Source organism: Cyprinus carpio, chromosome A12 (genome assembly GCF_018340385.1).
Source record: "Cyprinus carpio isolate SPL01 chromosome A12, ASM1834038v1, whole genome shotgun sequence".
Classification (NCBI taxonomy): Eukaryota; Metazoa; Chordata; class Actinopteri; order Cypriniformes; family Cyprinidae; genus Cyprinus; species Cyprinus carpio.
In genome coordinates this window covers 9,583,174-9,655,262 of record NC_056583.1, presented here as the reverse complement: position 1 = coordinate 9,655,262, position 72,089 = coordinate 9,583,174, and the positions used below count along the sequence as shown (strand labels likewise).

Here is a 72,089-nt window from a genome sequence, read left to right as displayed (position 1 = left end):
TAACATAAGTGAATGTTTCATTGATATTCTCAAGTCACAGGAAAGCAGATAATGGCAGTTAGATTCACCAGGTTACATAAAACATTAAGCTTAATTTCTATACCACAGGCAACTTAGTGTCTGCTTTAAGGATATAATTGTGTCACATATCTACAATTATGTTCCGATGATTCAAAACTGAGCCAGTCATACTTTGAATGCAGCCTCTCATTTCCAAGTAAACCAGCCCAGGCTGGCAGATGCAAGCAAAGCCCCCAAACCGTTCTTCACATATAATGTTTCCAATACAAGGATTTGAAGCACAGGCACCTTGAAAATGAACAAACACGATGCCATTATTAACCTGCGTGAACCAGAAAAGATCTTTTCCAGCAGTAGCTATTTTCTGTAAATTACTTATATATTCTAAAATGACAATCATGTTGCCACGTTTCCAAGCTTTAAAAAAGACTTGTGTCATAAAATAGTATATATGATTTCTGTGCTATATTCCAAATAAAAACAGACCAAAATTTAAGCCATTATTCACTGAAGATCTTGACATTTGTCCTATAGTTTAACCTTAGCAAGTTCATGGTGTAGCAATATCTGACTGGTAAAAAAAAAATGTATCGATTGATCTAGTTTACATTTTTGTGCTGAATGATTAGTTCACAGACCAGTATGATTAAGCTCCTTGGTTTAACTCATTGACTTAATGATTTAAATTACAGCATACAAAGTCATATGGGCCTCTTCATGACACAGTTCTTCTTCTTTTTTTCTTTTTTTTTTTTTTGCCTTTTTGAAGTTTAAAGACTTCAGTCCCATTCCACTGTTATTGCAAGTGACCAGTACATTGTTTAAAATGTTGTCTTCTATGCTTCACAGAAAAAGGTCATAAAAGATTGGAAAGACAGTGAGTAAATTACAGGATTATGGATGACTTCTTCTAAAGATCGAATGTTATTTTAAAGCATTTAGGCCTGCTGGTGGGATTTAAGACTATGACGGTCTGAGTACCTTGTGTCGTAGTGGTTGTGGTGGTAACAGTTGTGGTGGCAGTAGTTATGCTGGCAGGAGTATTGTCTGTAGAATCAGTTTTTGTGTCTGTGGTAAAAGTACCAGTACTTGTCTCCTTAGGAGCTGTGGAGAAAGATTTTATGTTAGGGCAGGTTGCAGAAAGACCATAATAAACTGCATCAGGATGATCAGTCTTATATTACCCAGAATGGGTTAGTTTAATGATAATGACTTTCTGACTGTAGGTACATTATCCCCCTTTTTACACAGCTACTTATCAAATAAATACGTGGACAAGAAATAATGATTGGAGGTTAAATTATTTTATACCTTTACCTGTATTTTATTTTAAAGCTTCTTCTAAGAAAAAAGTCAATTACATTGTACAAAACAATTGGCCTGGAAAAAGATGATCACTACAACAATAATAATGTTAATACTGAATCATCCAAGAATCCTGGTAATATTTATACTGAACCCTCCCAAGTAATTTTTTTACTACAGCTGATTACTGAGATGCAAGATGGCACAATTTGCATTTGTATGAAATAAGAAAGCCTGAGCTCAGAGTGTGATACAAGACTTATGAAAGTAGCACTTTTTCAGTTACATGAATGTGCAGACTGACATAGCATTGCCTCTGACCACAGCAAAAGTTAAGAAATATCTGACTACTGAATATAGCAACTCAGAATCAGAACTGAGTGATCATGAGGGCCATGTAATAAATTACAGTCATGGCCAAAAGTTTTGGCAATGACATAAATTTTGTAGTTTGCAGCTTAAGCTGTTGTGGTGTTCATTCACATTGTTTCTAGATTATTGTGTAGAGTGATCAGATGCATTTTAAATAATGGCTAAAAGCTTCATTGGCCAAAAAATAAACTTTTCAAAAATAAATAAAATAAATAAATAAATCACTGTTCACTTTCACAATCACTTTTGATCCTAACACAAAATGACCAAGCTAACATTAATTGACTAATCATATCAGCAGCACATGTGAAAGTGTTAATGAGTACTAGTCAGGGGAAATCACTATCATACTAAATAGACTGTAAAAGCAGACTGATTGCTATAAAAGGAGGGAAGAAGCGCTTCCAATCATTGTGTTCTTATTAGCAATGGTTACCTCCAAAGAAACACGTGCAGCCATCATCGCTTTGCATCAAAATGGCCTCACATGCAAGGAAATTGCTACAGAGAATATTGCACTTGAAAGAACCATTTACCGGATTGTCAAGAACTTCAATTGTTGAGGTTTGACTGCAGTGAAGAAGTCTTCAGGATGTCCCAGAGTATCCAGCAAGTGCCAGGACCGTCTCCTCCTGAGGAGTCAACTACGGAATCGTGTCACCAGCAGTGCAGAGCTTGCTCAGGAATGGAAGCAGGTTGGTGTGAGAGCATTTGCACACACAGTGAGGCCAAGACATTTGGACAACGGCCTGGTGTCAAGAAGGGCAACAAAAAAAGCCACTTCTCTCCAAGAAAAACATCAAGGACAGACTGAAATTCTGCAGGAAGTACAAGGATTGGACAGCAGAACACTGGTGCAAAGTTTTTCTGATGAAGCTCCCTTCCAACTGTTTGGGACATCTGGAAAATCGATTGCTTGGAGAAGAAAAGGTGAATGCTACCATGAGTTCTGTGTTGTGCCAACAGTGAAGCATCCTGAGACCATTCATGTGTGGAGTTGCTTTTCAACCAAGGGAGTGGGCTCTCTCATAATTCTGCCCAAAAATATGTCCTTTCAATGATCCATGAGCAATTTGGTGATGATCCATGCATTTTCCAGCATGATGGAGCACCATGTCACAAAGCAAGTGTGATAAAGAAATGGCTCGAAGAACATTACACTGAGATTTTGGATCTGTGGCCAGGTAACCCAGATCTCAATCCCACAGAGAACCTATGGTCAGTCCTAAAAACGCGAGTGGACAAGCAGAAGCCCACAAATTGTGATCAGCTCCTGAAAACTAATAAGGCAAGAATGGATCGTCATCAGTCAGGATCTGGCCCAGAAGCTAATATCCAGGGAATTGCAGAGGTTATGAAGAACAAGGTTCAACACTGTAAAAATTGAGACCTAATAGACCGGCTTTGGATTCAGAGAAGAAGATCAGGTTTATGTTTCTTACTTATCAAACAGTAACAAGGACACTACAGCAGAAAAAAATAAATAAAAAATAATAATAATTAGGAGAATTTCAACCATTAACACAATAGTACACTGAGACAGAATTTTTTTGGGGTGAACTATGCATGTGAGGAGGACTTCTTATGATTAAAAGTTACTATGTAGCCTTTAGGCATGCTGGTGGGATTTAGCCAGAGGTGTAAAGAGTACCTGAAAAGCATACTTGAGTAAAAGTAAAGATACTTTACAGTGAAAATTACTCCACTACAAGTTACAAGTCACCAATTTCAAAACACACAAAAAAAGTGATAGTAAAGACATATATTGTTAGAAAATATTACTAATTTGGATAAATACTATTCTTTTTATCCTTTTATTCATTCATCAAAAAAAAAAAAAAAAAAATTAAGCAGCACAACAGTTTCAACACTGTAAATAAATCAGCATATTACAATGATTTCTGAAGGTTCATGTGACACTGAAGACTGCCTATTGATGCTGAAAATTCAGCGCTGCGCCACGGAAATAAATTACATTTTAAACTATATTAAAATAGGAAACCAATATTAATATATTTCACAGTATTAATGTTTTTGTGTGTGTGTGTGTGTTTCTGTAATTTTGATCAAATAAATACAGCCTTGATGAGCGTAAGAGACTACAGAAAAATCATTAAAAATCCAACTGATTTTGAACGGCAGTGCATAAAAAGCTATATTAATGCGGCATTTGACGCATGCACACACACACACACACCACTGGCACACAAATCGGAGCAGAGAAACGCGTTGTGTAGCTATGGCCCACTGCCCCGCGACTTCTATTAATAAACTTTTTTACAGTATGGGATCGCTACATTACATTACTCAACAACGAGGAGGTAAAATCGCTGTTTTTAACTAACTAAACTCACAGCTTCATTTTTGTTAAAAGAGATGCACAGATGCAATTCACAAACTCAAATTTCATCTCTCTCTCTCTCAAAATTGCCATATTTATTTTTTTTAAGTAAAAAACAGTGGACTAATATTAAATGATTTGCAGCTTCCACCTCGATGTCTTGTTTACACGATAAACTCACGCTTTGCACTGGATATCACGCTCTGCTTCTGTGAATAGTAAAACCCGCCTACTTTTAAAGTCGGCATGAAACGTAGCGATAGTGGGGGTTTTTTTTGTGTGTGTGTGTGTGTGTGTGTGTTTTGTGTTTTGTTTTGTTTTTTCTACCGAGTGAAATGGCATTTGAAATGAGAGGGCGGGACTTGATTTCGTCCTTTGGGAATTGATTGGATCGTTGGAAGTTTGGGCGTTGCTTACAAAATGGAGGCTGATCTGAATGCCAGTTTGCAGTTAGTTGTGAGGGGATTTCTCTACACTGGATTCACCGGCGACACCCTAGCATGAAGAAATGTTTTATTTATTGAGGAAGGCGACGGACGAGGACATGCGAGAGAGAGAGAGAGAGAGAGAGAGAGAGAGAGAGAGAGAGAGAGAGAGAGAGAGAGAGAGAGAGAGAGAGAGAGACTGCCTGAATGACTGAGCGCGTCCTCCACCAGGTTAAGTAAAATAAAAATTTGCAGTGTCCTAAGAGTAATGTTGTGGTAATATCATTATATCCTTTAAATTTTTAAGGGTAGTTTACTCCCCTATGGTTTGCGTCAGCACTGGTCATTTTGGGCAGTTTGGCCACTTTTAATTATTGGGGGGGACTTGTCCCCCTCAGTGTCTATGGTGGTTACGGCCCTGATTTTACGTATGTAAAATGAAATATATCACATTATAACTTTGTTGTTGTGTCTAATACAAAAAACAAACAAACACACACAAAAAACATCTATAGCAGATTATTTGATTTAAGCAAAACCCCATCCCTTCTCATTACCCTAAATAGTGCAAAGACAACTTTTACTTGAAATACAAATAATATAAAAGACAACACTGTTACCATCAGCATCTGTGAATATTAGGAAACACTAGACATTTGAATGGCATGACTGATGAATCAGAAATGAGTGATCAAGAGAGCCATGTAACAAATTACATAATGGTTAACACAGGCTCAAGTCCTTAAATGGGACTACAGAGGTTTTCGGAGACATTAAATGTCAAAACGACAAAATAATAAACTCAGCTACTTGCTAGTCCACTTTTACAGCCTTTGTTTATAATCACACTCTTGCAAACTATTCTACTGTAAGCTTTCAGGGAAAATGTTTTTTAAATCAAGCCTGAAAGAGATGTCAGAAGCTTAATGGTAATGTTGATGTCATGCAACTGTAGCTCATTTCTAGCCTACGTTTATCTTATTACTTCTGACTGTAGTTAGGATTCAAATTTAATAAAAGTTGGGTTTATTTGTGAGGATTATCATGATGAATAAAATGCAAGAATCATAAACTTTTTTCCCAAGGGAACCAAAGTGCTGCTAACTTTCGATTGGCTTGCAAAAATACGCCATCACCACACTCTATAGACCAGCACTAGATTCAGAAAACAAAATCAGCTTGCTGTTATCCAATAGTAACAAGGACACTAGAGAAGAAAATGTCAAGGCAATTTAAATAGTCAACACAATAGTAAATAAAGATATATTTTTTTTTTGTTTTATTTTTTATTGGGTGAACTATGCCTTGAAGGACAATTTCTTCTTATAATTAAAAGTTACAATGTCTTTAGGTCTGATGGTGGGGTTCCTGATTATGGACAAGAGAATACCTTCTGTGGGGACTGTGATGTCATTAGTTGTGCCGGAAGGAGTATCTGTGCTCTTGGCTGTGGAACTGCTTGGTACATCTGTAGTACCTGCGGTAGGAGATATTTATGTTAAAGAAATTGACATCAGAAAGACCATATAATATGTTGAACAAGACATGGGAGGGAAAAACAATGAAATTTGTTACCTGGAAACAGTGACACATTAACATTACACTTATACTCTTCTAACAGCGGGGAAAATTCCCACTGCCAAATCCACACAATACATACCAAACACCACTTTGTTTTCTCACACAGTCCCACAGTCAATTCTGAATGATGAAACTACCCCTATGTCTTCCATTTCCATAAAACCATTATATGATATTTTGTGTATTTGACAGACAGATTCAGCTGAGCATGTTCTCTGATCCAGAGAACACGATCAACAAATGTTGGATTTTATATCCAACGATTTTTTTTTTTGAAGATCCATTTATGTTAATAAAAGGGGAAGAAGTGTAAAGCTACATGTATTTTACAAATGTAAAATGTAATATATAACATTATAAATGTAATATATGTTCTGTCTATATTATTTGTTTTAAGCAAAACCCCATCCCTTTTCATTACTCTAAATACTGCAAAGACAAATAATCTAGAAAGAAATACAGAAATACAAATAATAATAATAATAATAATAATAATAATAATAATAAACTACAATTTTTACTTCACAGACCTTAAAGAGTGCTGCAGGCAATATTTTTGTAAACCAAAACCTGGAAACAAGTTTTTTTTTTTTTACTTTAGCATTTTAGCACTTCTGGTTGCATTGTTTTGAAATCAATGGTTTTTTGAATAGGTTAAATGCCAAATATAAGGTCTGTGGTTAACACAGACTCAAGGTATTTTGTTGTTTTATTTAGTGATGCACCGATCCGATACAGTATGGGTATTGCTCGATACTGCCATTTTCTGCCGTACTGGGTAACGTATCCGTCAGACGAGACCAAATCCGATATTGTGCGTAGCCTACTATTCCTATTAGGCCCGTGAAAGGCACAAACATCAGAAAGCACCATAAAGTTTCCGTGCACTATATTCTAGGTTTTCTGAAGCCTTACTATAGTTTATTGTGAGGTACATATGAATATTTAAATAGTTAAATTCAAGTTTACATAAAACTCTTCTCTCTGCTGCGGCTGTCAGTCATCCTCCAATCAGCATTCAAAGTTTCAAACTGTGTTGCATTTGGTTACGACAGTAAAGACGATGAAACTCTCTTCAAGATGATTCAATGTTCCTATTATACTTGATGTACAGATAAAAATCAGTGGTTTTGCATAAAAATACTTTATCTTGCTGGAGTTTATAGTACTGTTTCTAAATCACGTTACCTTCTACCTGGTGTCCGTTAGATCACAACGCTAGAGTAGAGAGCAATATGAATTGTTCTTCATGCGCCCAAAAAAAGGCTCGTTCTAACACGCCCCCACATCTCTACGTCACTATGTGGGAAGATTTACATAATGCTACCCAAATGTTTATGCAAAGAAAGAATGTGTAACTTTTATTCTCTCTGTTGCCATCGCTGCCATGTTCTGGAGTCGCTGTGTGTTTCGTTGTAAAAGCGAAACTACTTTGTTTGGCCTTCCAAAAGAGGACACAACTAGAAATCAGTGGATAAGTTGTATTTCAACACTGTTCCAGAACAGTTCAACCCAAATATTGTGTGTGATGCGCATTTTATGGAGGATGAGGACTGTTTTCTGAACCAGTAGACTGCAATGCGTCTGTGGCACAATGGCTGTTTCAATAAAGTTGGGCAGTCCGGTGCTTCTAACTCACAGGCAGTAAGTACATTTTTTTTTTTTTTTATATTAAAATAATTTGCCAATGATGATTCAAACGCAAGTTTTGAGCATTAGAGTAGGCTTGTGATTTTTTGTTTCTCAGATCACAAATGCAGACATGGCTTTATGTTTACGCAGCGCGATACGCAACGCAACATGTAAAAAGACAGTAAGTCATTATAATTAGTAATTATGTCCCCACTGGATGCAACAAATGCCTTGTTTGTAATGGGTTTTATAGGTTTTGTCTCATCTAGTTATGTCTGGATCGCGAACGAATCTTTCTATTTAACTGGATCTTCTTAGTGAAGGTCAAACCAGTTCACCAAATCAAACTGAATCGTTTGAAATGGTTCGCGTCTCCAGTACGCACTAATCCACAAATTACTTAAGTTATTCGGTTTATAAACATGCCTTACACTCCCTCTGACGTGAAATAAACCAATATCCAGAGTTATTCAGTTACTCCTAACAGTACATTGAATTAGTTGATTTATTAGGTTTGTTGATGTGAGTTGCATTAGCTTTGCTGCTGGACTGAGTCTCGTGCTGCTGTCCTGGGAGACGGCATATTATGTTAATGGGGAAACATTTCCGTCACACGCTTGAGGCATTCGGCCAGTCACAACGCAATGGATAGCTGGTCAATCAGAGCACACCTGGCTTTTTCAGACCGATGAGCTTTGTAAAAACCGTCACGTTTCAGAAAGGAGGGGCATAGAGGAGAAAAAATAATGTACGTTATATGGAAAATAATGTGTTTTTTTTTTACCTAAAACCACATAAGCACATTGCATTACACTAAATACACAAAATAATGTTCTTTTTAGCAGCATCATATTACCCCTTTAATGTTTAGATTTTACCAAATTATTGTGCACTCTATAATTTTTCTAGAGTAACTTTTGCTGATGAATTATCCACTAACCTAGTTTATAATAGTATTTTTTTGTCATAGATTATGATTATATATTTTTTTTAATTTTTTTTTTTTTTTTTTTTTTTTTTTTTATTTTAGTTGTATTTGTTTTGTAATGTTTTGTTTAAATTAGTTAACAGTGATGATGTTTTAAATAATATTAGTTATAGAAATTCGATACTGACTTAAAAAAAAAATGACAACACTGCGCTGGTATCAGATCGGTATCGGTATCGGCCGATACTCGGAATTGTTGCATTGTATCTGTTCTGAAAAAAAGAAAAAAAGGTATTGGTGCATCCTAGTTTTATTCTACAACATAAAATGCATCAGTAGTACTCCTCTGAGATTTTTTTAAAAACTTTTACCCGTCTTGAAATAGATGGTTGCTAACAAGTCCTTAAATGAAACAACAGAGGTTTTTGGGGACCTTAAACGTCAAAAAAAGAAAAAGAAAAAAAAAAAAAAAAAGAAAAGGAGAACCGACTGTCTTTAGAAAAGTTTAGATCATATATTCTTTTCATCTCATCTCTGTATAATGCATATCAAATCAGCGTTCATAAGCGCAGCTGCTTTGTTTACAGCCAAGGAAACACTGTATTGCTGCTGTTTCAAAAGCACCACCTGCTGTCACAGAGTGAATTTGCGTCTCATTCAGCCCATCTGCTGTCTTTGTTTAATGCAGATGTTTAATGTAGTATAGTTTCACAAAACTAAAGTCAGAGCATTCTGTTTTTGTTTTAAAATTTCAAATGATACAATCTTCAGCTGTTTCTTAATGTTAGATAATCTGAATCGTCAACACAATATTGAATTAGGGGGAAACTGGGAAATTGAATGAGGGGTGAAACTGCACCCAGCCCAAGGTTGCACTATGAATGTTAGTACCTGCCAGTAGCACAATTACTGTAAGTTACTTTGAATAAACATGTTTAAGTGGTACCTTCTACTGTGGTACGTAAAACAACCAAATAAAGATGTGATTAGATAAAATGTGTGCAGTGTCTCCAAAAATATTTTTAAACATTTAAAATGTATGAATGGCTTCACATTAGAATCATAAAATATCAAAACAAGTGGCATTTATTTCAAAGAAATTTAACACATACAAAGAATTCAAGCAAAACAATTAACAAATAAAACTGATTTATTATGTATCAAATTATAAAGCTGTTTCATGTATTCAGAGTTGTTTACAGTATTAAAGAGTTTGATTTTCATGCTAAGCAAGTGGATGCAGTTTGTTTTTCCGGGACAGCAACAGAGTTTCACAAGTGTGTTTGTTGACGAAAGTTTTATAAACAAGGCCCAGTTCGACGCTGGATTTGCACATCATTTGATACTAAAAGATGGAGTAGTCCCAGCTATAAAAAATCGCGGTCATGATTCAGAACTGCAGATGGTAAGTGAAACGGCATCAAATGTCTGTTTTGCTGCCATTCGGCACTCAAGTGTGCGTCACTCTTTAGCTCCACCCAAGGTGTGCTTCCAGGAGCTCAGAAAGCTGTATATTTCTTTTATAAATATGATAAAACTAAAGACTTTTTGGAGATATGAAGGATGCAGTGCTATTCTATAGGTACTCAAGATTAAAATGACATTGGTTGAAACTGTGTTTGTTATGCCCCCTTTAAATATGCTTTGGGGCCACTGTATATGCGACCATGTGCAGGTCATCAGAAATGTCACTTGAAAATATGAAGAAAAATGCAAAAGGAAAAGAAAAGTATGTAGTTGTTTGTTTTTCATTGTTTGCTTCCTGGAAAAAAATTGCTTGGTCCTGAAGTATTGGAATCAAATTAATTCTCTATTTGGGGGCCTTGATCACACCATATCTACTCATCAGTGGAAAATAATCTTTGAAAAGCCAATAAAAATGGTATGGACTTTGTAAGCAATAAAATTTCAACAGTTACTCAGACACTTCATGATGAAAATAACAAAGTTCACATGCCAATTTCCCATCAACAAGGAAGTGCCAGCTCAAGGTTAACTACTCTAAATTAATCAGTAATAGAATACGCCTAGGCAAAACAGCATTCATATAAAAAAGTAAATATGTATGCAAAGAATATATGTAATATTGTTTTTCCACACCTAAAACTGAGCACACAACAAAAAATAACACATGCACGCACGCGCACACACACACACAAACACACACATACACACATCACACACACACACACGCATACACATACAAACACACACAAACACACACACACACACACACACACACAAACACACACACACACACACACACACAAATAAAAAAATAAATACAATAAAATAAGGTATGAGGTTGCCTAACTAGTTGCTTTCCAACTTGAGCTCTTCTAAGGAACAATGACCATTTGGGTGAACTATCCCTTTAAGAATGAACTTTTAAGGCACACTGATGAAATCTCAAATAAATGGTAAACTCAACTGGCCAGCCTATGTGCAGATAATAACAGACAATTCCAGTGTTGCTTTAGGATTATTAACTACTCAGTGACCAAAAAGTTCTACAAAAAGTCAAACAATCCATAACTGTGAATTATTTTTGACTTTTAGAGGACCTAATCAATGATTCTTAAAGCTGACAGGTCATTATGAATTTCACTATTTAAATATTTAATAAACTAAAGTTAAAGACTTCTTCAAAATCATTTAAATGAAATACAAATCTTACATGTTAATGCACACAAAATGATGAATAATTAAGTAATTATAAAGTTAGGTTTAAGACAAGCTATGTTAAGCGAAGTAGACAAGGGTTCTGAAAACTTGTGTCAGAATTACAAAAACATTAACAACATGACAACAGAGTTTACAAAAACGATCTTTTGAAAAATAAGTGTGAGCCAATTTGCAATCACGATTTAAGAATCCAATATTATAGATGTCCATAAAAAATAGTCTACAACGACCAGTAAAGGAACTTTAAATTTTTTGATCAGCTAAATATGATATCCAAATTTCTCGAAGAAATTCACTCACTTTGTGCAGTTGTTGCAGCCACTAAGCAGAAGATCAGAATGGTCTTTAGTGGTATATTCATTTTCAAATTTTAGTCCGAGTGGCAGTGCAGCTACTTATCATAAGAAACAGGCACCATAAAGAGCGAGAGAGAGAAGAAAAAAAAAACCCAGATCCTCTGGTGACTAGTTGTCTAGCACTACCCTCTGTTCAGTGATTAGAAGGTGTTAGGTAGACCAGTTTAAATCCTGCAATCATGGGGGAGTGCTAAAGATCAATAATGATGTAGGTTGACGTTGATGGTAAAGTCACGCCTCCTGGAAGGGTAATGCAGGTGAACTACAGGGAAGTTGGTTGACTGAAGATGATGTTTAAATATTAATATTTAAATATGCTTAATTACACTTGAATATGCTGCGCATGGGATTTAAATAAGCGTAAACAATACATAATTTACCTATAAGAATGATTTGGAATAGTTCCTTATTGTGCTCAGCCTAAATTCCAAAGACAACACGTGTTTAGGTGGACAAACGATATAAATATCAATTTAACTTTTAAGTTCAGAGGTCAGTTAAGTTCTTCACTTAATTAACAGTCATGTCATCTGATAGCACGTCATGTAATCAGAGAGTCAGACTTCTGATGACAAGATTTGGTATTTCATTAAACAAATGTTGACTTATAAGATAATATGAGGGCAAATATATTTAAACCCACTGATTAATTTTGGGACCTTTGATACCAACCCCTTGATAAGAAAATTAACAAAGGCTGCTCTTAAATAATGACCACATTTCACCCATAACATTAATGGTATAACATTACTAAAACTGTTCTTTGGTCAAAAATCACATGACATTCTAACACAGTCTATATTCTGTACAATACATAATAGGGGAATGAAAACAAAGTCCGTTAATGTGAACTGTAAACAGAGAAGAAGAAGAAGAAGAAGAAGAAGAAGAAGAAGAAGAAGAAGAAGAAGAAAAGTTGTGGTTTCTGAAACCAGTCAGAACACACAAACATCATCACTAGTCAAATAGCCTGACACCATGCAGCATTTTGTGACAAATGGTAGGTCAGGCTGAATCATTGTCATAAAAGTTTACAGTCACATAAAAACTCTTAAAGTGTCACCTGGTGTTTTCTTAATCTAAAGTGCCTTAATGCACTTTACCCTCTTTTGAAATGTAGCACACACCAATCTAGTATCACACAGGTCCAACTGAGTCACTGAAAGAACATCTGAATGAAACTTCATTAATTCAGGACTGATATCAAACAATTTTACCTGGATCACCTGTATTGCATTGAAAAACCCTTTATTTCTAGATTACAAGGTTATAGTCTGAAAGATCTGAAAAAGAAAACCTATTAAAACTCTAACAGACAACTGCATATCAATTATTTTATACTACTATGATAATGACAGCTGGATCAGAGAGGCATTATAAAGTGAATCTCACTGTTAACTGGACCCTTAAGCACATACACAGTCTGCTATGTAATGAAAGGCTAAATGTAATGTAATAAAATGGACTATTGTAAATTTTTACCAGAGTTCATGTCATCATAACTGTCAAGCCTGGTTTAGTGGAAATATATTGTCCTGTTGCTAAGTCACAGACTCCATTTACTTGAAGTTCAACCCATTTTTACAGATGGCAAATAAAGAACAATTATTTACAGCCATTATGCATCTTGTATGTTTTGATTGAGATACACAGATGACCTGGTTCAGACAGTTTATGTAAAAAAATTTAAAAATAAAAATAAAAAAGAAGAAGAAGAAAAAAGATTTGGTCAAATTGTTCAGTCAGGAAACTATTTATCTTTCTGTTTCCCAGCAACATGAAACCGCCTTGTATGGGCTCATAAAACAAAGCCCTTTGTACGATAATTCACGTATGATGTCTTTTTAGAGGCTACAGAAAAGGTGTCTTCATGAAAATATAATAAATATTATTAAGAATAAAAGGTTTTGTTTTTTTTGTAAGGTATACCAGAATGTGCTGCTGTCCATTGTGTACTAATGCTGTCAGAACAGATCAATTTTCATTTCAGAAAAGATTTAACCAAAGTTGACTCAAACTGATAAAAATGGCAAGTCAATTCACACACTCCTGTAAATATATATGATCCCCATTAAAGTCTTGTAAAATATTCATCAGATTTGACAACATCCAATAACAGAACACGGTTTTTCCTTGTTAGATAAATGGTAAATCACTAGTTTCGATCTGATAGACATAACCTTTTGTTGCAACAATAGACTTTGAGTCAAGGAGACTTTATATAAGATTTGCAAATTTTGCTGCCACCTTGTGGTACTGAACAGATATCAATTCAGTAAATAACCATATGGTTGGGATGTTTTTTTTTTTTTTAAAGCTATAGATGTTCATTTTCAATCCTTTGAAAAACTCAAAACAAATTTCAATTGTATGTTCATTTATGTTCATAAATAAATTCATAAATTCAGTAATATTAATTAAAGGGGTCATATGATGCGATTTCAATTTTTTCTTTCTCTTTGGAGTGTTACAAGCTCTTGGTGCATGAAGAAGATCTGTAAAGTTGCAAAGACTAAAGTCTCAAATCCAAAGAGATATTCTTTATCAAAGTTAAGACTCTGCTACACCCCCCTAAAATGGCTAGTTATAACACGCCCCCACATCTCTACGTCACTATGTGGAAATATTTGCATAATGCCGCCCAAATGTTCACGCAAAGAAAGGCGGCGTGGTTTCAGTAACTGCAGTTAGTGTTGAAGGAGATGCTGTGTGTATCTAGGCGAAAGCAAAAGCACTTTATTTGGCCCTAGGTAATTCTGACTTTGCTATGACAATCTGGCGCTTCTGAATCAGCTACTGTAAGTATGTTTTGTTATTAGTTTAAGTATTTGCTATTGACTGTTCAAATGCGAATTTTGCGTGTTGTGTATGTTTGTGTGTGTGTGAGTGAGAGAGAGAGAGAAAGAGAGACAGGGTCACACAGTGGAGCCAGCTGTCTCAACCGTCTGTGGCTTGTTTACTACAAACTGCTTGTGTCTATCATGCGACTCTGTTCCCCTTTCGGGCTTGAACTGATGGTAAAACTAAGGACATTATTAACTGTCTTTACATTTGTTTTGAAAAATGAAGCTCGCGATTAGGGAAAGGAGCGTTACATTTCTGACGAGTGCTTGCGGTGTTAGACAATCAGAGCAGACTGCGCTTGTCAGAAGGAGAGACTTTGTAGAAAACGACGCGTTTGAGAGAGGCGGGGCATAGAGGAACTACAATAATGTACAGTATTTGAAAAATAATGTTTTTTGAACATTAAAGCAAGTAACCTGTACTGTTACTCCAAATACACACACACAAAAAAGAGATCTTTAAAAAAGCATCATATGACCCCTTTAAGAATAGGGCTGGGTATCACGTTCAAAACCTTTTAGGCACCAACTAGTGTTGCCAAGTCCGTGGTTTTCCCGTGGAATTGGGCTACTTTAACACTGTTGCCGAGGGTTGTTTTCATGTCCACGGGTTGAAGCGACTCCAATAAAGTGATATTTACCTAAATCAAGTGCTGGTGATTGGCTCTGGTGAGGCATCAAAGAAAACATGTGTTATGTGACCATTCACACTGTAGCATCATGCTTCATAAGACAATTTATACAATGTTTTTACTCAAAACTCACTTTAAACCACCGTTGAGTGTTTGTAATAACCTCCGTTGTAATGAGACATGTTCCTGGATCAATATGTTTTGTTGATCCTGGATCAACATTACTGTCCAAAAATATAGACCTAACCCAATCCCTACACCTAAACCTAACCCTACCCTATAATTTATTACTAAAATCTGAGGGAAATGATAGGTGAATTACAATGATGAAGAAGCATCTAACCCTGATTGTAAGCCTAAAACTGACATTTCTTGAAAACATGTCCCTCAATTCTGATTGGTTGATTGGAATGTTGTTCCAGGACCAAAAGGATGTTGATGCAGGAACATGTTGTACTTGCTCAAATCACGTACACCACAGCATTTCAAATGTAAACACACTGTATTGTTATAAAAACAGGCAGAATCTCATGAAAATCACTTACAAATCATATACTGTCGTAATGGTGTGTTTCCTAGCTTTATGTTTCATCCCTGTCAATGTGTTTCTGGAAGTGTAACACACGTTCGTCATTCGAGACAGGGCGGGCTATGAACACGTTATATGATTTTCATACGAGCAGCGAATGAGCTTCCTTCAGAACAGCGATCAGGAAAGAGAAAACAGGCAGACAGCACTAGAAGCCGCTAAGCTCATCAGATTGCATAAATCAGTGGAAAGTGAATAGAAATTATTCCATCTAAGCTATGAATTTTAAAACGAAAAGGCACTAGTGTAAATGTTGCCTAGGGACATTAGTCCTGGGGACATCATCAGTGAAGAGAGGGCTTGTCTGTCTCCTGAAAAAGCAGACATGCTCTTATGTTTGAAGAACTGCTGAGTGATTTAAAGATCATAAGCATGCAGCAGTGATCCTCATATACTGACTAAACTTTATTAAAACTATTTGCACTGATTTATTGTGTTGGTTTCATTTTGTTCCTTTGCACAAGAGATGATTCTTTGAGTCTGAAAAACCTCAACAAATTGAAAAAAACTGAAAAGTCTAAAAGGGACAAGTGTGTGTTTTTAGCCGATTCTTGAAGAGTCATTCCACCAGAAGGGAACATTTAGTTTAAACGTCCGTAAAAGTGATTTTGTGCTTCTTTGGGATGGCAAAATCAAGCCACGTTTGCTTGCAGAATGCAAGCTTCTAGAGGGAACATAAGTCTGAAGTAATAAATTTTGGTAAAGGGGTGCAGAGCCAGTGGTGGTTTTGTAGGGAAACATCAATGCCTTGTATTTTATGCGAGCAGCTATTGGTAGCCAGTGCAAATCGATAAACAGAGGTGTGACGTGCATTCTTTTTGGCTCATTACAAATTAATCTTGCTGTCACATTCTGGATAATTGTAAAGGTTTGATAGAACTGGCTCGAAGACCTGCCAAGAGAGCATTGCAATAGTCCAGCCTGCACAGAACAAGAGCTTTAACAAGGAGTTGTGAAGTATGTTCCGAAAGAAAGGGCCTGATCTTCTTGATGTTGAATAAAGCAAATCTGCAGGACCAGACAGTTTAAGTAATGTGGTCTGAGAAAGTCAGCTGATCATCAATCATAACTCCAAGGTCTCTGGCTGTTTTTGAAGGAGTTATGGTTGATGTGCCTAACTGGATGGTGAAATTGTGATGAAACGATGCATTTTTATATATATTTTTTTGAATTTACCCAATAAATGTGAGGTAACAATTTGCATCGACTTTGGTGGGGTAGATTTAATCCCATATATTGAGTATAACCTATCTGAAGTAAAAAGCTATTAAATGCTTGCATAAATTGGGTAACAATACCTCACATTTATGTATATATTCAACAGCTACTTACTCATTAAAATTAGGTAAAAATTATCTCTTCAAATCAAAGTTAATTAATATCAGTTAATAACAATTACTTATTCAGAGAAGGTAAAATGTACCCCCCACAATAAAGACATTCAGATGGTTCATCAGATCAATGTTTTTAATCCAAAAAATCCTATGAAACACTCAAAATATAGTGCAGCACAACAGCTTTACACAACATGTCAAGTAATGAACCTGTTTTATAACCCACTGATCTATCAAATGTTGTTTCAATAATGTTGGATAATGAAACATATCCCTGTTTTAGGACATCCAGATCAGAGCGGAAAAGAGAAGTGAGGAGAGAAGGGAGAAGAGAAAATGAAAGGAGAAGTGAGGAGATCAGAGCAGTGCTGGATGTCCAATCACATTAAGATTTTCTTGTATCTAAACTCTTAGACTAAACTCTTTGTGTCTCTTCAGATTTACACAACAGTGACTGACCAAATCTGGTCACAAATCAAAACTCACTAAGATAACAGTTTCAAATGTTGTTTCTGGATAATTGGCTACTGCAAACAACACATGCCACTTATTCTATTTTAAAAATCAAAAGCACACACAAACTCCACATGGTTGGTTCTGTGCATGTACAGTATCAAGTATCTGGATAAAGATAAAACAGAACACCAACATTCTTTAGTTTGAGCTTGCTCTCACTCTCAAATGGGGGGGAAAGAGGGTAGAAGGAGAGATCAAAATTCTTCAGGCCACTTTCTATTGGTATTCCTTTTCTGTCAATCTGGGCGAAATCACAGAGCAATGGAGTGGGCTGAGAGAGAGTGGATGGATCTGTGTCTGTGTGTGGAGCAAATAAGGGACAAGAAGAAAAATATAAACACTACACTCCATTACAACTCCATTAAAAGTCTGTCCAGACAAAAGATCCTCTTCGAACAACAGGGGAAATGTGTGTCTACTGCATGAGCTTATTTTTGAGGCTGTGGACCTTTTTCAGTAGTTTTGTCCCGTCAATTTCCAAAAAAAGTTTTTGAAAAGCTTCAAACGTGTTCTTCAGCTCCTTTGGATATTCGATGTTGATTGCATAAATGAGTCCCAACAGCAGTATGCATGCCTTTGTTCGGCTTCCACATCCTTCCATCACTTGGTTTCCCTCGATCACAATAGACAAATCTGATGGATCCTCCTCAGCCATGACATTGTGCTTCACAATCACCTTCATCGTTTTGTCTGTGTAGTCCTCACATTCCTACATGTTAAAAAGAAACAAACAAAAAGCATACACATTTTTATTTTATTTAAGATGCTGTTTCAATATACTTCAGTTTATCTAAAAGGAGAGCAGAGGGGGAGTGGAAGGCAAAAGGAGAAGGTGGATACGAGAGGAGAGGAGGGGAGAGGAGAGGAGAGGAGAGGAGAGGAGAGGAGAGGAGAGGAGAGGAGAGGAGAGGAGGATCCCTTGAGTTAATCAAAAATCTGTTATCAATATGACATACCTGGCTGTCATGGAAAAGATCTTCTTGTCTTTCACCGAGGTAGTTAATGAGGCAGCAGACAACAGCATCTCTTTTTTTCTCAATGTTCTGTGTCTGTAGGGAGATACAATTTAGTGATAAGACTGTTAGCGGTGTGGGGAGCGATTTACATAAACTAAGACCGAATTCTGGCCCTGCAACAGACTGGCGACCTGTCCAGAGTGAACCCTGCCCCTTCGCCTGATAAATGCTGGGTTGGCTCAAAAATCTATTTGTTGGTCTTGTAATCACAACCCTCAAAAACACGTCACAGTTTCAAACTTTTTTAGATGGCCACCAAGATGTTCAAAAAAAATGCCTCTCATTGTCAAAAGAGCATGAATTACAGACAATGCATGTAAACAAAATGATGTTTCCTGGCTGGGTTGACTGAGAATGATGCCTTGACAAATGTGTCCTTAATGCACCCCATGACTTGACTGTGCAAGGACAATCTGCATAGAGGCAGGGCATGGAGTGGACTCGACCCAAATGCTCATGTATTAGTCTGCTGTGTTTCAGCAGGTCCAATCTTTTTGATGTTGTGAATTTGCACAACTTACATTTCCAGTTCATTTTCCCATAACTGAGGACTTTAGTTAAGGTAACTTGCCGTTAAGGACAATGTGATTTATTTTATTTGGAAAACTTGCATACCTGTACAGGATACACTTGTGGTGGGGACGTGGGTGGATGTGTCAACACTAAAACTGGTAACAGTGGTCTATCAGTGAGTCTCTGCTTGTGGAGGACAGACAAGAGGAACTGAAGAGAGGGCAAATAGTGAGTGTCCACATACACAGACTCTGCCTGCAACAGAAATAAAAACAAAAATTACACAAAACAAATTTTCAGACATGTACCTGGGTTAGATTTTGTACAGATGATTTTGGGTTTACCTTAATATAATGCAAATAATCACCCCCTTTGGTTATTTGGGTGGGTGTTTAATACGCAAAATGGATTATAACCCCAGACGTTTAAAAGAACCAGCCGGCTATTTGCAGACCGGTGATTAATTGGGGAAATATGGTAGTTTATCAGTGCTCCTCTGATCTGGGCAGTCTGTCTGTCTGACAAGGGCCGGTCATGCAGAAATAACAGACTGTGTACTGACTTAAATAAAGGCATTGCAATTACATAAATTAATATTCATGCTTCATATAATTAGCTTCATAGATGTAATGTGTTTCATAGAACATATTACAAAATTATGAAAACATTTATTAAGCAATGATGTTCTAACAATAAATATAATATAAAATCAATTCTAAAATGTTGTATGTGATCCCACAATTCCTTAAAAAACTTAGGTGCAGCAACAGTTGGTGTTTTCACACACACTCGTGGGATACAGTGGTAAAGTTACTATGTTTTTATTTTTAATCCTGTGCCCATTCAATATATTAGAAAAAGCTGGCTTTGACTAGTTTCTAACCTTAAAACCAGCAGTCAGACACAGTCATGCATGCTGACTAATCTTGTAAAAACCACACCACGACGGCATTTCAACTTAACGGCAGTTGTGCAGACGGTGAAACAAACCGATGGCAAAGAACTAGCAGCGACGAAAGCAGACGTGCCATTGCGTGTCAACGCATTCTCATCCTAGCAACGGCACGTCTGCTTTCGTCGGGGTCAATTTGTTTATTTGAACACATCAAACCGACGCGTGGAACACAATAAACCAAGTTGCCTGACCGACGGTCCGACGTGGCTTGATGTGTCCCGGGCCATGGTGACGCCAGTGCCAGATTCAAACTTTAATTTCAAGTAATGGCGTGTTAAACAAACGAAAGCCGAATACAAGTGAAGTGTAATATCTCATAATTAAAAATATATATATATAGAGCACTCCTATGTAAATAGCTTACCTTCACTTCTGCTGTTCGATGGCAGCCAGAGAGAGGATCCAGCGTCGCCCACACTCACTCAAAAACGCGGGCTGACGCATGCGCAATTTAAAGCAACAAAACTCACGGTTTGGGGGTATATTTTACTGCATTTTCTATGTGATGGTTCTTACTGTTGACGAATGGGTAGCATATGTAGAATTTACCCATTACTTTAGAATTCGTTGGCTGGCTGCAATAATCATGTAAATTTTATATGGTTTCCACAGATTATATTTACCACTCTCCAAAATCACTTTTTTCAGTGTGGGTTTGCTGGAACCGCAAGCAGTCCTGTCTCGTTAAGATTGAGTTAAAGGTGATGGTCCTTCATCTAGCAAGAAATGTTTGTTAGACAAGCTGAGATGCGAGCAGCAATCGTCGGATCATCAGGATTGAATGAGAGGTAAAGTTGAGTGTCATCAGCATAGCAGTGGTATGTTTCTGAATGACAGAACCTAATGATGCCATGTAGACAGAGAAGAAAAGTGGTCCGAGAACTGAGCCCTGAGGCACCCCAGTAGTTAGATGTTGCGACTTGGACATCTCACCTCTCCAAGAAACTTTGAAGGACCTGTTTGATAGGTAAGACTCAAACCACTGGAGCGCAGTTCCTGAGATGCCCTTTGCCAATAATGTTGACAGGAGGATCTGGTAGTTAACCGTGTCAAAAGCAGCGGACAGATCCAGCAAGATAAGTATTGAAGATTTGGAATACGCTCTTGCCAGTCTTAGGGCTTCAACAAGTGAGAGCAAGGCAGTCTTGGTTGAATGTCCACTTCTGAAAACAGACTGGTTGCTGTCAAGGAGGTTGTTCTTTGTGAGAAAGGCAGAGACTTGGTTGAACACAGCTCATTCAAGTGTTTTTGCAATGAAAGGAAGAAGAGAAACCGGTCTGTAGTTATTTAAAAGAGATGGGTTCAGGGTGAGTTTCTTAAGTAGTGGGGTTATACGAGCCTGTCTAAATGTTGAGGGAAAAACACCAGTGTGAAGGGATATGTTAATGATGTGAGTGAGTGCAGGTACAACTGCAGAAGAAATGGCTTGAAGGAGATGAGATGGAATAGGATCAAGTGGACTAGTAGGATGATTAGAAAGGATGAGTTTGGAGACTTCTGCCTCAGAGAGTGAAGAGAAGGATGTGAATGAGTTTATGTTTGCTGGTAAGAGGTGCTTGACAGATTGTGGTGAGGAAAATTGTGAAGTGATGTTTTTAATTTTATTAATGAAAAACTTGGCAAAGTCGTCAGCTATTAGAATTGATGCAGAAGGGGAAGGAGGAGGACAAAGGAGCGAGGAAAATGTTTTAAAGAGCATGCAAAAGTTAGTTGAATTGTTAATTTTGCTATGATAATATGTAATTTTCATTGCAAAAGATGCTAACAGTTTAGGGGAAGGAAGCGAAGATAAAACCAAAGCAGATAGCCGAGAGGGTAAGAGTGAGCATAGGTTATGTCAGAAGATTACATGTGGAGGGGTATGTGTTGGATCAGGAACCATGTTGAGGTTAAGGGTGACGAGGAAGTGATCCAAGGTGTGCAGTGGAGTAACCAGTACATGAACAGTGGAGCAGTGTCGTGTGTAAATAAGGTCCAGTTGGTTGCCTGATAGTTAAGTATTTAATTTTAAAGGGGTCATATGATGCGATTTCTATTTTTTATTTTCTTTAGTGTTATGTAGCTATTTGTGCATGTATGATCCGGACCAGGCTAAAACGCCTCATTCAAACACGCCCACACAAGTCTACATCGCGAAAGAAGGTGTGGTTTCAGGAAACGCTATAGTGTTGATGCAGCCATGCCAGGTAGATGTTGTGTGTTTCTGTGCAAAAGGACTTTATTTGGCCTTCTGAAAGTAGATGCAATGAGGAATCATTGTTTAAAGGTGCTATATGGAAGTTTTTGAATCTACTAAAGCATAAAATTACCATAATATGTTTGCAGATATTTAAGAAACATGCTTAGTTAACATACTTGTTCATCTAAAAACAATGCTACAGTCAGTTATTCTCCTTTGAAAATATGCGTTCCGAGCAGGAATGTCAGTGTTCATTTTGGTTTGTGGAACCCACCCACTGCCAGTTTACCCAATTATATTTCGGCACCCCGGGTTGCTAGCTGGCGGAATACACAGTGTATTTCATATCATTCATAGTCAATTGTGCTACTTTCTGGTGGTGTCATCAATCTGGCAACCTGCGTGTGTGTCAAGTCTGAGGAGGAGGGGCCGGGTGAAAAAAAAAAAAACCCTCTCCAATATTTTGAAATTGGACTGCATTACCTAGTTCAACCACTCTGTGACAAGCCTACAGCACCTTTAAGTATTTGCTATTGACTGTTCAAATGCTGTGTACAGTATCGCATTGCGTGTGTGTGCGTGAGAGAGAGACAGGGTCACATCACAGTGGAGTCAGCTTTCTTGGTCGCGGCTTGTGCATGGCCCATACATACTAGCATCACTACTATGTCTGTCATGCGACTCTGTTTCCCCTTTCGGGCTTGAACTGATGGTAAAACTAAGGACATTATTTACCGTCTTTACATTTATGTTGAAAGCTGAAGCTTGCGATTATGGAAAGTGACGTTACATTTCCCGACGCGTGCTTGTGGTGTTTGGCCAATCACAATGCACTGGGTCAGATGGCCAATCAGAGCAGACTGTCGGAAGGAGGGGCTTTGTAGAAAACGTTGCGTTTGAGAGAGGCGGGGCATAGAGGAACTACAATAAATGTACAATATTTGAAAAATAATGTGTTTTTTTGAACATTAAAGCATGTCAACATATTCTGTTACACCAAATACACAAAATAATGATCTTTAAAATAGCATCATATGACCCCTTTAAAGTACAAACTCTTAAAAGTTAGTTCTAAAACACGACAGTTTGGTGAATGGCAAAGCAACTAAATTTTATATTAAAAATGTAAGGCATACTTATATACTTCTAATTCAAACCATTTGCTTAAATATTTTGTTAAAAAAATATAAAAATAAAAATACTCTTTAAAACACTTGTTGCAACAATTGTTTCTAATTTGTCATCAGCTTATTATTATTATACTCATTTCATACCTTTGAGATGTCATTTAATTTGGCCATAATTGGTTTACAAGAAAAAGTTACATTATACACAATGGCATGAATGCTCTTTTTAAATCAAATTTTCCTTTTTAAATCAAATTTATCTTTCTGTGACATACCCATCGATAAATCTATTCAGAACACATTCCTATACATATTCCAAGGGAATCATATTGATTTTTTTCCCAGAAATCACAACCTCAGGAACATCATTACTGAGAGTCGAGTAAACCGAGCATGGAGAAAAGAAAAAAAAAAAACTTTTTTTTTTTTTTTTTTTTTTATAATAATCCCTATTACCTGGCCTAATGTTACCCCATTAACCTTATCTGGACAAATATGTTAGAATAGGGTTTGTTTTATAACAAAATGTTTTTATTGGCTTACCTAATCATTTATAAAGTCATCTGACAAGTACAGCCCTGTGGCAAAACCTGACAAAACTAGAAAGTAGGGACAATATATGCTACAAACATTTGGTGCAATAGTGACCAGAGGAAAGCCATTAAAAGAAAAAAAATAGATATATCATGCATCAGAAAATAAAAACAAACATTTTTAGTGTTTTTGTACATTATTGTAAACAAAGTCTCTCTAGAAATCATATCAAAACATACGGCAAGTAACAAAAACAAGGGAGATATGAGACATCATGAAAGTCTACGGATTACTCTACAATGAAACACTGCTTGGCATGACTGCTTAACAGGAAAAAAAAAAAAAAAAAAAAAAAAATTTACATTTGTATTCCAACAAAGAAGCTTTAACTGTAAACACAGGTGGCATTATATGATTATACAATAAGCTGACACATATTACAGTATTTCCACTACATGAAACATGTCCCTGGTTTTCTCATTTTTACAATGATATGAGGTATATTAAGGTCAATCCTACTATTCACGCCACTCTTTTTTTCATTTTATAAAAGCATGGAAGAAGTTTGGAGTGCAGCATTTAGACTTTGTTCTTGACACCATCACAGCAATAGCATTTCTCTGGGACAGGCTTCCGTAAAAAGGCAAGGGGATAAAAACAGGGCAAGATCACAGAAAGGCCTCACAACAGACAGTCTTGCTGCATGGGCCAAAAAACAGGAAGACAAAGAAGCCCACCAAACTTTCCAAGGGCATCAAAAATTGCATTGGAAAGAAAACACCTCGTCTCAACATGAAGTCCTTCTCTAATTCACTGCTCATTCAACAACAAAAACACCACAGGTTTAGGTCCTTCCGATTCATTGGGTTCTTCTACCTGCAATAATTTAAATGGGAAGCTTGCAATTTTGTCAGGCATTAAATTCAAACTACACAATAAGAGGTAGAACTCCAATTGTTGCTGCTCAGCCCAACTTAAGTAGTCATGATACCTGAACACCTTCAGAGCAAAAATGCTTCAAAGAAGCCCACAACAATAATAAAAAAAGTGGCATTCATGTCCAATAAACAGTGTTTTTAATAAAAGGAACAAAATACCACCTGTACCCCCAATGAATATTCAAAAATGCCCTTTTGTTATGGCAAATTTGCAGTTCCCTCCCTAACTTTTTTTAAAAAAAATCACAGCTTTCTTCATAAAAAATAATAGTTTTGTGTGTCCTGAATCTGAACTCTTGCTTTCGGTGGTTTATAAAAGTGCTTATTTGATTCCTTGAGAGATCAAAGTGATGTCAGCTGACAAAAAGTAAAGTTTAAACAATGGAATAAGAATTACTGCTCACCCTGAGACAATAGTTATGTAGTTCCATGTAGCTACAAATAAATATCTACATATGCTTGAATGTTTCTATCTGCCTACTTGACAACCAGCATGTTTTTGCGTGTTTTAAACAAGGGCCTTAGGGATGAAAGTGTTTTCACACTGATATTAGAAGTACCACAAACTTTACAAACGCACAAGAAGTGGAAAGAGTCTCCAGCGTCAAACCAGCCTTGCAGATTCCCGATTGGCTTTGTCTTTTTCTTCAAGGAATTTCTAAAACAAGAATCTTCACTGTCATTTGAAAAGTACACCTGTAAAAAAAAAAGGGTGCTAGTGCACCTCATTTAAAAAAAAAAAAAAAAGTTACTGCTTTTTCCTGAGTAATACTTTAGATAATTGTAACAGACAATACATTTTTTGCCATTGAATACTGGGCCACTCCCTGACATCTGTTATTATTGTAAATCATCTTTCATTTTTAACTTAATCAACTTTACAGTTGGACTATGATTGCTAAGACATACAAGATTTCTGAAAAAGTCCTTCGCTAGCCTCTAATTTCACTGGAAATTTCATTTAAATCTAGTCTTACATCACTACGCTAATAAAATAAAATGACTAAAACACATTAAAAAGAAGAACATGAAAAATTGCATTTGAGGTCTTGAAGACCTTCCCTGGTAACGTCTTCTACTGACATTTAAGGGCAGTGTATAAAAGTTTTAATCAGCGAGGCGAGGGAAGCATTGGAGACAGTCCTCATCCCACATAACAGGGTCAGGTGTGCTCCCTTAACCTTTACCTGTAACTTTGGCTTGTGGGGGTTTTGGATCCTGAGCTAGCTGGCTCGTTGACATCTGCTAACAGACTAGTATACCCTGAGAATTCAGACACAGGAGTCCGCTGTATCCTGTGGTCAACCTCCGCAACACCCACTCGCGGGTCGCCACCGTAACCAAGTGGGGTTCGGCGACCAGACTTGAACTGAGACCCGAAGGCTTGGGCGAAGTTCTCTATCTGGTAGGTGGAACGCATGTCCACTTCCTTAGATGGCTCCAGGGGAGTGAGGTCAGGGTAGACAGAGCCGTTTGACGAGCTGCCACCTGTGCCATTCCCATTGTTGCTGCTGTTGGTAGAAGAGCCACTGTTCTTGGACTGCTGGTCTTTCTGGCCACCACTGGTCAGCTCCTGAGTTGAGAGAGGGTATGGCGGCGAGTGCTGTTTCTCCAGCTGTTCGGTGAGCTCTTGAGATGGGGTAAGCTGCTGGTGAGGGGCTGGCTCCAGACTGCTAAGATGAAAGGCCTGTTGAGAGGATGGTGAGGCATGGGAAGGCGACGGAGAACCTACCAGCATTCCAAAATGGGATTTGCTTAGGGATGTCGAAGAGGAAGGTGCAAGAGGGGAAGAAACAGGCTGTCCATATCCACACTCCAGTGGTGAGGTGGTGTAGATGTTTTTATCTTGGAAGAGTGTATTAGCAGGGCTGCTGCTAGACGACAAGAGACTTGGGAAGGGTCCAGATGGGCCCAAAATAAAGTTGCTGCTATGGCTGGTCCTCTCCAGGGTTTGAAGCAAGAATTTGGAGTACTCATTCATCACCCCATTCTTGTCTCCAGACCCCAGAGATCCCTCATCCTGACCCAATTCAGAGGTGGCAGAGGCAGGCTGCAATTCAACGTGGTGCGAATCTTGCAGATCGAATGTCACATCATGGTGAGAGCCATCAGATTTTTGGCTGTAGTGGTCCAGCAGGCTCTGCAGCACCTCATCTGGGATCCCTGATTTGTCATGCTTGTCAACGCTTACCAAAGGCGAGGTGTCAAGCAAGGCCAGTGTAGGTTCTCCTATGCCACCCTGGATTACTGTTGGCTGTGGAAGGTGGACAGAGCTGAAGTCAGCTGCACTGTTAGCAGCATGCAGGTACCGTCTCTTTTTCAAAAACTGCATGGCATCATCATAATTGCTGCTGGTACCTCCTTGTTTGGTTCCACTGGAGGTTTGTAGGAGGCTGAGATTATCCATATTTCCGGCTCCAGACATGTCCATAGAGCCTGGCTTCTGCATCAGCAGCTTCTGATCGTGGTTGGCCTCCTCCATAGAAACTGCAACCTTGTCATTTCCCTTGCGGCCACCTTTCTTTAAGACAAGCTTGGGTGTGTGTCCATGCTGGTTGTCCATGCTTTTCTTATCCAGAGCCCCTGAAGAAGATGCCCCCGATCCGCTGGGGATGTCCAAGGCATAGTCTTGTGGGCTGAGTCCTTGTGCCATCTGCACTCCTCCTCCCGCAGCTGCTCCTTTCTTCCTTCTTCGCTCTCCTCCATCATTGCTACTTTTGGACTTACCCCTCTTGCGTGGTGGGGCGCTAGTGTTTCCCTGAGTGAGTAGGTAGCTGCCTTGACCCATGTCCTCATCATCAAGGTCCAGCATCCCTGGATCCAGACCTTTCTTTATGGCTTCTCCACAGGTTCTCTTGTGCTTCAGTAATCGATCCGTACGTGAGAAATACTACGGGGCAAGAAAAAAAATGTGTTAGTTGATGCTCATTATTTTGTCCAGATCCATGAATTTGTTTGTAAAACAACAACAAAAAAAACATTAATAGCTTCTCAATACTCAAATGAATGCTTCTTAATTTCCTTGATCATTCCTCCTCCAGCCAGTGACTTGGGTATAGATCAAAGTTAGCCATCTTGAAGGTTCAATTTTACACATAATTTTTAATGTAAAAGTGGGCACAGCTATTTTTTACTTGCATGTGCAAGGATTCCCAGTGTCATCCACTTCCAGCTATTTTATATACACAAAAACAGTAAAAAAACAAAAAAACAAAAAACAAAACATGCCACTCAATAATGCAAACTGTTAGTTGTTGATTTTAATTATTGTAATCAAACACACTTGTATGTAGCACAAATAGCTGTAATGTTCACAGAACTATTTTATGTTTAAAACCATTTTTATTATTACTACTACTGTCATACTAGATAATTATTCACCTGTAGACAGGTGTCACATTTATATGGCTTTTCTCCACTGTGCGTCCTTTTGTGTCTCTCCATGTGGTACTTCTGAATAAAACGCATGTTGCACTGGTCACAGCTGAATGGTTTCTCCCCTGTTAAGCAAGAAAAAAAAAGTCTCAGCACCATCTTAATATTTCCCTATGACAAGTATAAGACAAAAGTAAACAGACTCACCACTATGTATTTTCTCATGCCGTTGCAGCAAATACTTCTGTATGAAGCTCATATTACACTGGCTGCACCTGAAAGGCCTCTCACCTGTGTGTATGTATATAAAAAACATTTTACCACATTAATGTTGGTCACCAGAAACATCCCATGAATACTGTTTGAGTCTGAATCTTCCTGGTCTTGTGCAATTAGCAGTAAAAGCTGCTCACCTGTGTGAATAAGCACATGTCTACGTAGATGATATGAACTGCGGAAGGCTGCATTGCAGTGCTCGCATATATGCGGTTTAGAGTTGGGAGAGAGGGGCCCAGCATCACCATCCAGCATGAGCGACTAAAAAAAAGCAAGCAGACAAAAAGACATTAAAACACCTCCATGTATTAACTTATAAAATAAATAACTAATTTTTTTTAGCCCATACATACACAAAACATAAGCCTGTATATTTGACAGGTCATGATAGATGTAGGTGGTTCAGTATCACTGTATGGTTCCTTTTGGTGTCCTGTATATAAATAACTAATTTGCCATGATTACTTAAAGGGATACTCCACCCCAAAATGAAAATTTTGTCATTGATCACTTACCCCCATGTCGTTCCAAACCCGTAAAAGCTCTGTTCATTTTCAGAACACAATTTAAGATATTTTGGATAAAAACTGGGAGGCCTGTGACTGTTCTATAGACTGCCAAGTAAATAACAGCGTCAAGGTCCATAAAAGGTATGAAAGTCGTCATCGTTCTTTCAAATCAAAGCTTACTATTATTTACTTGGCAGTCTATGGGACAAGTCACAGGCCTCCCGGTTTTCATCCAAAATATCTTACATTGCGTTCCGAAGACGAACAGAGCTTTTACGGTTTTGGGACGACATGGGGGTAAGTGATTTATGACAAAATTTTCATTTTGGGGTGGAGTATCCCTTTAACATAAAAATGACCATCAAAGAGTGTGTTGTATTAGGCTAAGTTTTTAAATTCAGTACTAAAGTAATGGGACGATTTTGCGCAAACTATTTGCCAGTACCATTTAAAGAGATGCATTCGCACCGACAGCATGTACTAGGAAGTAACGTAAGCCGGTCGACAGCGACGTCATTTGTGCGTTGTGTTCAACAACGAAAACAGAAGAACAACGATAACAACAGGAGGATGGAGGACGCGGTGATCGGAGCGGTTTTTGTTGTGTCTCACAGGTTTCACAATAATGGACATGGAATGTCGAATTATACGTAAATCAATTGAAAGAACGGAAAGGAGGACTAAGATTCTCCAACGACAAGTGGCAGTGGTACATTTGCTACAAGTGCCTGCACTTCAGCATAGTGCTGGGCAGTTTGAACAAAAATTTATATCACGTTCTTTTTCTAAATTATGCCGGTTTCCCGGTTTATGACGTTTTTTTTTTTTCATGCATAATCAGGTGTACAATGCATTTTCTGCTGGTTGATATTCCAAGACGTGCTTTTAGCCCGACAGCACTTGCATAAAATGGTTGTTTGGTCGACGTCGGATTTTTGGAAACCAAAAACCCTCCAAACAACAGACCAGGCTCCTCTTTTTTGGCACAAGTTCTTCTGTGTCATGTTCTTCTACTAGTTCTGCAGCATCCATCTTCCCTGTAACGCCTGTTTCACACATACTCCGTCTGCAGTGGGACGCGTTTGCAGTCCGCTACTGATCCGCGGCTGTTTAGTCAACAAACACAACATTGGTTTATTGCTTTGATTTCATATCATGTATATAAAAAAAAAAAAAAAAAAAAAAAAAAAAAAAATTATATATAGTCTTTTATCACAGAACAGTAACAATCTTTCATAGTTATAGACATTAGTTTAAACTCAATAAATATAAACAACGCATTATTCATGCATTTTACTTCTAGGTTTGTATAATAAGCTGCTCAAGCAAGTGGCAAAACATTTAAACACAATAATTAGCCTACTTTTCTTTTTAAAATATTTAAAATTAAAACACCACAGACAGAAGACAGTCTCGTGCCTTTTGCATTTAAATTTTTATCACAAGCAATCCCACGGGTCTTAATGAACTTTGTTTTTCTGCCTCCATAAAAGTGAATATATATATTGTTTTCCTTGTTTATCTAAAAGTGCACTTTTTCTTGTTTTAAACCTAGCCAAAAACCCATGTGTTGCGTGTGAAACAGCTTTAATTAGTATACACTTATTGTGAAATGAATGCATTTCCGTGTCAATCCATGTTCATTTTTCCCCGCGAACAATGCGCTTTCACTTTAATTCAGCGCCTGCAGCACAGCAAAAATAGACTCGGTACGTAAACGATCTCTGCACTGCTGCAGACGCACCGCTCCTTGAACGCACTGACGGACCGCAACCTTGTGCAGTATGAACGCTGGAATCCGTTAACATGGGTGCGTAAAAAAAAAATACACAACGCATGTGCACTGCAGATGGAGTATGTGTGAAACAGGCGTTATAACGTAACACCAGAGCACTACTGTGTTTACCCTCACCACGCCTCGCAGTCGCTGCTTAGAAGTGCAACATTGTAAAGGGTCTGTCTGAAACAGTGTCCCGCGGCTGCGGCGCAGCATAACGTTCTGAACGTTGAGTAATTAAATACATCGGTATGGCTGTATATTAAAAATTAATATCGTAACGAAAATATACACCGGTTTACGGTATGAACCGGTATACTGCCCAGCACTACTTCAGCGTCCGTCCATCTATCTCTGTTCATCATACTTGCGAAATAAGTTGACACAATGTTTACAGTATGTTTACACAGCTTTTTAAATGATGGCGGGGGAGGGCGTTTTCGTACGCGTTTGGCCAATCAATGTATACTTACGTCACGGGCAGTACTAGTTGTGCTGGTTAGGAGTAGGAGCTAGTGACACCAGGACAACAGATTTTTTTTTTTTTTTGTCTCTTCAGTGGTGGGAATTTCAGCAGCTGAGGTGAGTAAGTTGGTGACTTTTCAATTGACAAATTTTCTTTGTACGAGTTTGCTTGCTTGCTTTGCCAAAGCTAAACATATACACCCTATTGCCATAAAATATGCCAGAAGTGATTAGAATACAGTATTTTCAAAATATGTAAGTTTAAATATACCAAATTCTCTTCAACAACCAGATTAACCATTTAGCTAGTCATACTTTGTTGTAAGCTAATTTTCTAATTGAAGGTCAAAATGTCCACCCTGTCGGCCACTTAGACATGACACGGTGGACACAGCATTCATTTGTAGATATTATTGCAATTTATAGAAATTTAATATAGTAATTTATAGAAAGATCTGCTATAGATAATATTTTATAATTTATAAAAACAAAATCATGGCTCTTTCTATGGACATGCCTCTGAGTGCAGCAGAAATTGCACGACAATACAGAAAACATTGGGATGCAAATCCCCGAACGAAGAGAAGCATACCTTAAGAAAGAAAAGGAGAAATGGAGGAAAGATAGAGATACAGGGAATAAGAAAGGTATTAATGACCTCACTGAGAGAGGAAAAAGTGTTCAAGGGAAAAAAATGGAGGGAGACAAAGAAAGCTGACAGAGCTAAAGCCAGGACAACAGTGGAGCTGTTATTGATATAGTTTGTCAATGTATATCTAGATTATTTCGCTCTGTTCATATAGTGGTGTTTACGTGTAGTTTTTACTTAAGGTTTACTGAATCAATATTAATTAAATTGGGGGGGGGGATATCAATATGATTGAGTATGTAATTTTATTATTATTTCGAATTTAAGTAAATGTTTCATTGTCATATTTTGTCATGCTTTGTGTGTTCTCCTTTTTGTGTCCACCCTGTCATCTTGATATTTTAAAATAATATTTTAAATAATAATTCAATCAAATCTATATAATCCAGTGTGTTCAATAACTAGATGTTGGGTCAATAACACGCAAACAAAAAAATACATGTGCGAATTGTTTGAGTTTCTTTAAAAGCACATGGCTTACATAAAATCTTTAACGTATTTATAATTTGAAGGCAAACAAATAACCCTGTTTAGGAAAGGGATATCATACCTTTCAGAAAATATAATTTGCATCTTAATATTGCAATGAAACTTATTTAACAGTAATATATATGTCCATGACAGGGTGGACATATCTTATGGTTTATGCTTCAAATAATGGCCCATAATTAGTGGTCGACCAATATATATCGCCAAGGCCGATATATCGGTCGATATTTGGCATTTTTCAAATATCGGCATTGGCCGATAAGTTTTTCTGCTTGGCCGATGTTTTCAAGGCAGGACTTTTATTTTGACGGCGCTGAGAGCAGCAGCAGCGACTGAGCACACTGTGCTCACATTCTCTTCGTTTACTGTCGTTGTTAACAGTTCTGTCTAATACGGATAGAAGTCTGTCCGAGAACCGGTTCTTATTCAGACGCTCCACGTCTTTAACTACTGAACACGCTTCCCACGACTGTACGCGCATTGGTACGTGCACTTCGTTTTGTCTGACTGTACATGTACCGGCAGTGCGCAGCACCTGCTGCCACTAAATTACATTATATTTATCCCATATTGTCATTAATATACATCTGACTTCAACTTGGACCACTTAATAAATAGACTGCTATTTTTATGCAAGTATGAGGGTTAGATTATTTAGTGTACAGGTCATTTCAAGAGTGATAAAAAAAAGTGACAGAAAATATTTATTTTCATGCATTTTAAATGTTTAAAAATGTGGAAACCACTCATTGCATCACACCATCTCCTGACTGCATTATTATTTGTGACAATGCTTTCCAAAATATCGACATCGGCTGTCAAAAAAACAATATCTGTTGACCACTACCCATAATTATCTAAAAAAAATGTGTGGGAGCTCAGCTAATACATTTTTATAGTACTTGAGTGTCTACAATTTATGACATGACAAAGCGAATGGGAAATTAAAACCAAAATTTTTGAGTATTGTGAGGGTTGAAAGGCACTCTATGGTGATACTGACCCAGGTGTATCTGAGCTGGTTAATGTTGAAATAAAAGTTAATAAATAAACAAAAACTTAGGTAGACAATTACATTTCTACTACTGGCATACACTGTCATAAAAAAAAAATAATAATAAAAAAAAAATTCTAAGAATGTGCATGACCTATTTGTGACAGTTACATTAATGTTTGTAATTCAAAAACCTACAAACTATGAAAGTTTTAAATGACACAGTGACGGATAAAAGGGTATACATACCTTTGCAGAATCTCCTTGTTTCCTTCTGGCTTTGCCATCTGGTCCTTCTCCATTTGCTCTCCTCCCTCTTCTAGGCCCAGATTCTTTTGGGTCTTTCCCCAGTCTTCCAGAGAACTGCTAATGAAGCACAGAAAAATGGTATGAAATAAAAACACAAAGACAGTATAGTACAGTATGTAGTACACAGTGTATCAATAAATTATTTATCTAGACTTACGTTACTAAGGCTTAGGTCATGCAAAAGCATATTCTGGTGGTTGCTGAGCGACATGTCCAACATATCAGTGCTTTTTCCTCCTGCTGTTCCAGTTACTGTTGCATACATTGGGAGGCGGTAATCCAAATCACTGAGCTTCTCCTGTTTGATACCCATACTGTGGATAAAGCCACCACCTTGGTCAGGAGAGTCACGCTCCTTCTTCAGGATCATCTCTTGGGGCAGATCCGACATGGAGGTTTGCGAAGTCAGGCGCGTGAAGCTGGTCACTGGAGGTAAATGGCTGAACATGATCATGCTGGGAGTAAAGTTGGGGTCCATGACTCCGTTCCGTAAAAACTCATTGCCTAGCTTGTCTTGGATAATACTCATGCTTGGGTCTTCAACAGGCCAAAGTTCATTGATGAAATATGCTATGAAGACATGAAAATATGAGATGGATTATGAATTAATCTAGTACATTGATGCCATATACTAATGAGTAATAAATAATTAGTAATTTATAAAAAAAAAAAAATAAGTGCATTTGTGTAATAATCTGCAATGTTTCATTTTCTTAATTATTCCTGATCCATAAACATAATAACAGATTTCATTAAAAAGGTCACTACACTAGCTGATGATTTGGGGAATTGTGCACATTGTGTGTATGATATGCCATCATTTGATTAAGCTTAAACTACCTATGCCAATTATAATTATAATGTAGATTTCAATACAAAGCAAAATGAGAGAATTGTTCTACTATTGCTGCATTGGTTTCCCAAGATAAAATGTGTTAAAGGGGTCATATGATTCAATTTCAAGTTTTCCTTTCTCTTTGGAGTGTTACAAGCTCTTGGTGCATAAAGAAGATCGGTAAAGTTGCAAAGACTAAAGTCTCAAACCCAAAGAGATACTCTTTATAAAAGTTAAGACTCGTCAACGCCCTCCTAAAATGGCTCATTTAAACACGCCCCCCACATCATGATGTGGGAAGATTTGCATAATGCCACCCAAATTTTCACACAAAGAAAGAAGGCGTATCTTTCATTTTTGCTGTTGCCGCCGACACGGAGATGCTGTTTCATTGTGAAAGCGAAACCACTTTGTTTGGCCTTCCAAAAGAAGACACAACTAGAAATCAGTGGTTATGTTGTATTTACAACACTGTTCCAAAACAGTTCAACCCAAATATTCGAGTGTGTGCAGCACATTCACATTCAAAAGCAAGTTTTGAGCAGTGTAGAGCAGTGGTTCTCAATTCCAGTCCTTGCGGCCCCCTGCTCTGCACGTTTCTCTTATGGCTTCAGACGTTTGTTCCATTCGAACATAAGTGCCCTGCGAAGTTGACATCACAGGATATTCCACCATGATTCAAGTTCGAAGCAAACGTATATGTTCCATTCAAAGTGCACTGAAGTGTGTGAGACGTCAATTTAAATTGTATCTATTTCCAGAGGTATATGTCACACTTGTCTGTGTGTGAAGACGTTGCGCAGTGCAAATCTGTGATTGAATGTTCTGAAGTGAGGTAAACTTCAACAGTTTTCCCCTGCTCAGGGAGTAGGTAGCAATAAACACTGTGTAGGAACCATGTCAATGGGAACACCGTTTATGCACGGAGTTACTTCTAATGAGATGATTATCTGAATTAGGTGTGTTAAAGAGAGACATGCAAAATATGCAGAGCTGGGGGGTGCGAGGACTGGAATTGAGAACCGCTGGTGTAAAGTAGTGCTTGTTGTTTGTCGTTTCTCCGATCAAAAATGCAGACTTGTTTTTATGTTTACGTGGCGCAATGCAACGCGCAAAAAACACAGTATAAGTCATTATAAGCCATAATTATATCCCCACTGGATGCAACAAATGCCTTGTTTGTAATGGGTTTTATTGTTATTGTCTTGTCACACCGGTGTTCTGACCGGGACACGCATCACAGTATTGCAAGGGGCGTAACATTTCCGTCACACGTTTGAGGCATTCGGCCAATCACAAAGCACTGGATAGCTGGCCACATAGAGCAAACCTTGCTTTTCAGAATGAGCTTTGTAAAAAAGCGACGCAGAAGAAGTTGTGAGTGCGGTGGCCAACCCTAGCGTTAAATATTTTAAACACGTTAAACTGAAAAAAATAAATCGCCTGTGTTAACGCACTAAATGCCACTGTCACAGCCCTAAGCAGTTTAGAGTAACTGTTAGGGCTTGTTGTGTGTCGTTTCTCCGATCACAAATGCAGAAATGGTTTTATGTTTATGCAGCGCGATACGCAATGCATAAAAAGACAGTATAAGTCATTATAATCAGTAATTATGTCACCAGTGGATGCAACAAATGCCTTGTTTGTAATGGGTTTTATTGCATTTGCTTCATCGTGCCGGGACACAAGGCATCACAAGGGGCATAACATTTCCGTTGCATGCTTGAGGTATTCGGCCAATCAGCATACACCTCGCTTTTCAGAATGATGAGCTTTGTAAAAATCGATGCGTTTCAGAAAGGCAGGGCATATAGGAGAAACAATAATGTACAGTATGTGGAAAATAATGTGTTTTTGAACCTTAAACCACATAAACACATTGTATTACACCAAATACACAAATTAATGTTCTTTTTAGCAAAGCCATATGACCCCTTTAATTCCACCAGAGGTAATCAGATATCTCTAAAATCAAGGTCATAATTGCTGTGCTAGGCCCTGGCAATTACAGACCTCTCCAAAGTCAGAAAGATTCTAGTGATTTACCTCATTACTGAAGCAGCTATGAAAGCTGACTAAACCACCAATTATATAGGCAACTTCAGAACTATCATTGTATTATTTCAAAATCATAAAACAGAGCAAGCGTTCTCTTTGTCTTTATTGTCGTTACTAAATTCTCAAGAATATATATAATATGCAAGGTCTAAGTGGGGAAATATGGATTTTTTTCTATAATTAGTCATTTTAAATAATCAGGGCATGATGCCGATTCTCGTGTTGAGATCATATCAACCAAATTCTGGTCAACACCACCATAAATAATGATAACAATTATAAATTGTTTTAGTTTTGGTTAACCATTGGTATAAGCACAAGTTAAAAGAAATAAATACATACGCATCGGAAATAAAGACCCGGATCGGTCCTTTTTATGATCCGTTAGCTAACCTTAGCATCATTAAATTAGAAACAAAAAGGACAACTTTGAAACTGTTTTTTGCAAACACAAAGAAAATTTCTTCAATAAATACTTTAAACACCGTAAATATCTTGTTTATTACCTTTTCAGAAAATAAAACACGGTCCAAGCTGTGAGTCTGTGGGTGCCCCCGCATTGTTCTCTATTGTGATCAGCTAACGTTAATGGATAGCTGCTTAATCTTATTGATATTACACCGTCTTTTAATACATATGATTTTTTTTTTTTAATTATATCAAATTTATGGACACAAATACATTCATTTCACATGGTTTCTATGTTTATTAAATACTTTTACAGAGCTTAACTATGTAAAATGTAACCAGCTAATCTAGTCGTTCATAACAATTACCAAACACACCTCGATCTAAATGACTCCATTAGCAGCTAACGGCTAACTAAAGCGAAAGAGTAAGACACGAGAACTTCAGTAAGATTTTAAACAAACTCGTGTGTGTACATTTAAGCACATCTACGCACAAATACACTATATAAGAAAGATAAAACTAAAAGACAATCAAAATCAAGCGTTTTATTGAGCTACGTGACGAACGGGGCTAGCCAGCAATAGCATGCAGATAAAAGAGCTACTGCTAACAGCCATTCTCCACGCCTCACGCGATGCGCTATATAATGCTCCCATAACAAACGAAGCCCGATACACTGAGAATCGCGCACTTCCAGTTTAGTTTCTTTGATAATAACTGCACTGCTGCAATGTTGTCGCCTTTCTCGTGCTTGGCCTGTACACGAGTGATATCGTGACCATTCATCCATTCGTCACAATCACTAATAATAGCCCATACACAGTAACACAATCCGCCGTGAATATGCGGCGATATGTGCGATGTAAAGAGTACACGGATACTGGTATATGTGTACGCCTGCAAATGTAGATTTATTTTTTTTTGCTAAAAGCGCCTTAATCCCCTCAGTCTCAGGCAGCAGAAACAATGATGCTCGGCGCTGAAACGCATCTCTCGCTTGAGCGGCTGTGATTTCATTTGGAGCTTTCAGCCGTGCGCAATGCCTCGTTTTGAAAACCTCGCGCAAAAATACATAGAACAAACGGAATCCCACTTACTTGTACATGACCACAGCCGACTCGTAGCATTCAAATCCCGACGCTCGATTCTTTGAGTTACGTTACTTTACAGCCAAAACATTGTTCTCTTGCAGCTGTTGGCCTCTTCCATGTTGTGTCGACGCTGGGAATTATGGGTTTGAGCGGAAGGGTCGTGAGAGGAGACAGACGGATACAGGCAGGAGTAGTCAAGCAGGGGGCCTCTATGCAAATTAAGATTGTGCCTATCAGAACATCTGCGACTTTGTCCGGCGTGTAAATTAGTTCTTTACAAAATTGCTGGAACGTTTTATTATTATTATTATTATTATTATTATTATTATTATTAGACTGCGTATTTCCCTAATCAGTCTATACATTTTTATATAATTTATCTATCTAGCTATCTATCTATCTTACGTGAACTAATTTTACTGAACACTACAAGAAATAAATTAAAATAAACTTTTTTAGCACATTTATCTTTTTAAAGAATTGTTGTTAAATATTTTAATCACCAACTTTCATTCATGTGTATATAAACTGGATGTGACAGTAATTTCAGAATTTTTTTTTTTTTGGCATATTTTGTCATATTTTTACATCAGCTCACAACTTTAGGTGTAGTCCTAATCTTCAAACTTTTCCAGTCCCCATTCATTCACATTAAGCCTTTGTATACTGTGTTTTGCATTAAAAAGCATAGTGACACTTGCTATATTGAATTTCTTTCAAAATACAAAAATATACACTATTTTGCTTTGCCTATTTTATTGTAGCCTATTTTTTTCATTATTTAACTTGGAAATTTGATTATTGTTAACTTTTAAACATTCCTGTCATTGTCATTTGAATTTGATAAACATCACTCAGAGAATTTTATTTATATATTTATTTATTTTTGGAGCGTCTTCATCCGTATATATGCACTCAGCAGATGGCACTGTAATGCCAGTATTTTACAGCAGACAAACGTGCTCAAAAGAAACGACCCCTTTCTCCTCACACTACTACTGCTGCTCAGTTATTTGAGCACACACACAAGCACATTTGCGCATCCTCTGCCTCTCTGCCTCTCTCTGTCTCTCTCTCTCTCTCTCTCTCTCTCAGCGTAAAAGCAGAAGAAACGCGCCTCAGTTCAGATTCGGTATCGCGTTGGCAGATAATCTACACTACACATCTCTAAACTGAGAGAAGTTGCGAGAAGGACACGCGAGAACTTGCTTTATTTTTACTAAATTACTATTTTTTATTTTTTTATTTTCACATCCATACATTTTAATAATTTGCGGATAACATAAATAATCTTAACTGAAAGGCTGCAAGAGTGTGAAGTTGTCGATCTATGGAGCGCTAGCTACGTCGAACGTTTGGATACACACCAGCGCGAAACTTAAGACATCCTTTTACCTGACAATTGTGGCTCGCGCATCATGTCTACGATCAGGCGAAAATTCGGCGAAGACTATCAGGTGGTTAACACCAACCGGGCCATGTCCTTTTCTGCCCCAGCCAAAAGAAAACGCCAGAGGTTCGTGGAGAAAAACGGGCGCTGCAATGTCCAGCACGGTAACCTTGGCGGTGAGACCAGTAGGTACATCTCCGACCTCTTCACCACGCTCGTGGACCTCAAGTGGCGCTGGAACCTACTTATTTTCCTTTTAACGTACACAGTCGCGTGGCTCATCATGGCATCTATGTGGTGGATCATCGCGTACATCCGCGGGGACCTCGGCCACGGCCACGACGAATCGTACACGCCGTGCGTCGCCAACGTTTACAACTTTCCGTCCGCTTTCCTGTTCTTCATCGAGACTGAGGCGACTATAGGCTACGGGTACCGATACATAACGGAGAAGTGCCCGGAGGGCATCATACTTTTCCTATTCCAGTCGCTGCTGGGGTCGATCGTGGACGCCTTTCTCATCGGCTGTATGTTCATTAAGATGTCTCAGCCCAAGAAACGCGCAGAGACCCTCATGTTCAGCCAGGACGCGGTCATCTCACAACGGGACGGGAAGCTCTGCCTCATGTTTAGGGTCGGAAATCTCAGGAATAGCCACATGGTGTCGGCGCAGATCAGGTGCAAGCTCATCAAGGTAGGGCTTTCTGTAGAAAATACTTTTACTAAACTGTCAGTAGAGGCCGTGTGGATGGTGTGGTGTGTGTGTGTGTGTTTGCGCACAGGTTTTAAGAGCACAAAGGCGCATCTCGCAACAATGTTGTAGGGAAAATATAAATAAATTAATTTTTCGTAGTTAACGGATCCTCTCGGTGAAGAACAATGTTGGATGTTTTGATGCCTCACGTGACATATGGGGAGGGGAGCTTGTATTGATTTTAAACAGAGCTCGCCATACTGTAAAATTGGCCAGTGCCTGTTTGCACCGATCTCAGCAAGTCTCTAATTTGCATAGAGATCTTGTTTGCTCTCAGAACAAAGAGCAATGACGTGTATAAATGAACTGGGCACATTCCCCTGACTATATGGATTCCCCATGGAAAGCCTTGTGGTAAGAGTATGCTTGGACCCAAAGTACATTTCCTTCGGTTCGATATAAACTGTCACTAAGCTCTTGGAGCCTGAGTTTAGATATGAGCAGAGTGTTATATCTTCAGCTCAGTTCAGCTCAAAAAATCAAACAGTAGAAGAGAAACACTTTGTAAGGTCCAAGGTCACATTGCATAAAAATCGAAAGGGCAAAAATGTCCCTATATTGTTTAAAATTTCATACCATCGTAAGGAATTCAAGCAAATCCCATGTCCAAGCAAATACATGTATTATTTCATTAAAGTTATATCCCCTACCCAGGTCATCTTTCAGCAGTAATTGGTTTAAATACAACACATATAAGCAAAAGTAAAATAAACAAAACAATTATAAAATATATGGCAGAAAATACAAATACATAATAATCTGAACTGGAAAACAGCAAACTATGTTTTTCAGTAAAAATATCTAAGCATCATTAAAAAATAAAATAAAAAATTTGCTCTAGAAAATGCATGGCATTACAATATTACATATTGTTTTCAAGAATATCTTGAATTATTATTGATTTATTTTTTTTACCCTATTGACAAATTGACAAAATAGGTTTATGCAATTCTTTTTTACACTGGGCAACTACATAAGGCAGAAATCACCAGTGCTTTCCCAGTGAGAATAATATAAGTGTGAGAGAACATATGGGGAAAGGGCAAAGAAAATGAGCTCCAGGATTTGTGATAAGAAATACGCAAGTCATGGGACTGATCAGAGCGGAAAGGAGTAGAAACACAGAAGGCAGCTGTTGGGGTGGGAGGTTGTGTTCTGAGCAAAGAAGAGCATAATTGACACATGGCTCTCACCACACCACAGTAGGCGCAATGCAGTGAGCACGGGATGACGGATGGTTGACTTCATAAGCACCTTCTTCCCTTCTGTTTTGCCCTTTGCTCGTTACTATCCTGTTCAGAACTCTAGAAAAAAACAGCAGCCCATCTATTATTGCTCAGAGCAGCCTGCAGCGTAAGCACGCTGTCCTGCCTCTGAAATTTACAGTCTCTTTTGCTTTCCTTTACTGTTTACTATGGCTAATGCCTGATAAGTGTTTATACTATACAGTGTTTTTACTGGCCCAAGCTGTCTTTTAAATATCCAAAAAAGATAATGATGAACATTTTAAAAATTAAACTTCTATAACAATCATTGAAATTTGCAACTAAATGTTCTCCCCAGGTCAAAAACGTTAATTTGAGGTGAATGCTATGCACAAAAAAAAAAGTAAAAAAGAAAAACATCTCCTGCACTCATCTGTCTAAACTGGAAACTACATGCTGTACTTTATATGCTTTGACGTGTTTTTTTGTACAGTTATTATAAGGAAAATCATGTGGGCTTTTGTATGCAAAGACAATAGCACCCCTAGAGTTTTGTGGTTAGAATGGAAGGGCTTTCTATATCTCACTCAGGCTGAGGGACACATGGGTCACCTGGTACTTCAGGCTGGGTACCAGCTGTGAGGAACAAACAGAATATTTGTCTCATATATAAATATAAATATATATATATATATATATATATATATATATATATATATATATATATATATATATATATATATATATATATATATTAATTACAAAAATAGCTAAATATTAAAATTGAATTTACAAGCAAAAGCAAAAGGTACATTGATGACATTCTGACATGAGATGTGCTTTGGGTTCACACGCATATGCTTGAGCAAAAGTCAGGGATGTCTCAGATGTCTCTCCACTACCTTTATCACACAGGCAGATGACACATCTTGTGTTCCCCTTTGAAGGTTTTGCACTTGTGTTTTATAATTCCCTTAAAATAAGAACATTTGTGTATTTGTGTGTGTGACAGTGGCACTGCTCCTATACTTGTGAAAACTCTCACTCTTTCCCTGGGAACACCACCGTGATTGGTGCTCTCAGTCTGTTCACCATCTGTGGCATTCGGCACAGGCAGCCAACCCCGCTGACTTCACTGCCAATCTCTAATGTTAATATGGAAACACAAGGCTATGTGTAAAGGTAGATTAACAACCTGTGCTTGTTGACTGAAGATGCCCTTTAAAAGATTTTGTTATGCGTGCAGACATCTGTTCATATTAGATAAAAAATAAAGGGAGTTATATGTCATGTAATTCTGACCCCTGCTCTGTCTGTGGGTGGGTAGTTGACACACTACAGAACACAGCTGTCACTGTCATATTATAGCGTACTTGAACTAAAACTCTTTTTTAAATGTAAATTAGCATATTGATGTCATTTTAAAATAGTAGTTTAAAGTAAAATAGTTTATTTTTTCATAATATTAATACACCATTTAAACAATTTTATTTATAAGAGACATTTGCCGGTCTTAAGATGGTCTCCCAACGTGGCCAAACTGTGCAGCCATATGGTCTCCTGACCAGGGGTTAGAGTTAAAATGAAAAGTGCCCACAGATAATCTAAAACTGACAAATAGACCAGTCTGACCAGCTTAAGAGACCAGTTAATATATGTAAAATATCTTAGGCTGATTTAAGATGTTTTTAACAAGGTAATAAGCGATTCAGGTACCTGGATTGTAGATGTTATACAATCCCAGTAATGTATGCTACATCCTGCACAACCCAACATTCAGAATAATCCTTAAAGAACTGGGCAATTGTATCAAGCTAATTTTGTTCAGTACCACTTTTTTGGGGCGTGTTAGTGTTGTTACCTTATTTCCATAAACAGCACAGGCAGCATGTGCAAATAAACATTACTATCAGCACAATTAATTTTTAGTTCACCCTTGAGCACCACAGGCTGAGATCTTTATCTGAAAAATCCTCTGAGGTGAATGTCGAGATTTAAAGTAGCACTACAAATTCCAGTATATGAAAGAGAAATTGTGAATTTGCCTTAACCGATTATCTCACCCTGTGTTTGCTTTAGTCTCGTCAAACCCCTGAGGGAGAGTTTCTACCGCTGGATCAGCGGGAATTGGATGTGGGATTTGGAACGGGTGCTGACCAACTCTTTCTTGTCTCACCCCTAACAATATGTCATGAGATCAATTCCAATAGCCCCTTTTTCGACCTGTCTCAGCGCTCCCTCATGAATGAGCAGTTTGAGATTGTCGTCATCCTAGAAGGCATTGTAGAAACTACAGGTTAGTATTGTACATTATCCCAAAGTGTTAATACATTAAAAAAAATAAATAAATAAATAAATGTGTTGATAAGGAACTATATCCTCAATTTCTTTTGGCTTGGTCTGTTTAACCCCACAATGTTGCCTCTGGTTAACAAGCTCATTTTTTTTTTCTTCACTTTGCAAGCAGATTATGCATATAAGATGGCAATAACATTATTAATAATGCAATGACAACACGTTTTCTCGATCACAATATATCCTGGTGGTGTGGCATCATACATTTTTGCTCCAGGAAACTCCCTGCAGGAAAACTTTTTTTTTTAGTCATTCATCAAATATGGTTTTTATTTGTTAGTGAGTTTACTACATCTTAAAATATGTGGAGTAATGTGAATAATTTGTATGAAATAATTTGTATAATTTACATGCACAACAATATACTGGTAAGTATCAAAAGTCTTTAAAATTGGGGTAATGAGGAAACTCTAGGTTGATTAGTTTATATATATATATATTAGTACTGTCAATCGATTAAAAAAAAACGAATCACACATTTTTTTCTAAAATTAATCGCACTTAACATTAAAGTTTTTAAAAATACTTTTACACTGCAATAATTTCACATTAAATCTTCAATTTAATGTACAAACAACATAAAGACAGTATATTTGTAATATTTGTATTATGGCATCTTTTTTATGACTGAAGGTCAGTATGTACTAATGATACACTGATACTAATACCACAGATGTCTCTATGAAATTGTCCCCCAACCCCCCACCCCCCACCAATATTTAACCATTGACTGGCCATTTAACATTACAGTATAACTGAGAGCTATCAGTTTTAACATTTATTAGACTACTCAAAATAACTTCTAATTTATGTGAACTTAATATTTTTTCACATAAACCCATTATGATAAAAGTCATATTTAGCTACATGTGCACTTCAGCAAGTAGAAAATATACAGAAATTAAATAAAGTTATCAAACATGTTAAAATGTTAAATTAAATATAGATTTATTCTAAAAGCTATACAAAAATATTGATTTCCTCTTTTTTTCTTTTTTGTTGGATTAACAGACATCACAGCAACTGGGTTATTAGATTTTTTAGCTGCTATTACTTTAAGAGCTGCTTCTGCTGAACATGACGTGGATCTGACATGTATCTCTTTACCTATTTCTATTGCTTTGATGAGATAGAGGGGGTTCTAGACCACAGTAACTGGGGGGTGGGCAGGCAGGGGCCACTTGCTCTCAATTTTAAAAATCATTTCAACCTATTTTCGGTTTCATTCATTTAGTCATTTTTCACCATGTCATGTATCACTGCAATCTCTAGAAGTAAGCTATAACAATTTAAACTTGAATGTTTCATCATGTTTCATTTATACGACAAATAATTTTGTATTGTAGTGTCGGGGAGTCATGCACTCATTATTTTTGTGGGGGCAAGAGTCGGGGGAGTCACATGCTTGTCATGTGATACACAGCAGCCACGATAGCACTTTACTGTATAACTGATATAGGGTTATGTTTTATTAATTTTTTTCCTTTTAATTTGAAATATTCCCAAACGTGTTAACTATATCATGAAATATCTTGATTCTCAAATATGTGCAAGTAAATGCAATTAGCACCTTTATATATTATGTTAGTTGATCTATAATGAGCGATGGGCAAAGTAGCATAATAGTGTAATCTATTAACTACTCATAAAAATCCGTCTTTTTACTTAAGTACCAGATATGAGTGTCATGCCATAAAATATTTTTAATAAGTCTGACTTTGTATTTAATGTGAATTTAATAAAAACATTGTAAGTTACTAATTATAACACTTTCATGGTACAGAAAGAGAGGAAAGAACATTTACATTATCAAAAACATTATCACTAACTTCAGTCTAGCCAGAGTTCAAGCACTCTCAAAAACTCCCATTAAATCACTGAAGCTGTTTACACTGTGAAATGAATATCTTACTTACATTCTTATACACATCTGCACTTTGCTGTTTCAGATGAAAGAATTCGCCAGCAGTGTTGCCAACTAATAACAAGGTCGATTTTTTGCTAAGTTGATAAATGATGTTGTGATGTCATTGCACAATGACGTCATTACATAATCACAACGCAAAATTGTGTCACAACATCAAATCTCAGCAAAAAAAAATATTTTTATGTTAATTTAGATTTGTTCATAAAATAATATTAATTCAGAATATAATATTAAATTAAATATTGAACTATTTTTAAATACAACATTGAATTATTGAACACTTGCACATTTTTGAAGATTACAATTTAAGATTTTATTAGCTAGTAAACTTGTAAAACTATACATTCTGAACAATTCTAGTTTTAAGCAGTGTATTAGTAGTTAGGATGCTACACTTTAAGAAAAGTCTGTAATAATAGGGCAGAATCTACTATGTTAATTCACAGATATTCACAGGCTTTTTTACCTGCATTTTAAATTATGCATTATATTTTGTTCTTTCGGGTTACAGGGTTACATCGGACAGTGGATACTGGATAATATCCTGGAAAATTACTAGTACCTTTTCCATTTTCAAGATATTTTTCTTACAGTGTACTAACTGATCAACAATTGCAGGTACAAGATACTAACAAGGTGTATCATAAATTAACAATTATTCAATTATTATTATCAAATTGAACAACTGCAAATAGCAGCTAATTTAATTAATGTTATGTTAGTACTGCTAGGCATCTTTGGTTTCCTCTTTTTGTGTAATTTAGATGGGAAATGAGTGCCTTTTTATTGTTTGAGTCACTTATAAAAAGTTGCTAAACGTTGCCAAATAAATGAAAAATATATCTAATTTGTTGCTAGGTGCTTTTGTAAGAAAATGTTGCTAGAGTAGTCTGTAAAGTTGCTAAATTTAACAACAAAATTGCAAAGTTGGCAACACTGTATCGCCAGAGAGCAGAAATCAGTCAGCGAGCATGTGCACTGAACAAAACACCAGCGTTTCAGCGATGAGTCATCTGAACACCTCTGACTGGTCATTGCATTCATAAGCTCAACACAATTATGTTTGATTGGTTTTAATATGCAGTGCTGTAAAAAAATCATGTCTGGCTCTGCGCCAGTCAGCACAGATTTGAATTTAGCAGCTGGTAATTACTTTTATTAACTTTTTATCATTACTGCCACCCACAGGACAAACTGCGCATTGCACCCAAAACTGTTTGGTGTGATACAATTCCACATTTAGGGGGGCCAGAGGGGAACTGCCCCCTAGAACTGCCCCTGGCTTTGATATGAAAAGATACAGGCTACAGCACACGCTGGCACATTTTTGCATGCAGTTGAATTCAATTGCGTGCACTATAAGCGCAGTTGCTTTTCTACGCTTGTTTGAGCTTGCATGTTGCAGAGGTGAAGTTGGAACGCGTGTCTGAAAAGACTCCCATTTTATGTGGTCGTGAAGACGATCTGAGTCTAAATAAATGCAATTCTTATCAATAAAAAAGGAGACAGAAGCAGCAGTTGTGATAAATATTTTTAACACCTTAAACTGAAAAAAAAAATAATTGCCTGTGTTAACGGGCTAATTTTGACAGCACTAATATATATTAAATATTTCAATTACTAAATAAAAATAATAAAATGATACATAATTTTTTTTTTTTTTTAATTCTTTTGAATTTAATCAAGCATCGAGCGTTCTGACTTTGGAAGGTCTTTAAATTTATTTCCTTGTTCAAAAGCTTGTATTATATTCATATATTCTCTTTATTTTCTTTCTAATATGAATCTATGGCTTCCCTTTCAGGCATGACGTGTCAGGCACGAACATCTTACACAGAGGATGAAGTTTTGTGGGGTCACCGCTTCCTACCTGTTATGTCACTGGAGGAGGGATTTTTCAGGGTGGACTACTCTCAGTTCCACAACACGTTTGAGGTGCCCACTCCTCCATACAGTGTGAAAGAGCAAGATGAAAAATCCTCCCTGCCCTCCCCTGGTCCTGTACTCTCCCCCAAATTGCTTGAGGGTCGTAGTCGCAGAGATCGCATCTTCTCTTTAGATGGGGTTCCTCACACCGATGAACCCGGGTCCAAATTACCCAGTAAGCTCCAGCGTATGAGCTCCAATAATGGAAAAGATGTCCTCAAAACTGGAAGCAAGCAGCCACCGGAAAAGGCCTCCAGCACGGGTGACCTGCCCCTCAGGGTGCAGCGACTCGGGTCCCTCGTGGGTCAAACAGAAGTGGAAAATCAGCTCCAGCTCAAACCTCTTAAGCTGGGTTCAGAGGCCCACACCCAGTCAGCAGGAGAACTAGAGCATCACAGACTGGTCCCAATACCTGCTCCAGTCCTAGGGCCGAGCCTTAATCCATTGCCTGCATCCAGTGGACGACCAGAGGACAACCTCCCCCCAAAATTACGCAGAATGAATGCAGACCACTGAATGGGTCTTTATTTCTTACACAGAGATGAACATTGAGGCTTAGAAGGTAGAGAGAATTCTCAATATCATTTAATATGGAATAATATTTATTTAAAAATTATTATAATGTGATTCTTCTTCTCTATGCCTATGGAAGAGCCACGTCCCTTCAATTAAACTCACTGCTTTGCCCTCAGTAATATTAGTATTGTAGATTTTCTGAATTCAATTTGAATTCAAATATGCTTCAGCTATTTTTAAATGATTAAGCAACTTTATAGTATGAACACAAAATATCAAGTGCATTTATTTATACAGCAAAAGTTATTTATCAAGTATTTATGTAGAGGAACATTTACTAATGTACAGGCTTTAAATGTGTAAGGCTTTTCGTCATATTTCTGTAAGCTATATATATATATATATATATATATATATATATATATATATATATATATATATATATATATACTTTAAAATTCATATTTATTGGCACCAGTGTTATAAAAAATATTTATATGTGAACGGAAAGAATTTTATTTCTTTGTCAAAACATTTTTTCTTCATTTGAGAACATTTTCAAATGTTTCTCATATTGTTCCATTGGAAGACATTGTGCAAAGATGAAAATTACTGTGCATTTGAATCAACAGTTCTGACTATTTTAATAATTTGATTATTCATTTCTACAAAACAGTGCAATAAAATAACTTCAAAAGCATTATTTCGTTGTTCCTGACTGGCATCTACAAGTATGTCAGTTATAGTGCCCAGACAAGCAAACTAAGGAATTAAACATTTAGCATGTAATTGAACCTTTCAGTCAGGGTACATGTATTTGCATTAGGTCCCATCTATGTTTAGGTCCAGAGACCTGTGCATCCTCCACAGCTAACACTTATTAATATCTCCTTGGAAACCTTGTGATCTTTACCTCAGGCAGTGGGCGGAAATGAAAGTAATTGAATTTGCCTCCAAGAAAGAATAACTCATGGACATTCCATAAACTGCCATTACTCTTAATTAGATGCATGGAGGTTCTTTTAAATTGTTCATTACCCATGCAATTCATTTTTAAGGAAACACAGCAGTGGCCGGAAATGTAAAAAAAATAGTACAGTTTATCCTGGCTGGTACTCAGCAAGGCCATGCATTTAATTCCCATTAATGCGAACCATTAGCGAGAACTACATACTGTAAAGAAAAAATAAATAAATAAGAAGACTAAATCAAACTTCTCCTAATTTAGTCAATGTCCTCATAAATCAGTTTATATACTATATTTGCCTGGAATGGTTTGGCAACTTGCACTTGAGCATTAGGAAATCAATCTAATTTACATGATGAAATTTCCTTAAAAAATGCCTTTGTAATTCAAGGCTATTTCATAAACTGAATACCAACAGTTTGGGTGTAAATTCTCTAATCACTTGTCCAGGGTCATCAAGCAAATGTCCAGACAAAGTGCTTTTCCATCATGATGTAGCTGACCCTTGTTCCAATGGAAAGGTTATTTTCCTCTGTTTGACCAGGTGCCAAGAGACACTGCAGTCTTGATTGAGACAAAATATCGATCACTGGGCGCCATCACATCAGCCTGGACAAATGTTACATCTCTTCTCTAGAGATGAAGCAGCATAGAAGCATATAAATGTGCTCAGAAACAGGGCAAATGGGAATCATGACCACCGAAGTCTGATATCCTGAGTCAGTACAACAGCTTCAACACAGCAGTCGGTATTGATGGTAAGAGTCTATTTAGTACATGCCTTTTAGGGTAAAACAGAACCAATCCATCCAAAGTAAGGTTTTTTCATACTATGTACCATATATAAAATGAAGAATTAAACTGTGATGATAAAAAGCACCCTTTAAAGGAATAATTTATCCAAAAGTAAAAACTCTTGTCATCCTCACGGGCAGGTGCACCAACATATAGCACCATTGTGCCTTTGAGTCCCGGCTCACAAACCTTTCCTGATAAAAAGTGATAAAATGCTAAAAAGACATGCATTTTCCTCTTAACCACACAAAGAAGAAATTATTGAAAAACTAGCTAAGTGGCAGATCAGCTAGAGACCTGGAGAGAGGTGCCTAGCAATATGCGATCTTCAGTTTATCTGAGTGAAATGTGTAATTAAAAAATAGAGGTAAAAATGTTAGTGAAAAATAATTCAGAAAATCTGAGCAATTTCTTTGTGTATTTTACGCAGTTTTGGTTACAAAATGACATCAACATCCTTTTATGTCACAACGTCATTTAACAACTTTTAGCAACAAAAACAACCTTTTGTAAAAAAAACTTTCTAAGTTTCTAAAAACTTTATAAAAATGTAATTTGCAACATGGCCTGCGCCACTAGAGGAGGCAGCCTCTCGCTAGCGTCTGCTACAAGAGCTGGAGGTCCGGCTGTATATGAGACTGCGGCTGGAAGAGCCGTGGTGAAAGGTTGAACCCAAGCGGTAAGCGAGTGAGGCTTTGCTATGGTGAGATCTGGGGCACGGCCCAGGCTTGTTGAAGGTCTGCCGCTGCAACCCAGCATTTAAGGAGAACCGGGTCTTGTGCGGGGAGAGTTCAGGGGCTTGCGAGCTTTGCTCGAGATATTGGCCGCCCTGCTGTACTGGATTTAGGAGTGAGGTTGGCTGATTGCAAGGAGACGAATAACTTAGATCGTACAGATCCACTTTGTTTGTAATCAGCGTTTTGCCTCTGGCTTAAATACGATCCACTTTCCGATCGATGGAATTGTTGGCACGGCTGAATGATACAAGGATGCCAGGGAAGAAGTTTGGAAGTGATGCCGGTGGAGGCAAAGTTAAGCCTCGGCGTCGTGGAGAATGTGTGGCTGGGTTGAGCAGAGAGCAGCGGCCACGATGAAGCCTGGAGCTTGGCGGGGGTGTCTGGCGGAGAAGGAGTGATCCTGGGGCCGGCAGATTGGCCAGAGGATCTGAAAAAATCCCCAGTGTAGGTCTCGTTGTCTGGATGGGAAAAGTTGAGTCTGTCATATAATGGCAAAAGGTGCAAACGAATGCTGGAAAAGGAACAGAGGTAATTCTGCTGTGTATATATACATATCTCTTGTCTTGTTAACTGGGTTGATTACTGATTGTGCTCCTCTCATCTTAATTAGGTTAATTATCTTAATATTTTCCTCCTGAACTTTGTTAATAAAACATTATTTATTGTATTTAATAACTGATGCAAATGTATTATGAGACAGAATGCAGAAGTTTACTGTCACCATAACTGTGTGTTCACACTGCTGCCGGCGAGAGCATCAAAATTCACTCTGGCCACTTGGTCTTTAATTAACATTAACATTAATTTGTGCGCAGCCTATATACTGTACAAACTGTCCTGGGTTGAAGTGTAGCCTAAATGCAGTTGGTCAAATTGGTGTTGTTTTGATGCATGACAATGCCTGGGAACTAATGTGGTCAGAACCAAAGCTTACAGAACTGCGTTCTCTAGAATCCTCACAAGCGGAGGACTTCTACATTCCGAATGGTTGCCGCCCAACCACGTCATAGCTCATTACCATAAAGTTGACCTGACTTCAACTCTCCTCGACGCCCACACTGTCCAAGACGCACCGCCGGCTCACATTGAACATGAATAACTTCTGGCCACTTTGACGCTCTCGTTGGCGGCAGTGTGAACGCATGGTAATGTGGAAATTATGATCATGCAATATTGACTGATGGATCGGCAGAGAATCGTCTTACTGCGGGTAATTAAGAAATTATGGTTTTATTCTATTTGAAGAAATATAAGGTAAACGTGAATAATGTGCTCACTTTTAGAGTAAAAATGTGTATGTTGTGTAGCGAAGCACTGATCAGAATTAAATGGAAGCAAACACAATTGAATTTTTAGCTACAGGTTTGTGTCTCGTTATTCTATTCAAAATATAATTAACTCCCAATTGATTTTGTGTTCCTGGTAGAAATAAGAACTATTAGTGTCATTGTAACCAAGTATCATAAATAGTGGTCAAATATCGAAGCTATGTAATCTCAAGTTCAAATCAGAATATTTATTGTAAAAAAACAAACAAACAAAAAAAAAAACCTATAACAGCTGACAAAAATAATCTATATTTTATAGCTCCACTTTGATTTGTGATATATTTTCAAGGCAAAAATGTTTGTTTTCAAAACATCCCCACTCTGGTTTATTCAAAAATCGCACCCTGGCCACAACATTGTGCTTCCTGAACAAATAGTATAAACTGGTAAGAATGTGTTGGATTGTGTTTTAAATTTGTATAACATGTTATAGTAATGGCTTCAAGGGCTTGTGTTAGTTTAGCAAGATCATCTGCTGAAGACTATTGCAGATGTAAATATCCATACATGTGTATAACAACAGTTGTAGACATTCAGGCGACTTACTCTTGAGTGTTCATGCATCACTTTAACCGTTCCAATATGGTGGATGGCTTATGTATTGAGACCCATAGAAACAGCGGCTAATCCACATATACATACATATCTATGATTCAAAAATCATTCTTATTGGATAAATAATCAGTTTGAATATTCAAACAGCTTCTTTCAAACTTAAACTTTGATCCAAATTTCTCCACTAGCTGAAAGATGTATCAAAAATTTTAGTTAAATTTCCCTGACCAGACTGCACCTCACATGTCTTACTGCACTGGTTAAAACATATTAGAGCCATCTTCTCAGTGAAACCGGTCCTTGTTCTCAATTTTAATGCAGGAACAGTGTTTTTCCTTTGAAGATTATTTTTCCCTTACAGAAAAACCACATTAACTAAAATCACATGAAATATGTGAATCAAATTTAGAATTGAGGGGAAGTAGACATGACTTACTCCAATTAATTTAAACCCAGAGAGAGATCCAAAATGATCAAATAAATTCAATACATGAGGAATAGAATGTGATGGCTTCTCCAAAAACAATAAGATATCATCAGCGAACAAAGAAATATGATGATGAGTATTCCGTATAATTATGGAAGAAATAGTTTCAGATTGTCAGACCACTTGAGCTAAGGGTTCCAAATATAGGGCAAATAACAGAGGAGAAAGCAGTCAACCCTGACGAGTACCTCGATGTATAAAGAATGGGTTAGAGCAAACGGAACCTGTGAGAACAGTGGCTGCTGGATTGACGTACAGAACTTTTATCATATTTATGAAACTCGATCCTAGACCCAGATGCTGTAGAACCACCCATAAATAGTTCAATTCTAGCTGGTCGAAAGCTTCCATCGCATCTAGAGATAATACTGCGCAAGGGGAAGACAAACTATTTCACTGAATCAATAATATGATATAACCTGCATAAGTTATCTGAAGCTGAGCGAGATTTAGTGAATCCTGTTTGGTCATAATGAACTAGCCTGTTCATAATTTTCTCTAGATGACGAGATAGTACTTTAGCATATCATTTAACATCAGTCCCTATCAAAGAAAGTGGCCGGTAACTAGAACAGAAAGTCAAATCTTTATCTGTTTTTAACAAGAGAGAAATAACGGCTATATTAATAGATGGGTGAAATGAGCCTTGAGTAACTGAAAAATGTATCATATATAACATGAGGGGGCCTAAATCCGACTAAAAAGTAGTATACAATTCAATTGGAAATACCATCTATACCTGGGGATTTCCCCTTGTTCATAGATTGGACTGCAGACTCCAGCTCCTGAAGAGTGATCGGTTCAGCCAGGTAATCCGAATCCGAATCTGACAGCCTAGGAAAATCAAGGTTGGACAGAAAAGATGTAAAAGTGGCAGGGTCACCATTAGCAGAAGAAGTATAGATGTTAGAGTAAAAAGAATGAAATTGAGTTATTCCTTAAAAATCCTGCATTCCAAAGATTTTGCGGTTCATCCACTGAGCCTTGGTTAATTTCAATAAACTCAGCAAATGTATTTCTGAATTGACTGCAAAAGTTTCCATCCTGTAACAATTTAGGGTTAAATCGCCATCTAGTCGCACGAGATGGCCGAAGGATCAAAGATAATCTGCACAAATTTCCATCATGATCCGATAAAGATAAGGAACAGATATCGGCATCATGAACAGCTGAAGATAAAGAAGTATAAATGAAAATATAGTCAGTTCGTGAATAGGATTTATGTATAGCAAAAAAGAAAGTAAAAGACTTAGCAGAAGGGTTTAATAAACGCCAACTATCCACCAATGAGGATGAGGTTACACATTGCTGAAGTTTGTCAGAACAAAAAGCTTGAGAGTGTGATTCCTTTGGTCCAGGTCTATCTAGGATATGCGACATTACAGAATTCATATCTGCACCCAATTCAATTTCAAAATCTGAAAAATTTCAAGAGGTAGGTTGAAAAAAAACAGAGAAAAAAAATAGGGTCAGGAGTACAAGGGGCATAAACTGAAATAAATTACAATATTCCTATTCTCCACTATTGGTTTTATGTGTGTAATTCTACCATTTGTATCACAACCTTTATCTAAAATAGTAATATTTAAAGTTGTCTGCACCAATATTAGGACACCCTTGGTTTAGTATCGTTTTAGAATGAGATACCACTTCATAAAACTTATTATTACACCTGTATACATCCTCCTCTTTCAAATGGGATTCTTGAAACTGACACTATATCAATCTTTCTTGTTTGCAAAAAATCCAGAAAACCTGTATGTTTGTGCGGGCCATTTAGGCCATTAATATTGCAACTGTGTGCTGCCCAGATTCGGAACCGTTCTTCATTAACTGCAAGCCTTTTTATTCACCGTGGGAGTTTTCATCATTTATTCTGGTGAGTGCGCGTAAGCGCCGCACTAGAACTGTTGGCGATCAGATCACACACACAGAAAAACGTTATTCAGACTCTTTCATTATCGTTCTCTGTGATTTTAATAAAGCTGATCTCACCCGTGAACTGCCTAAATATAGACAGAACATCACATGCCCCACCAGAGACAGCAATATACTGGACCACTGTTACATTGTTTTAAAGGATGCATACCACTCCATCCCCTGAGCAGCGCTGGGATTCTCTGATCACTGTTTGGTTCACCTTCTACCAGCCTACAGGCAGAAACTCAAATCTGCCAAGCCTGTAGTAAAAAACTGTAAAGAGATGGACTGCTGAAGCAGAGCAAGATTTACAGGCCTGCTTTGAACTTACTGATTGGAGTGTTTTTGAGGCTGCAGCTACTGATCTGGATGAGCTTACTGACACCGTGGCATCCTACCTCAGTTTCTGTGAGGGTGTGTGTTCCCACCGGGACTTATTTAATTTTTAACAACGACAAACCTTGGTTCAGTGCAAAACTCAAACAGCTTCTCCAGGCCAAAGAGGATGCCTACAGGAGTGGGGACAAAGACTTATGCTGTAGAACCACCCATAAATAGTTCAATTCTAGCTGGTCGAAAGCTTCCATCGCATCTAGAGATAATACTGCGCAAGGGGAAGAACAAACTATTTCACTGAATCAATAATATGATATAACCTGCATAAGTTATCTGAAGCTGAGCGAGATTTAGTGAATCCTGTTTGGTCATAATGAACTAGCCTGTTCATAATTTTCTCTAGATGACGAGATAGTACTTTAGCATATCATTTAACATCAGTCCCTATCAAAGAAAGTGGCCGGTAACTAGAACAGAAAGTCAAATCTTTATCTGTTTTTAACAAGAGAGAAATAACGGCTATATTAATAGATGGGTGAAATGAGCCTTGAGTAACTGAAAAATGTATCATATATAACATGAGGGGGCCTAAATCCGACTAAAAAGTAGTATACAATTCAATTGGAAATACCATCTATACCTGGGGATTTCCCCTTGTTCATAGATTGGACTGCAGACTCCAGCTCCTGAAGAGTGATCGGTTCAGCCAGGTAATCCGAATCCGAATCTGACAGCCTAGGAAAATCAAGGGTTGGACAGAAAAGATGTAAAAGTGGCAGGGTCACCATTAGCAGAAGAAGTATAGATGTTAGAGTAAAAAGAATGAAATTGAGTTATTCCTTAAAAATCCTGCATTCCAAAGATTTTTGCGGTTCATCCACTGAGCCTTGGTTAATTTCAATAAACTCAGCAAAATGTATTTCTGAATTGACTGCAAAAGTTTCCATCCTGTAACAATTTAGGGTTAAATCGCCATCTAGTCGCACGAGATGGCCGAAGGATCAAAGATAATCTGCACAAATTTCCATCATGATCCGATAAAGATAAGGAACAGATATCGGCATCATGAACAGCTGAAGATAAAGAAGTATAAATGAAAAATATAGTCAGTTCGTGAATAGGATTTATGTATAGCAAAAAAGAAAGTAAAAGACTTAGCAGAAGGGTTTAATAAACGCCAACTATCCACCAATGAGGATGAGGTTACACATTGCTGAAGTTTGTCAGAACAAAAAGCTTGAGAGTGTGATTCCTTTGGTCCAGGTCTATCTAGGATATGCGACATTACAGAATTCATATCTGCACCCAATTCAATTTCAAAATCTGAAAATTTCAAGAGGTAGGTTGAAAAAATTGCTGAGAAAAAAATAGGGTCAGGAGTACAAGGGGCATAAACTGAAATAAATACAATATTCCTATTCTCCACTATTGGTTTTATGTGTGTAATTCTACCATTTGTATCACACAAACCTTTATCTAAAATAGTAATATTTAAAGTTGTCTGCACCAATATTAGGACACCCTTGGTTTTAGTATCGTTTTAGAATGAGATACCACTTCATAAAACTTATTATTACACCTGTATACATCCTCCTCTTTCAAATGGGATTCTTGAACTGACACTATATCAATCTTTCTTGTTTGCAAAAAATCCAGAAAACCTGTATGTTTGTGCGGGCCATTTAGGCCATTAATATTGCAACTGTGTGCTGCCCAGATTCGGAACCGTTCTTCATTAACTGCAAGCCTTTTTATTCACCGTGGGAGTTTTCATCATTTATTCTGGTGAGTGCGCGTAAGCGCCGCACTAGAACTGTTGGCCGATCAGATCACACACACAGAAAAACGTTATTCAGACTCTTTCATTATCGTTCTCTGTGATTTTAATAAAGCTGATCTCACCCGTGAACTGCCTAAATATAGACAGAACATCACATGCCCCACCAGAGACAGCAATATACTGGACCACTGTTACATTGTTTTAAAGGATGCATACCACTCCATCCCCTGAGCAGCGCTGGGATTCTCTGATCACTGTTTGGTTCACCTTCTACCAGCCTACAGGCAGAAACTCAAATCTGCCAAGCCTGTCGTAAAAACTGTAAAGAGATGGACTGCTGAAGCAGAGCGGGATTTACAAGCCTGCTTCGACCTCACTGATTGGAGTGTTTTTGAGGCTGCAGCTACTGATCTGGATGAGCTTACTGGCACTGTGATGTCCTACATCAGTTTCTGTGAGGGTGTGTGTTCCCACCGGGACTTATTTAATTTTTAACAACGACAAACCTTGGTTCAGTGCAAAACTCAAACAGCTTCTCCAGGCCAAAGAGGATGCCTACAGGAGTGGGGACAAAGACTTATGCTGTAGAACCACCCATAAATAGTTCAATTCTAGCTGGTCGAAAGCTTCCATCGCATCTAGAGATAATACTGCGCAAGGGGAAGACAAACTATTTCACTGAATCAATAATATGATATAACCTGCATAAGTTATCTGAAGCTGAGCGAGATTTAGTGAATCCTGTTTGGTCATAATGAACTAGCCTGTTCATAATTTTCTCTAGATGACGAGATAGTACTTTAGCATATCATTTAACATCAGTCCCTATCAAAGAAAGTGGCCGGTAACTAGAACAGAAAGTCAAAATCTTTATCTGTTTTTTTAACAAGAGAGAAATAACGGCTATATTAATAGATGGGTGAAATGAGCCTTGAGTAACTGAAAAATGTATCATATATAACGGGAGGGGGGGCCTAAATCCGACTAAAAAGGTAGTATACAATTCAATTGGAAATACCATCTATACCTGGGGATTTCCCCTTGTTCATAGATTGGACTGCAGACTCCAGCTCCTGAAGAGTGATCGGGTTCAGCCAGGTAATCCGAATCCGAATCTGACAGCCTAGGAAAATCAAGGTTGGACAGAAAAGATGTAAAAGTGGCAGGGTCACCATTAGCAGAAGAAGTATAGATGTTAGAGTAAAAAAGAATGAAATTGAGTTGTTATTCCTTAAAAAAATCCTGCATTCCAAAGATTTTGCGTTTTCATCCACTGAGCCTTGGTTAATTTCAATAAACTCAGCAAATGTATTTCTGAATTGACTGCAAAAGTTTCCATCCTGTAACAATTTAGGGTTTAAAATCGCCATCTAGTCGCACGAGATGGCCGAAGGATCAAAGATAATCTGCACAAATTTCCATCATGATCCGATAAAGATAAGGAACAGATATCGGCATCATGAACAGCTGAAGATAAAGAAGTATAAATGAAAATATAGTCCAGTTCGTGAATAGATTTATGTATAGCAAAAAAGAAAGTAAAAGACTTAGCAGAAGGGTTTAATAAACGCCAACTATCCACCAATGAGGATGAGGTTACACATTGCTGAAGTTTGTCAGAACAAAAAGCTTGAGAGTGTGATTCCTTTGGTCCAGGTCTATCTAGGATATGCGACATTACAGAATTCATATCTGCACCCAATTCAATTTCAAAATCTGAAAATTTCAAGAGGTAGGTTGAAAAAACAGAGAAAAAAATAGGGTCAGGAGTACAAGGGGCATAAACTGAAATAAATACAATATTCCTATTCTCCACTATTGGTTTTATGTGTGTAATTCTACCATTTGTATCACAACCTTTATCTAAAATAGTAATATTTAAAGTTGTCTGCACCAATATTAGGACACCCTTGGTTTTAGTATCGTTTTAGAATGAGATACCACTTCATAAAACTTATTATTACACCTGTATACATCCTCCTCTTTCAAATGGGATTCTTGAACTGACACTATATCAATCTTTCTTGTTTGCAAAAAATCCAGAAAACCTGTATGTTTGTGCGGGCCATTTAGGGCCATTAATATTGCAACTGTGTGCTGCCCAGATTCGGAACCGTTCTTCATTAACTGCAAGCCTTTTTATTCACCGTGGGAGTTTTCATCATTTATTCTGGGTGAGTGCGCGTAAGCGCCGCACTAGAACTGTTGGCCGATCAGATCACACACACAGAAAAACGTTATTCAGACTCTTTCATTATCGTTCTCTGTGATTTTAATAAAGCTGATCTCACCCGTGAACTGCCTAAATATAGACAGAACATCACATGCCCCCACCAGAGACAGCAATATACTGGACCACTGTTACATTGTTTTAAAGGATGCATACCACTCCATCCCCTGAGCAGCGCTGGGATTCTCTGGTCACTGTTTGGTTCACCTTCTACCAGCCTACAGGCAGAAACTCAAATCTGCTAAGCCTGTAGTTAAAACTGTAAAGAGATGGACTGCTGAAGCAGAGCAAGATTTACAGGCCTGCTTTGAACTTACTGATTGGAGTGTTTTTGAGGCTGCAGCTACTGATCTGGATGAGCTTACTGACACCGTGGCATCCTACCTCAGTTTCTGTGAGGGTGTGTGTTCCCACCGGGACTTATTTAATTTTTAACAACGACAAACCTTGGTTCAGTGCAAAACTCAAACAGCTTCTCCAGGCCAAAGAGGATGCCTACAGGAGTGGGGACAAAGACTTATACAAACAGGCCAAATACACACTGAATAGGGAGATAAGAGTGGCAAAGTTAAACTACTCTGAAAAGCTACAAAAAAAAAAAAACAGCTTTCAAGTAATGACTCTACATCAGTGTGGAATGGCCTGAAAGCCATCACCAGCTACAAGACCCCATCCCCCAGCACTGAGGCAAATCAACAACTGGCTGAAGACCTGAACGAGTTCTACTGCAGGTTTGAAAAGCAAAAGCTTGGTCTGACACCCCATGCCTACTCCGACTGTCTCACAGCACAGCCATCAACACCCTCCCCCTCCCTCCCCCTATTGTTTCTCAGCCTGTACTCAAGATCTGTGAAGAGGATGTATGCAAAGTCTTCAGGATGCAGAATATAAGGAAAGCCAATGGCCCAGATGTTTTTTCTCCAGCCTGCCTGAAAGCCTGTGCTGTCCAGCTATCATCCATCTTCACATTGATCTTCAACAGATCCCTGGAGCTGTGTGAAGTCCCCTCCTGCTTCAAATGCTCCACCATCATCCCTGTACCCAAGAAACCAAAAATCACAGGACTTAATGACTACAGACCTGCTGGTTTAACATCTGTGGTCATGAAGTCATTTGAGAGACTGGTGTTGGCCTACTTGAAGGACATGCCTAGACCCTTGCTGGACCCCCTGCAGTTTGCTTACAGAGCAAACAGTTCTATGGATGATGCAGTCAGTATGGGATTGCACTACATCCTCCAACATCTGGACAACCCAGGGACTTATGCAAGGATCTTGTTTGTGGACTTCAGCTCTGCTTTCAAAACCATCATCCCAGACACCCTTCAGAATAAACTCACAGAGCTCTCTGTACCCACCTCCATCCTTCAGTGGATCACCAGCTTCCTGACAGACAAGCAGCAGCTAGTGATGCTGGGAAAACTCACATCCAACAGCCATACCATCAGCACTGGAGCTCCTCAGGGCTGTGTTCTCTCCCCACTGCTCTTCTCCCTGTACCCAAATGACTACACCTCAAAAGACCCCTCTGTCAAGCTCCTTAAGTTTGCAGACGACACCACAGTCATCTGCCTCATTCAGGACGGAGACAAGTCTGCTTACAGACAAGAGGTTGAGCAGCTGGCTGTCTGGTGCAGACACAACAACCTGGAGCTGAACACACTCAAAACTGTGGAGATGATCGTGGACTTCAGGAGAACCCCCCTGCACTCCCCCCACTCACCATCATATGAACATCACTGAGGCTGCAGTGGAGTCATTTAGGTTCCTGGGCACAACCATCTCTCAGGACCTGAAGTGGGACATTCACATTGACTCCATTGTGAAAAAGGCCCAGCAGAGGTTCTACTTCCTTCGTCAGCTGAAAAAGTTCAACCTGCCACAGGGGCAGAGGACACAGTTTTACTCAGCTATTATTGAGTCGGTTCTGTGCTCTTCTATAACTGTCTGGTTTGGGTCAGCCAGGAAATCAGATTTAAGAAGACTGCAATGGACTGTTAGGACAGCAGAAAGGATCATTGGTGTGCAACCTGCCCAGTCTTCAGGACTTGTAGAAACGGGCAGGTAACATCATCAAAGACCCCTCTCACCCCGGACACAACCTGTTTGCATTTCTCCCCTCAGGCAGATGCTACAGATCTCTGTGCACTAGAACATCTAGGCATAAAAACATTTTTCCCCCATGCCATCTCCAGCTTAAAAAGCTAACATATGAATCATTACCTGTGTTCTGTAATTCTTTTCCGTAAATCATTCTACATCTTTAATTATTGCGCTTCTCAAGTATTATGTAAATACATATGCATATCTCTTTATTTATACAGTTCTATATAGAGTAAAAATGCAGAAATCTGTACATAAATCAATCCACTGTTTCAGATTCATAGACATTATTTATTGCTAAGTCTTACTAATTTTATTTTATTATTTTTTTCTATTCTCATGTCAGATGTGTATGTATGCATGTAGGTATGTATGTACCAGGAGCACCTTTAAAAAAATGTAAAAAAACAACAACAAAAAAACAAAAACAAATTCCTTGTGTGTTTGTGCACACCTGGCGAATAAAGCTAATTCTGATTCTGTTGATATTCAGGTATGTTAAGGTTATTAATAGGTATTAATGCATAATTAGTGAAAATACAAATTTGAAAATAAAACCAGTTGAGTCTACCATTAAACCACCCCCACCCCCACCTTTCCCATCGCTATTCCAAAAAACATAAACACATTTCCATGAAATATGGCAGATCAAACCAGGGGAGAAAGAGAGAAGGAATACAACTAAAACATTAAAAAAAACATCATAATCAGTAAGCTATACTGTATGCTCAATGAAAGCTTCTAGTAACTATAAATTAATAAGTAAACATTAGAGTGAACCGTGAAACACACAGTGACCTAACCATTTAGAGCATCTCTTCTCCGATTAGACAGCAAATGTCCAACTGAAATTCACTGAGAGTTGGTGGATGAATGAGATCGGAGAAAAAATCTTGCTTCTTCTGGGGAGTATAGCATTTTAGGTTCAGCTTGATTGAGAATGACCTTCAGCGTTGCAGGATAAAGAAGAAAATTTCCTTCCTAACTGGCGCGAATGCACTTCTTCTTTTTGCAGTGACTGGAGAAAAATCTGGAAAGAAAGACAGCGTTGCTCCGTCGGATGTTTTCACTGGGGCGTGAAGTCTGGCGGCCTGCAAAATGAGCTCCCTTGTCTGTGTACCGCAGCAGTTTAAAGATCAAATGCTGTGGTTTAGCACAATCTGAGGAGAGCCTTGTGTACACATGATGCACTCGCTCCACTTCAATCTCTTTGCCTGCCAGAGCCACATCGGTAGTGAACTTATCAAAAAGCCCATAGGGTCGTCCTTTTCGGAACCTTCAGGCAATCCAACCAGATGCAGATTGCTGCGCCTATTGCAATCCTGTAAGTCCACAACTTGTTGCTGAACTCGTCAGCTCAGTTCTTAGAATGTCCTCAAAGTGTGCAACAGTGTTCGCCATCTTATCCACCATATCGCCCGTGGTCGGTGGCTTGGATTTCTTCTTAATCGGAGAAGTTCGATTGTAAGTCATCAGGGTAAGTATTATTAATGAATAAAACTTAAAATAAAATGAAAAAATCTGCAAAAAAGAGCCAAACGTACGGAAATCTACTCAAGTGCAACTAGGTTCATGAGCATGTCACATGGCTCCCTTTAAACCTTAATTTAAATAAAAAAGTATTTAAATGATATTATGCATAGAAATGATTAGTTGCTCATACGTCCTTTTAGAGTCATTTAGGTGCATATATATATATGGAAAGGCAGTTTCTGTGCCATTCTGTGTACGTAAGGACATGATCTGTGAAGACCAGAGAGGTTAAAAGGTCACCTAAGGAATCTCAGTCTGGTTCTTGTCCTTTAGGTGGGGGGAAGTCAATCCAAAGAGCTTGTGATCGTGATTGCTATCATGGATTTACATGTGATGGTCATGCTGTGCATCTCTTTGACCATCAATCTTGATTACTTGCCCCAAATTGGACAATCCCCTTCCTTAGTTGTTCTTTTGTTAATGTTGCAAGCTGTTCTGTGAAAGAGTTGGTTGGTTAGGCTTGCTTCAGACTGCCTGACGCTAGGATCTGATTTATGAATATTCTTTCATCTTGTCCCTTTCTGTGGAATTCGGCTTCTCGTGTTTCAACCATGTTCTTGATAGAATCTTAAATTGTCTGATTGGCTCTGATACCCTATAACCTAATGAGCTCAGTAAATTAAAAACCAAACCACAAATAATAATAATAATAATAAATAATAAAAAAAAACAATTGTACATTAGCACCATGCCATGTGAATAAGCAATGATGAGGCAATACTGTACAGCTAGAGAAAGAAACCTTGAGCAGAGTATCCATGTTCACCTGAAATCTCTTTACGGGGTGTAAAGAGACAGATGCTTAGTGGAAGCTGTCATGAAACACACTTTTTTTTTTTCTTATTTCCATGCCAACTGCTTTAAGTGCAGTCCTTTGTTATTTTTTCAGCATTTGTCAGTAAACTGACAGTGTAAACTGTGTTTGAATTTTCTGATGGCCCTTCAAGGTGGTTGAAAAAAAAAATCTGTGAAGTGTCTGAAAATCTATTTCACATCAAGCTCCCTTCCAAAAAAAGCAGAGACACAACCCTGAGCTGTTAATTACATATTTACGCTGCAGGCTTGGCCTTTGGTGTTCTAGAGAAAGTGCAGGTCAGCTATGGGCCTGAATCTTAATCAATAAAAACTGCTTTCCTCTGGGTTACAACTTTAGTTATGAGTATGTGCCGCTCTCCAAAGAAAAACAGCAAGATTGAAAACTCTCCATAAGGTCAGGAGACAGCTTGAGTCCTTTCCTTTGTTAATATGTTGATTTAATAAAATACTTTAATCAAGTTTCTCTGCATTTACACAAGGAACCCACAGTGCATTTACATGAGGAAGCCATGAGGAAGTCATACGATTCTGCTGTACTTCAGTGACAGGTGCCACACTGCTGACAAAACTTAATTAAAGAAACAACATTATTAAAACTAATGCTTGTTGTCACACATGCTTCATAAACACATAAACACAAGGGAAAACTTGTTTCATCGATAAAACACATCTGTCTGACAAATTACTTAGGTATAGGGGAGCCAAGTAGTTACATCTTTTACTCCAGTAAATATTTCTCAGGGTTTATTTTTGAAAGTTAATTTCTGTGTATACACACCCTTTAACAAATATTAAACCTTTCCACCATAATTGCACAGATCAGTAAAATTAAAAGATCAGTAAAAAACAAATATTTTAACAGTCAAACAACTTAAGAAAACAGCAAAAATATCACATGCCTTAATTTAATTAGTTTACCTTAACAAAGTTGTCCATGCCTATAATTCTACAGTGCACGAGTCAACTGGATTTTCTGGTTCTCCCCACAAAGCAAGTTAAGAACACTCAGTCTCTCACTTACAATGCTGAAAGATGGAAAAGGTCTATGTGAGAAGCATATGAGATTGCAACAAAGAACATAAAGAAGGCTGCTGCAAGGAGGCCGAGGAATTACAACTGCAAGGCATGGAGTTCTGTCTTGGAGCCAGGTGATCATTTGTTGGCAGTGTTGGTGGTCGAATTGAAAAAAAAAAAAAAAAAAAAATCAGGGGGGATGGTGTGGTCAGGTGGGGGAATGTGGTGGGGTTGGGGTATAGGTCCTGTGGCTAATTTTACACAACGATTATAAAATTTGTCTCAATATATATATATATATATATATATATATATATATATATATATATATATATATATATATATATATTAGGGCTGTCAAATGATTAATCACGATTAATCACATCCAAAATAAAAGTTTTGTTTACATAATATATGTGTGTATACTGTGTATATTTATTATGTATATATAAATACACACACATGCATGTATATATTTAAGAAGAATATGTTATGTTTATATATTAAATATATTTATATATAATATAAAATATAAGAATATAAATATATAAATGTATATACATGTAAATATTTTCTAAATATATAATTTATGTGTGTGTATTTATATATACATAATAAATATACCCTGTACACATACATATATTATGTAAACAAAACTTTTATTTTGGATGTGATTAATCGTGATTAATCATTTGACAGCTCTAGTATATATATATATATATATATATATATATATATATATATATATATATATATATATATATATATATATATATATAATTTTTTTTTTCTTCTGGGTTATATTTTGGTCAGTATTGATAATTAAACAATATTTTGCTGAATCTGTTTTTGTGCTGGCACCTTGGCTGGTTTAGGACTGTCATGGATAAATAAATATGACAATAAAACTGCCAGTAGGTGGCAACAAGTCCTTGTTTTAATAAATGATTTATTGAATCATTCAAATCAAACGATTCGTTCAAAACGGCTGATTCAGTCAGAAATGAAACAAGTGAGACCATCTGAATGGACGGTTGAATCACTAACACTGACTGAGCTGATTAGTTCAAAAACAGATTCATTCAAGGAACAGAACACTATGTTGCCCTGCCCTGTTAATGCTAATAGCACATTTGTGCTAGTGCATGTGCTGATATTCAGAAAAGAACATTGCTTGTGCAATGAATATAAAACAAAAATATATTTGTTGTTTCATTGCTGAAATTATAAGGGAATTGTAACTGCATTATAATAGGCTTCATCATGCAGTGAATGCTTTTGTACTCTCAAGATGTCTTTTTGCAAAGTTAGATAATGTCAGCTCTTCTATCATCTCTCAGTCCCTCACAGTCACACAGCACAATAATGTCATGTCAGGGAAATGTCTCTACATTTTAATCAAGGAAAAATCATACATTCTGTTGTCTTCTTTTTAAAGAACTTTAAAAGTTGTGTTTTAACCTTTTCGTGTGAAAAATGAGAAAACTTGGTTCAAGCTTGTGGGCAGCTTGTTAGAGTATCAAGTTCTGATTGGCCGTTATTTGGTTCATACTGAGAAAAGCAAACATATGTGGTAAAAGGAAGGAGAGGATGGCCCAGTGTAGTAACACTGGATGGGACTGGAAAGGAAAGAGTGCTACACCGAAACCTTCTATTACCTTGTCCTTACCTGGTTGATGAGCGGAGGACAGCCGATGTTCCTCTGGAAAGAAAAGGAGGTCAGAGGAACAGGTCAAAACATGAAGCACAACCACAATGGAATACTAACCATGACAGCACCGACAGTTCCAGCAAAGAGGAGTTTGACTTGTGAGTTCCAACACAGAGAACAGGAACAGATCTGGATCTACTTGCAGCAGAATTACATCCTAGAAGAGGGGAGAGAAACAGAAAACCTGAGAAAGAACCTGACATTGAAGAAATCGCTGACGAATCTGTAAACCTACCTGACCTGGAGGGGCATCCAGAGGAGTCTGATGAACAGGTACTGGGAGATTTTCAAAGGGATCAGGAGCTGGATGAAGGATCCATAGGAGAAGCAGAACACGAAGAGGGTGACTTTGCATCAGAACCTATGAGGAGAACTTCTGCCAGAAACAGGCAACCTAGGAATCTCTACACGTATGACACCCTGGGTGAGCCCACACTTCGACCAGTGAACTGGAGTGTTTGTGGTGGAAACACTGATGTGGTAACCTGCTGTGTACGACCCCAGCTGAGCATCAATCACCTGAATCTGTATCCTTTATGCTAAGTAAGAGTTGAAATAGTTAAATTCAAAGTGATATTTTTGTTAAGTGGGGTATAACAGTTAAGGGTATTGTAAGGGTATTGTCTACAGTCAGAATAATTCTATACAGCAGAATTATAGTTTTTACCAACTTAAGAGATATTTGAAAGGCTAGATGGAATGTTCAGAGATTAATGCAGTGCTTAAGTGACATTGAAAATCTGTCAATACATTGTGGAGGTGTATGTGGTTGTGATTACAGGATATTTTGGGGGGCCCACCACCGAGCCTAAAGACAAGACCCCTCTCAACAGACATCAAGTCTAAAAGTTTAGATGATTGTAGTAATGTCACAATTGTATGGAAGTAAAAAAAATGGTGATTGCATTGTTAAGTTGTGAGATAGTATGTACATTACACTGTTAATGGAACTTACATTTTATATACTGTATTTACCCAGAAATAGTATAAAAAAAATTGTTTAGTAACATTTTTTTTTCTTTTTGTGGGGGAGGTTGTAATGACCTCAAATAATTATTTAACTGGTTAAATTTGAATTTCTTTGTTTATTGTAGATAATTTGCACTAATATAATTTAAAGGGGATAATGTAAAGAAAATGTAAGAAAAATATGTACACTATTGGGGGCGCTGTGTGAAGAAAGACAAAAAAGGGGAGAGAATAAGGGCAGTTAACTCATGTTGTTTGTTTTAAAGCTTGCATCCCCAAATCTGTTGCAGAAAACAAAAAGAAAAAATAACCGGGCAAATAAATCTACAGAAAGCAAAGGTTGTCATCGTTATTGTCCAAGAGGGCAAAAAATGCACCGAACCCCCAACTGCACCCTGGGTGCCGCAGCAAAAAGTAGTGTGTGTTCATGGTGTGTCTGTGTGTGTGGTCACTACTCACTGCTGTGTGTGTGCTCTTGGATGGGTTAAATGCAGAGCACAAATTTTGAGTATGGGACACCATACTCATATATCACGTCACATTTTACATATTGTAAACTGAATAAATATATAGCATTTAATATTTTACAACTTGCCCCTCCAGACACAGTAAAAAATAAATAAATAAATTTGAACCTCTTAGTTAAAATTTATCTACATCCTATAACTGACTGGGACCAAGTCATTGTTTTGCAAGTCACAAGTAAGTATAGTCGAGTCTTTGCATTCAAGTCTTGAGTCAAGTCCCGAGTAAAGACAGACAATTCCCAAGTCATGTCCCGAGTCAAGACAGGCAAGTCCAAGTCGAGTTGCAAGTCCTCAACTTTAAGATTCAAGTCCTAAACAAGTCATTAGTGCTCTTTGCCCAAATTAGTGTCTCAGTATTAATTACTATAAATCAAATTCATAGTAATTTATATCAGGAAGGTAGGTAGAATATGTTTGACATAGTTCTTTTCATGTGAGATGGGTGCCCTTAGTAAAACTACTCAAGTTCAATTTAGGGATTGTGCCAAAATAGGACAAGCAGTGGAAAAAATTCAACAATTTCATAGAAATAACAGCTGCAACATACTTTGCATGTGTGCATAAGAATATATGCTTCTAGGTGTTATATCAAAGCCAATGAGCCATTATTTGGAACCTCAATGTAACAGATTTTAAAATATGTGAGCGGAAACGTAGAAAGAACTGCTTTGAAAGAACTAGAAGAAACAACTGCAAGCATACTTTACAAGTGAGAGGAAACATGCAGTATGGATGCAGACAAACTCATGAAGACAATCATTCAAAAATGCTGTGCTACCATACTTTATAACTAAGAGTAACAAAGACAAAATCATTTAATAGAAAAAAAATGTATGTTAAATGTTAAGTTTATAATATGCATAGTTGATTGCTAAATTTAGGGGCTATGTGCGCTAGGCTGATTTGCAACACGTGAATACATTCATTTATCCCGAAAGAAATGGAAGTGACATGAGTGCCTGGTGAAGAGTGAGAGAAATTGAGTAGCCTATATTTTTTTAGCTATATATACAATACTCATTTTGTGAAAAAAACACTTCTTCAAATTATATTTTAAATGATCATTAGGCCTATTGCTGCTTGCCCACTTCAGACATTAGGCCTAATGTGCATTTTTCTTCAAATTATAGCTAAATGGTTGGCAATGATTAATTTAAAATCTAGATTAAATCAAGGTTTATCTAATAATTCTGTTGCACCAAACTTTATGATATTAACGATGGGTTTAAATCAAAAATTTAAATTATGTCATTAATGACTCATCCTCATGTCGTTCCAAACCCGTGAGACCTCCGTTCATCTTCGGAACACAGTATAAGATATTTTAGATTTAGTCCGAGAGCTTTCTGTCCCTCCATTGAGAATGTATGTACGGTATACTGTCCACGTCCAGAAAGGTAATAAAAAACAGCTTCAAAGTAGTCCATGTGACATCAGAGGGTCCGTTAGAATTTTTTGAAGCATCGAAAATACATTTTGGTCCAAAAATATCAAAAACTACAACTTTATTCAGCATTGACTTCTCTCCCGGGTCTGTTATTAGCGCATTCACAACACTGCAGTTTAGTGACATCCGGTTCGCGAACGAATCACTCGATGTAACCGGATCTTCTTGAACCAGTTCACCAAATCGAACTGACTCGTTTGAAACGGTTCGCGTCAACAATAAGCATTAATCCACAAATGACTTAAGCTGTTAACTTTTTTAACATGGCTGACACTCCCTCTTAGTTCAAATAAACCAATATCCCGGAGTAATTCATTTACTCAAACAGTACACTGACTGAACTGCTTTGAAGAGAGAACTGAAGATGAACACCGAGCCGAGCCAGATAACGAACGAAACATTGACTCGTTCTCGAGTCAAGAACCGGTTGCATCGGTTTTCAGATCACCGGTAGTGATGGGAAGTTCTGTTCTTTCTCCGCGAACCGGTTCTTTCGGACAGTTTGATTCAATAAACCGGTTGCCAAAAACGGTTCACCAGTTCTTTTGCGCTCGACGTAATGACTTCATTGGCGATGATTGCCCTTGATTCAAGCCTTCGGTTTACCAGCGCTCATAACATTAGCACAGAATCAGTTCAGAATCAATCACCAAAAGAACCAGTTCGGTTCAGACGCGCTGTGTGTCAGTCTGCTTCACGCATGCGCAGTATCATCAGCTCCTCGGTTCTCGAACCGGACGCGTCCGACAGAAAGGGTTCTTGACCTCGTTTATTTGAACTCAGAGGGAGTGTCAGCCATGTTAAAAAAGTTAAAAGCTTAAGTCATTTGTGGATTAATGCTTATTGTTGATGCGAAACGTTTCAAACGATTCAGTTAGATTTGGTGAACTGGTTCAAGAAGATCCGGTTACATCGAGTGATTCGTTCGCGAACCGGATATCACTAAACTGCAGTGTTGTGAACGCGCTCATAACAGACTCGGGAGAGAAGTCAATGCTGAATAAAGTCGTAGTTTTTGATATTTTTGGACCAAAATGTATTTTCAATGCTTCAAAAAATTCTAACGGACCCTCTGATGTCACATGGACTACTTTGAAGATGTTTTTATTACCTTTCTGGACGTGGACAGTATACCGTACATACATTCTCAATGGAGGGACAGAAAGCTCTCGGACTAAATCTAAAATATCTTATACTGTGTTCCGAAGATGAACGGAGGTCTTACGGGTTTGGAACGACATGAGGGTGAGTCATTAATGACATAATTTTTGGGTGAACTATCCCTTTAAGAATAAGCAGGTTTACATTTTAACCCATCGTTTTGATCATGGATTTAAGTTAGGCCTATATTTAAGATTAACTCTAGTCCTGTTGCACCATAACTTTAAAATCAGATTTAAATCTCCATTATGGATTAACTTTAAACTTAATGGAGGTTTGAATAAAATAAAATGCACATGCAATTAAAATATGTAACTGTTTGAAGAAAAACAGTGGAGATCTGACAAAAACAGGTCTCAGAGAGGTGTTTATTTCAAATAAAAATGAAAATTAAAGCACATCGAGTTGGCAGAGTGCGAGGGTCCTGGCAGGATGCGGATCCATCACTCATGGTGCACCTCGGTTTCGGACAAACAAAAGAAGTGAGGAATATTTAACAGCAGCGGTCACGGTGATGATGAGCCGAGCACCAGTGATCGCGGCCGTGCCTCTTGCTCATACCCGCTCCGTGTGTGTGACTGCTGGGCGGTGATCAAACGGACAGGGCAGCGCTTTTCACGAGTGGAGATTTTTTATTTTTTTTTTCTTATCTCGGTTCTTTTGTCATAAGTTATGCTATTATACTAGCCTATATATCCAGCGCTCCCTAAACGCAGTCTCTGGCTTATTGCCAGTCAAGCGCAAGCTCCCTGCAGGGACACGTCTATAACGACTTTGATCATAAAGTCTTTCCAAGTCACAGGGCTCAAGTCCAAGTCAAGTCTCGAGTCACTGCTGTCAAAGTCTAAGTCAAGTGTCAAGTCTTTAATTATGTCGAGTCGAGTCGCAAGTCATCAAATTTGGGACTCAAGTCCGAGTCGAGTCTCGAGTCATGTGACTCGAGTCTACACCCCTGCAGGTCATTTAGCAGACACTTTTATTCAAAGCGACTTCCAAATGAGGACAATGCAATCAAAATCAACAAGAGAACAATGATATGCAAGTGCTATAACAAGTCTCAGTTAGCTTAACGCAGTACACGTAGCAAGTTTTTTTTTTTATTATATAATAAATAAAAACAAAACAGATAGAATAGAAAAAGAATAGAGAAAGCTAGTGTTACACAATGTTTTTGCTCAAAACTTAATCTACTGTGACCTAATGCAGATATTATATATAATAAACTGACACATAAATGTATTGTGAGATGGCGTATTATTGGTGTGGACTGAATTTGCGTGCATGACAGGTTTGGTGAAGGATCCCTGTGGTGTAGCACTACAGTGAAGAGTTCCTGTGCAAAACCCACTTTATCAGCCCTGTTATAATAATAATTAGCTTCCCTTAGCCAACAGCTTTCCTAACACAAGTTACAACCAGCTATTTTACATATATTTAATCAGGAACTGATGTATTAAAATGAAATGTATCTGAAAGCTCATTTCTGACAGACACATCAATCTAGAATTTGTTACACATTTGCTGGCTTCTAATGTGTTGAT

The 72,089-nt window shown here is 37.7% G+C and overlaps 3 protein-coding genes and 1 long non-coding RNA gene across 6 annotated transcripts in view; 1 reads left to right on the top strand and 3 right to left on the bottom strand.

The window, feature by feature from the left end:
- muc13b (mucin 13b, cell surface associated) overlaps nucleotides 1-11,796 on the bottom strand; it is a 14,971-nt gene extending 3,175 nt beyond the window's left edge. Inside the window, exons 1-4 of the mRNA XM_042767413.1 lie at nucleotides 11,591-11,796; nucleotides 5,855-5,941; nucleotides 1,003-1,125; nucleotides 193-309 (exon numbers count right to left, since the gene is read on the bottom strand). Coding sequence (XP_042623347.1) covers nucleotides 193-309; nucleotides 1,003-1,125; nucleotides 5,855-5,941; nucleotides 11,591-11,651 — 388 coding nt within the window. The 5' untranslated portion in view covers nucleotides 11,652-11,796. The remainder of the gene's footprint in view (nucleotides 1-192; nucleotides 310-1,002; nucleotides 1,126-5,854; nucleotides 5,942-11,590) is intronic.
- A 5,363-nt stretch (nucleotides 11,797-17,159) lies between these two features.
- On the bottom strand, nucleotides 17,160-20,695 carry LOC109078879. The gene is made up of 4 exons (XR_006161330.1): nucleotides 20,409-20,695; nucleotides 19,192-19,344; nucleotides 18,517-18,609; nucleotides 17,160-18,269 (listed from the first exon to the last, which is right to left on the bottom strand). It is a non-coding gene; the product is annotated as an uncharacterized LOC109078879 (long non-coding RNA).
- Nucleotides 20,696-23,859: 3,164 nt separating this feature from the next.
- znf281b (zinc finger protein 281b) lies at nucleotides 23,860-38,269 on the bottom strand. 2 transcript variants are annotated; one of them, XM_042767410.1, is made up of 7 exons: nucleotides 38,067-38,269; nucleotides 33,823-34,235; nucleotides 33,606-33,719; nucleotides 28,611-28,734; nucleotides 28,405-28,488; nucleotides 28,204-28,322; nucleotides 23,860-27,712 (listed from the first exon to the last, which is right to left on the bottom strand). In XM_042767410.1, exons 2-7 carry the CDS (start codon nucleotides 34,192-34,194, stop codon nucleotides 26,006-26,008), a joined length of 2,520 nt encoding a protein of 839 aa, XP_042623344.1. In that variant the 5' UTR covers nucleotides 34,195-34,235; nucleotides 38,067-38,269; the 3' UTR covers nucleotides 23,860-26,005. The 2 variants fall into 2 exon arrangements, with proteins under 2 accessions (XP_042623344.1, XP_042623343.1); XM_042767409.1 differs by having other exon boundaries at nucleotides 33,606-33,722; nucleotides 38,067-38,268.
- An 882-nt stretch (nucleotides 38,270-39,151) lies between these two features.
- Nucleotides 39,152-48,532, top strand: kcnj19b (potassium inwardly rectifying channel subfamily J member 19b). 2 transcript variants are annotated; one of them, XR_006161329.1, is made up of 4 exons: nucleotides 39,152-40,144; nucleotides 43,489-43,705; nucleotides 47,496-48,187; nucleotides 48,238-48,532. XR_006161329.1 is itself a non-coding variant. In XM_042767411.1 (3 exons), exons 1-3 carry the CDS (start codon nucleotides 39,479-39,481, stop codon nucleotides 48,131-48,133), a joined length of 1,521 nt encoding a protein of 506 aa, XP_042623345.1. In that variant the 5' UTR covers nucleotides 39,153-39,478; the 3' UTR covers nucleotides 48,134-48,532. The 2 variants fall into 2 exon arrangements, 1 of the variants encoding a protein (XP_042623345.1); XM_042767411.1 differs by having other exon boundaries at nucleotides 39,153-40,144; nucleotides 47,496-48,532.
- Nucleotides 48,533-72,089: the final 23,557 nt, after the last annotated feature.

What these genes read in the sequence shown, in the direction of transcription:
- znf281b (XM_042767409.1), bottom strand. Translation starts at nt 34,194, where the DNA reads ATGAGTATTATCCAAGACAAGCTAGGCAATGAGTTTTTACGGAACGGA. An exon ending in AACAAGGAGATTCTGCAAAG is followed by an intron (nt 28,735 to 33,605) that starts GTATGTATACCC and finishes GCTTTTTTTTAG; the next exon opens with TCGCTCATGCTGGATGGTGA. An exon ending in GCATGAGAAAATACATAGTG is followed by an intron (nt 28,323 to 28,404) that starts GTGAGTCTGTTT and finishes CTTGCTTAACAG; the next exon opens with GGGAGAAACCATTCAGCTGT.
- kcnj19b (XM_042767411.1), top strand. Translation starts at nt 39,479, where the DNA reads ATGTCTACGATCAGGCGAAAATTCGGCGAAGACTATCAGGTGGTTAAC. An exon ending in TCAGGTGCAAGCTCATCAAG is followed by an intron (nt 40,145 to 43,488) that starts GTAGGGCTTTCT and finishes TGTTTGCTTTAG; the next exon opens with TCTCGTCAAACCCCTGAGGG. An exon ending in AGGCATTGTAGAAACTACAG is followed by an intron (nt 43,706 to 47,495) that starts GTTAGTATTGTA and finishes CTTCCCTTTCAG; the next exon opens with GCATGACGTGTCAGGCACGA.